Raw genomic sequence first — 72,089 nt, 5'->3', positions numbered from 1 at the left:
GGGAGAAGGTGCAGCAGCACATGAAATGAAACTTCAAGGATGACAGCATGATGCATCAACTCAAGCATTGCTGGGCTGATGTGGTCACATATGCTTGTGAGTTCATAGCTGTGTCTCCTTTGCTAATATATGACCTGTATATCCAATGAATCTGCAGGTCACATATATTTTAGGGTCAAAATGCCATGCTTCCCTGAACCATGTTGATAAGACGTATGCCATAGTGGTATTCTATTACTGGGCTGGCATAAGCCCCCACAGATTAGGTAGTGCATGCCAGCCCCAGAGGTGCTTCTTAATCCACCAACACTGTGCAGGTATTGTTGTCACCGGGCATTCCCGGTCATTACATTTCCTAATTTGTGGCGCAGGGCAGTTCAGCAAGGCATGTTGCTGTGCTGCCCTGTATCAAAAGGCAAGGGCAGGACTGGCCGGTATTAATGACATGTCCTTTCTGCCTGCCCAGGTGCACCAATTGGTGCCTTTTGCCAATGCAGACTCCCTTGCACCATGGTGCAAGGGTGTCTGCATTTTTGGCACAATTGTTTTTATGCAGGAGGCATTTTCCCTTTTCTATGTGTGCTGCAGAGTGAAGCACACATACAAATCAAAAAAACACAATGAGAAATAAATATGTTTCTCCTTGTTACACCTCCCCTAGAGAGGCACACAGTTGTGACACCTTCCCTGATTTATAGATTCTTCTGAAACTGAGAATGCGTCAAGACCCATGGGTGTTGCTTTGGAAAAGCCACTGCAGCACACATGGAATGTCTCCTTGACATAGACTAAGGCTACACAATGCTTTATGCTGCCTTGCCTTACTCCATATCTAGGAAGCCATGCAAAGTCATGCAGGGTGGCTTTGCATTGTCTCAAAGATATGATTGAGACAGCTGACAACTGGAGCGTTTAATAAAAATGATGCTCAATGAGGCTCGATGTGTGTTACAGGGGAAACCATTCACATGTAATTATCTCCAAATGTCTGACAGGCTGTTTGGGGCACAACTGAACATTTCTCATACATGTTGATGGGCAGATGTTACTAATTCCTCATTTTACCTGTACAGGGCATAGATGAACAATGTCTATTTACTTTGCAGCATTGACAGGTACTGAGCTCAGTGAAGTCAAGGGACCAGCATGGCTACTGTCTGATGTGTATAGCACTGTCATGGACTTGTAATGATAGGAAAACGTCACGGGTAATACAATAACTTGCAGCCTGTGGTATGTCAAATCATTAGGTTCACAGACCCATGAAAGGCAGGCACTCTTTCGTCATTTTTAAGTACTGATGTATTTGTACTTGTTCCGTAATTTGGCACCGAATTCATGATTAGGCACATCATATCTTTGTACACTTAAACCTGCCTTAACTATGTGTATCATTAAGTCATGTCAACTGTGCCATATGCTTCATGCTCAACATGCAGACTTACATAGACAATTGCTAATTCAATGTACTGTGCTTCTCATGTCCACAGTGCAATGTTCCATGTTATGTCTTTTAGGTGGATCAAAATCCGAACAGCTGAGGAGGACAACTTCAAGGATCTGGATGCTACCAGTGAGTGTCACATGAATGGTTACTGTGTTGTGCAAGCATTGTATGTGATGTTGGATAATGTTTGAAATGATATGTTTAATTGGCATCCCAAGTCCAATGGAATAATTTGTTCCAGACATGGTACATTATAAATAAAATATGTCAAAGTGGCATGCGCATCAGCTTCTGACTAACGTCAAGGTGAATGTATTGCCAGTCTATGCAGGCCCCCATGATAGATGGGGTGGCAGAGGAGCTGTGACCAAAATACCATAGTCTGTTATGGGTGCAGGTTTTATAGGTGAACATGGCTTGGGATGGTTAACCTTCCTAATGCATGTTAGATGCACATTGCTACTGTAGTCGTGCACATTGCATTCTATGTACATTTTTTATGGCTAGTCTACACAGGATGTGAGGATGTATGCCTCAGTGAAGACAGAATGAATAAGTGTAGCTGACCCAGATGTCAGAATTCCACACATGGTAATGCAGTTTAAGGCCTCACTTGTGCGGTCTAATGCCCCATTTTCAATATTGGATACATAGTCATACCTTTGTGCTGTCTTGTTACAAGAAATGCCAAGGTGTGTTTGACCAGAGGCATGCCTGCACAGCGTTGTCATCCGACAGTCCATTACACAATCCACCTTCTGGTGGAGTTACCCATAAAAGCTTGCCAAAAATGTTCACACAGGCTTAAACTTTGACTAACACTTGCTAGTTACATCAAAAGATGCCTGTGCATATGAGATGTACAGCATGCATGCACATATCCATCACATGGATATGCTCAGTGAAGATGTACAGCAAGGTGACATTAATAGTTGACATGTGGGGACAGACACTAGGCTTTGTAGAGTGATATATGCTATTACTTTGCCTACATGTAATGAGCTATGGCATGCTCCACCAGGTATTTACATTAGTCAATATAGGAGATGTATCCAACATCAGTGATTGATGTGAGTTAGATAGTTAGCCTCCATTCATATTTCCAAGTCTAGGGGCATAGTAAGACACTGTAGTAATGTGTCCGGAGATGTTTCCTTGCCATATCCGGGACACAATGTTGAGACACACTAAGGGGGTCATTCTGACCATGGCGGCCGGTGGCCGCCAGGGCCACCGACCACGGGAGCACCGCCAACAGGCTGGCGGTGCTCCAACGAGCATTCTGACCGCGGCGGTTCAGCCGCGGTCAGAAGCGGAAAGTCAGCGGTCTCCCGCTGACTTTCCGCTGCTCGTTTGAATCCTTCTGACCCCCCCTACCGCCATCCTGTTCATGGCGGGAAAGCCGCCATGAACAGGATGGCGGTAGGGGGGGTCGCGGGGCCCCTGGGCCAATGGCATGGGCACGGCAGGGGCCCCCGTAAGAGGGCCCCGCAAAGTATTTCAGTGTCTGCCTTGCAGACACTGAAATACGCGACGGGTGCCACTGCACCCGTCGCACCTTCCCACTCCGCCGGCTCGATTACGAGCCGGCATCCTCGTGGGAAGGGAGTTTTTCCCTGGGCTGGCGGGCGGTCTTTTGGAGACCGCCCGCCAGCCCAGGGAAAAACTCATAATACCCTCCGCGGTCTTCTGACCGCGGAGCGGTATAATGGGGGCGGAATTCTGGCGGGCGGCCTCCGCCGCCCGCCAGAATCAGAATCACCCCCTAAATGTACTTACTAGATATTGCTCATCTTACCTCAGTTTATGGCCATGGAATCAAGCCAATTGTGGGTTGCAGAAGAGACACAAATGATCAGTTAATGGGAACATGTGTACCATGCCATGTGTACACAACAGTATTGCTCTTATGCATATTCCGTAATGACATGGTAATACCTAGATTTGGCCAGACAATGCAATTGTAATAGCTAATATTTGCAACACCTGTGTACTTTGGCCTTGTTAAATTTGGAAGAAGAAAATGCATTTTTAGATGGATGGTCACTTCATCCTTCCTGATGGTTTTGCGGTTTTAGTGATGCCACATGTGATGTTTGTTACTAAATGGAGCATTATGATGATAGACACTGTTCCTAGTTTTGCTTTGTCTGATAGATTTTCATTCTGCTCCAACAGACAACATAGCCCCAGAGCAGAAAAACCCCTCATAAATGCAGAACATTACAAGCGACACCCGCCGCGTTGCCAAGGTGTTTCACAGCATGGCCAGACAATTTGCAGAACAGAGGGCAACCAACACTTGGTCCATTACACCCCAGGGCCCAGTCACAGATGTCCTGCTATGACCAAACCATGATTTTGTGGTGGACCAGAGAGGTGCCTCAGACCCCATGCTGAGCACATCCACCAGCCAGCCCACATAACCAGCAGTACCCCACTCCCAACTCACTGGACATGGTTCAACAATCAAGCACATCATGATGAAGGGCATGTCAGACCTGAAGCTATGGGTGGCCACCCTGGAACACAAGGTAGAGACAGCAATACAGTTGTTGCAAACTTTGCAGAAGGCTGTGGACAGAAATTGAGGAGCAATTGTAAGCCACAGGGACCCTTTCTGCCCTTTCCCATGTTCTCCAAGCTTTTGGTTTTAGTCTACTGTTTTATGGCATAGTTTAGACATAGTAAGTGTAGCCATAGGTTAGGTATAGTAGTTTTAATATTTTAGGTGGGGTGGGTTAATTATTTGGGTATGCGGGTGTGTAAGGGTGGGTAAGGGTTGATGTTTAGGATATGTATTTTAATCTAAAAATAAAACCCCCAAAAAAGAAATTAAAAAAATACAAAAATATACATCTTGGTTTAGGTTTGCATATTTAGGTAGTTTGTGTATAGGTGCAGTTAATGTTGTTTTTATATGAAGATGTGTATTACGGGTTAAGGGGGGGGTTGGAGTGTTGATGCTTAACATGCCATGTTATATGTGTAGAGTAAGATAAGTTGATTTAGTTTTAGATATTTTTAGGGTAAGGTTGTGTAGTTTATGTGGCATAGTTTAGTTAAGGAGTAGTTTAGGTCAGATATGTAAGTTAGTGTAGTTTAGGTAGTTTTAGGTAGAATACATTTTATTATTGCATTAAAATCATTCTTTCCTACATACAAGTCTAACTCATGATTTACTGTGTAGGAGTTAGCGTATCTCCTTAGGATATGTTAAATACATGCAGTTGGCTCTGCTAGCAGTGTTTGTAGACATGTCTGACAAGGTGAAGGAGGAATCTGTCAGGTTGGGCATGGAATCACATAAGGGATCTACAAACATAGTTGTGCCCTGTAAGTGGCACTCGATGTGAATGGACAGACAGGCTGAAACATGTAGTCACATTCTGTTGCTCTGGATGTGTAAGTCATCCAACATGCAGTGTAGGGATGGTGATGTCAAACCACTGTCACTAATCAAGGAGTTTCGGAGTCACACACTTATACTCAGCCCTCACACACTCACCCTTGCATCATTTGCTTGTCACAGCAGTGTTGTTTGCTAGCAAGTATCCATGGATACATTCCCCACCCGTACTGTAGGTTCATTCACCATTAACATTGACTTCATTCTACTTGTTGCACTTCATGCTTGTGACCTTAAGTAACTACTTGCTAGTCTACATACACATAGGATTCACCAAATATATTTCTCTCAACCAATGTAGCTTTGTCCATGGCTCTATTAAACACATGTCCCTTTGGGGAGTAGTTGATGTGTTTTCCTCACACAATCCACCATGTTCTACTTAGTCCAAACTCCAATAGATATACAGCACCCAGGTTGAACTCAGTGCGTTCATTTACATGTGCAACAATTTGTAGGATCGCAGGTACAGTTATTAAACAACAACCCCAAATGTTTGTTTGAGGCATTGAATGTCCAGACAGAGTCCATGGGTGATACACTGCATGTGACGTGTGCCGGGAAGGAGTGTTCAGTGAGGAAGAGAATTAACAAATTGCTAATAGGGAAGATACACTACACTGACAGTCCACAAATGGGTGAGATCTACAGGTGGGACAGCAAGTTGAGAACAGTACCAGTTGGGAAGTACACTGCCATGGTCATCAGCACTGGGCAAATGGGAAACTGGCAATCTGGCACCGGAAATTGCTACCAGGAAGTTTTATGTTGGAAAGAGGTGAATTACACATTTTCCTCCTATGATGTGTGTAGTGCTTCCCTTGAGGGGTGTTGTAGGTGCTGGAGGTGACAGAGGCACCTACACATCAGGGGGTGAGGATGTGGCTCACCTTTATGCAGCAGCATTTCGCTGTGCCAACAAGGGAAGCAGCACTGCACTGAGAAGAGCCTGCTGGTTTGCCAGCACAGCCCTAAGGTTGCGGTGGTAGGCACTCACTGTGGTGATGTATGTCTCCTGCTTCTGCTCCATGGACTCTAGGATGTTGCTGATTGCTTCCAGCTGTTAGGTAACCTTGCTGGAGCCACTTTGGCAGGGCAGTTGTTTATGCCTCTGTCGCATGACACCAGCAATGTCAGCCAGGGACTGTTGGAGTCCACAGGGTGGAGGGTAGGTACCTCGTATAGTAACCAAGGTGTACTCATTGGGTCTGAGGCACCTACGGATTGCTGCTAGGGGGCCTGCCATGGTCTCCATCCCCACCCGCACCAGATCTAGTATCTCCCACTGAACTCCTACCACATGACTTTGGAATTCTACTTGGGGGTCCTCAGAGTCCAGAGCTGGGTGTGGGCAGGTACTTGATGTCTGTTAGTTGATGGGTGGATCTTCTGGAGACCCCGCAATGCTGTTGCCCTTCCTGAAACTGGAGATGGTGTGTCAAAGGAGGCCAGGATTTACCAGAGGGTGTCTTCGTCAAGGGTTGGCAGGCTGTCATCCTCAGCTCGATCGTCATGACGGACAGGCAGCTACTCAGGAGGTGTAGGCACACCCTCTGCAATGAGAGAGAGATATATTAATGGTGTCCTATGTTACATGTTGACATAAGTAATCTGATTGACTATCAGACTTATTGAAATTTGAATTTCAATACAACATTGATGTGTAGGATATCAGTTACATGGAGGTATGGAGTCCCAGTTGCTTTGAGGTTGCCTTTCATATGGAAGTATCTCTGCATTCTTAATACAACAACTGTGTAAAAAGGCAGACTTTTTCTCTCACGGCACGTATTGCAACACGGTTACACAGGTCACTGGGCCTACCATTTCTCAACATATGATAAGAGGTGAGGTCCAAATCTGCCAAGGTGATTTGCATTGTTTCCCATGATGCTTATAGTGATTGTGTTTTACCATATTGACAGCATTACTGTTCAGATTGCACCTAATCCCCATAGTGCCTGGATTAAGCCCACTGCTCATGTGCTGATGATATGTGTTTTGCCATAAATTTGTAATGATCCTGCCATCTTGGTTTCACACTGTCCGCTATGGCACCCTGCCTTGATGTGCTGTCTTGCATGCATATTGTGCATTCATGCGGTCAAGGGTTGATTTTGTAACACTTATCCTGAGCAGCTCTACACACAAAACAACCTTGCTACACTGCAGGAATGTGAAAGGGCATGCACTTACCATGTATTTCCTATTTATGTCTGCTCATTTTATTTTATTGGATACACTTTTGGTTTAATCATTGTGGACAGTGGGCGCTGTGTACCAAATCTGAGTTTATGGGCACTGTCATACTAGGTAGGTTGCTAGCACTGACACTCACCCCAGTTGATAACAGACAGAGCTGGGCATATGTGCAGTGTAACAATTCTTTTGACTCAGGTCCACTCACTTGTACATATACATGCCTCCTCTGCCACTCCTTATTTTGTGCCAGTGACTCAACTTACTGCTACACAGCAATGGAACCCAGATCATACGTTGACGCTCATGTGCCTATACGACCAATAATATATGTGACCATATCCAATGTACTGACATGTTTGGCTGCTATTGAGGACTATGAGTCAAGCTGTACCCCCACAGTAGTGCTGGGATTGGTGATATGTATCTACCCAGGTTTGCAACATGACTGGAACCATCCACCTCAGTCTCCAACCATCACTGACACCTGCCCTTTGTGATGGGAGACTAGTTCTTTCTGTACCCCGACAGATCCCTATTTCACATCGTCCTACTGAGACATATGTAGCATGGTGAGACAATTTCCTTGCAGAATCACTCCTGCCACATGCTACATCTTCACCCAGGACCACATCGTATGTAGGATGTTGTACCTCAAAGGGGTCTTCTCTGTCATCCCTTCCCAGCTGCAACATAAGTGTGACACTGTCAGACACAGCAGTGCATGTATACTGGTCTGGCTGCCTTGCAGTACACATATCTATTCTGACCTACTTGCTATGCAATGTCTCCCCATTCAGACACAATGGCAGTTCAAGCTACTTAACCAGCACTTACAATGCATTGCACAACCGTGGGTCCACAAGGGCCACACCTCAGCCTTGGTTTCAACACACTGTCCTCTGATTTGCATCACTTGTATCAACCTGAACCAGTCAGATTTAGTACATGGCGTACAACCTGGTAGTCCCCACCATGGCAACTGACACCTGTGGGCTCTAACCACACACATCAGGACAGCTGTGTGCTATGTATTTTCATGCCAGTTAATATACATGTGGCTCTTGATGAGTTCCTGACCCCTCTCTCAGGTTAGCTGTTTTTTCCTCTGACAATCACATGTTCCTGGTCTCCTTTACAGTGCATATTTGTACTTATGGGCTCATGTGAGACACAGTGGCCTCATGGTGCAAGGTGGCCTGCATTGTTACCATCAGATAGTAGAGGGTTCTGTCCATGCATGATGTGTTGTTCCAGTTCATGGGGCATATTTTCATGCAGCTTCCACTGCTGGTACGTCACTTTTTGTGACACACCAGTGGAGCAGGCTGCACACCTGTATCTTCAAGGCCACACACAGCCACTTTGCATGGCTTTTACTGGCCTTGTAGATATGGGGTGAGGCAAGGCAGCACATGTTGCTGTGTTGCCTTACTCTCCATCGGGGGTCATACCATGGCAGTTTTGGTGGGGTTTCAAATGCAAAACCCATAGTTCTGTGGCATTTCCTGATTTACAAAGATCTTTGAAACGGGGAATGCAACAAATCCTTACACCTCACCAGGGGCACAGTAACAAGTATTGTTTTTAACTCCTTGTTTTCTCCTCTTTCCTTATGTGCTGCATTCTGCAGCACACATGGGAAGAGGACACAGCCTGACATGATTGTTTTGGTGCAGGAAAGTATCCATTCCTACACAGGGACAATCCTGTCTGTGATGCAGGCATCCTTGCAACATGGTGCAAGGGTTCTTGCATTGTCACTAGGCAGCACACTGTGTAGCAATGCAGGGGGAGAGGACAGGAATGCACGTTATCTTGCAGGTATGGCCCATTCCTCCCCTTTCCAAGTGGCACTGGGCAGTGCAGAAAGGTGACTTGCAGTACTGCCCTGCACCGCTTACCTTGTGATTGTGCCCCCATGTTTTTTACTTTGCACTGTGGGACTTGACATTCTGGTGACTGAGAACCTGGACTGGTGCTGTACTTCTCACATGGAATAGATAAATGTGCTAGAGCCTGACTAAGCCTTGCAACATGTAACTGGGCAGTTTAACTGAAATTTCTGTGCCATATAATAGGACATGATCAAGATTCCTGCCCTTTGCCCTGCTGACAGCACAGCACAGTGGAGCACTAGGACATAGTTAGCACACTACACAAAATGACCTTTTGAAGCATTTGGCACTCAAAAGTGATGCAGGTTAGACCTGTGCCACTTTACGTAAAGCAAGTCAGCGCTGGGTCAATTTTTCAGCTAAAGCATCAGATTTCCCTATGACATGGTGCACACAGATGCATTTTTTTTTTTAACTCAGCAAGGATTCTTGTGCCATGGTGCACCGTATGGTAAATACGATGCATCCATGTGTACGATTCTGTTGTATCGAAGCACACGCTTTTGTGACACATCACTGATGCAACGCAGCGATGCATCCTTTCTTGTAAATGTGGCCCATAGTTTCCATAGGAAAAGCATTTTTTGTTTTGCCAAAAACTTTGGTACTGTTTGACAAATCTTCACGACATTTTCAAAGTTAATACAACAGTCAGTTCAGCTTCTGTCTAGAGCGTTTCAAGTGGGGGCCAAGAAAAAAGGGGCGTCCCAAAACACCTTTTCTCTATGTATTTTCCTATAGGGATTTTGATCAGGACTACAGCCCAAACCGCTGAATGAAAAGACACAAAGGGGGTCATTCCGACTCCCGCCGGCCGCGGTAACCGCGGTGCCGGCGGGAGCCGCCAGAATACCTCTGCGCGGTCAGAAGACCGCCGCGGTTATTCTGTGTTTCCCGCTGGGCTGGCGGGCGACCGCCAGAAGGCTGCCCGCCAGCCCAGCGGGAAACCACTTCCCACGAGGAAGCCGGCTCCGAATGGAGCCGGCGGAGTGGGAAGTGTGCGATGGGTGCAGTAGCACCCGTCGCGAATTTCAGTGTCTGCTATGCAGACACTGAAATTCTCAGTGGGGCCCTCTTACGGGGGCCCCTGCAGTGCCCATGCCATTGGCATGGGCACTGCAGGGGCCCCCAGGGGCCCCACGACACCCCTCACCGTCATCCTGTGGATGGCGGTGAGGGGGTCGGAATCCCCCATGGCGGGGATTCCTCAGGGCAGCGGAAAACCGGCGGGAGACCGCCGGTTTTCCGTGTCTGATCGCGGCCAAACCGCCGCGGTCAGAATGCCCTTAGGAGCACCGCCAGCCTGTTGGCGGTGCTCCCGCCGACCCCGGCCCTGGCGGTCAAGGACCGCCAGGGTCGGAATGAGGCCCAAAATTTGGTAAAAAGCTAAAGTGAAAGAAAGTGTGCTTTTTGTAATTTTGTGTAAATTTGTTCAGTAGAATTAGAGATATTGAAGGGAATAAAAATACAGATATAAATAGACGTGAAGGCTCTGCAGATCACGGAGATCTCATGCTGAGATCTGATTGTCTGCCAACCCTTCAGCCAAGAAGGGTTGGCACCCATTTAGGAACTCAGCTTAAACCAAATCCCCCCAAAACAACATAAAACAAGAAAAAGGGGCAGGATAATACCCTGACCTCCTAGCCTTGGTACCTGGGTCTCCCTTGAACTCCGCCAGGGCAGAAAAGCATGTTTTTAAAAATGTTCATTGAAATTCATGGATAATCTGCAAATGTTCCAAAAATAAAAACAAGGGTGTTCTTCCACGCTTGATCTAAATTTTTCAATTTAGCCACTGGGTAGTCAAGGTCCCTGGGGCATGTGCTATTAATAGAAAGAAAGGGGGTGCACAGGACTCCCCTCCTAAGGCTTTGACGTGCCATGGGACCATCACCTCCCCGGGACTAAATAAAAAATATAGAGGGGCCAGGGGCAAGTACCAAAAAGAAAAGTGGGAGGGGGGCCACATTGTCCCACACCCAAGCCATAAACATCCCCGGGGATCACCACTTCCCTGGGGTTGGCCCATACAAATTAAAGGAGGGGACCATGCAGCACCCCTCTTGGAGACATTAATGGCCATGTGGACCGCCACCCCCCCCCCCCAGGCCAGTTTCTTCTATCTCCCAAGGTGACCATCAATGGGAGATAGCAGTTTGCTTTTTTTCAGAGCGAGCCATGACAGAAAGGTCAAACACTGACTCTATTTCTAGCAAGGAGGAGCTGTCAAACTGCTCCCATTCCTTGGAAGCAGAGTTTTCCTGCCTGCTGTTATTCGGGCACAGAAACTCTTTAAAAAAAAACAAAGCCTGGGGAGATGGTGGTCCCCGGCACTCAATGAGCTCAATGGAGGGGGGTCCTCGCTGCCCCCTCCCATATTTGATTAAAGCCCCAGGGAAGTGGTGGTCCCCGGGACTAAACAGAGCCCTAGGAGGGGGACTTGGTGAACACCCTCCTTTCTTGTTTCAATGCCTGATACCCCTGGGACCTGGCCCACATGGGGGCTAAAGTGAAAACAGGCATGGGAGACCACACTTTTTGTGCCTCAGATTCCTGAATCTGCTGTGATTTTGTGGCAAAATTTTTTTAAAAATGCTTTTTTGCCTTGGCAGGGACCCTGGTGGTCCCCAGTACCAAGGCTAGGATGTCAGGATATTCCTACCCTTCCCACCTTTCTTTTTCCCCCCAAGGCTGTGCATTACACTGGCTCACCTGGTTACTGAGGTTTTGGCCTAAAAGCCCTGTGTGATGTGGGGTAGGGTTCTTGTAGTGGGTACGCCGCAGGACCTGGGCATAGGCCAGGCACTGTAGCCAACCTGTGGCCAACACCCACTGCGCATGGCCAAAGGCCATACATGGCATAGGGTTGGGTTCTTATTTGGGGTAGGCCACAGGGTCTTCGCCCGTGCAAGGCACTGATTGGTATAATGTAAAGTAATTAAAATTTCCTAACATAAAAAAACATAGATATTCACTTGGAAAACCAAAGGTTACAGGCGAGTTCTAGTTAGGGTCACATTTTACTTGCACAAAACCATAGAAATTCAGCAGTTATAGTTATGGCTAGCACAAGTAACTATAAGTCGTGCCCTATGGTAACTATAAATGGCACCCTCGCCATGCACCGCTAATTACCCAACATATTACATCACTCATGACATCTTTGATAACATTGTTGATAATATCAATGTAGAAATTGCAGAAAATGTATTGATGAGATAACTGTGGATGGCGTGGCGCTAGTTATAGTTACTTTAGGATAGGAGTTAAAGTTACTTGAGCTAACCATAACTAAAACTGCTGAATTTCTGTGGCTTTGTGCGAGTAAAACACTGGCTAATGTATATAAACTTAAATGGAGTCAACCAGGGTGAACGTCGCTGGTAGTAAATCAAGGAGGATGCAGCAGTTTTTTGGCCTTGGCTGCTGAGTGAGCAGTGAGCAGTGAGAGGTGAGAAAGACTAATTCAACCTTTGGTTAAACCATATACTGTGAAATAAGAAAATGATGTCTATATATTGTATATTATGGAAGCCTCCATTTCCTAAGAAGAACAGGAAGATGCCTCTCATACTTTTCCTTATTTTCACTTCCTTGCTAGGCTGCCAGTGAAGATTTAAAAGACTGAACCATATTGTGTATCATGTCTGTGCAAAAGACAGACATATAGGTAAATGAACACCACCTTTAGAACACGTAACTTGCACCAATGAGTAATACCAAATGGTGATGACTTGTGGTAGCTAGGAAAGTCTGGTAATGATAAACTAAACTTAATATGTAATGTTTATGGGATCATTCTGCATCAATGCTTGTTTTTCATGTTTCACTGAAATGGATAGTTTTAGATACTGTCATTGTCCTTTCATTAAATTAAGCCCATTATATCTAGGTTCTTCTAAGACCAGTGAATTTATTTACCGATTCAAAACTAATTCTCAAATTCTTTTAATTTTCTTGTTCATCACTACCGGTATATCTATTTCTCATGAAATGTTAAAGTACCATTGAGAAAAGCCAGACTCAGGACCATTGCCTATCTTCTTCAATGGGAAACAACAAGACTCTAAGAGGTCTTCTCCTATGGACTGAAGCAAGGTACATATCCCCTCTCCACCTCTGTGTGGTGCAGTACGTAAAGGTAGACTGACATTGCTCATAGCTTACAGAGTATCAAAATAGCTAAACTATATAAAAGGAGTGGTGGAGCAATGTCATCTGTTGGAAACTGTGTGTAAGACAGATTCTTCAGCTCTTCAGTAAAGGCACTATCAAGAAAGGTTTGAGAATATAGCTGCCTGTGAGCTCCCAGCGAGTCAACAATCATTAATCGGAGGAGAATGGGTGAGGGATTCAGAGAAAGTGCAGGCCAAATGCCGACTTCATCAACCCAGAGCCCAACATCATTTGCAATCTAACCTCAACTATATGTTGTGCTCAGCGGAGTAGAATGTGCCCTTCATGGCTCACGAGTACCTGTGTCTCCAGATAAATTATCTTCATTCATAATGTCTAGCAAGTGTTTAACTTCCATAGATTTCCCTTTCACTACAGTTTAGGATCTATCCATTTGTTCTTGGAGAACACAGTTAAAATCCTCACCCCACAACAGAGATTGTATATATCATATTAAAATTTCTCCCATAAATTACGTGATGTGGTGTAATGGCATAAGCTCAGTAATTTCTTGTAAATTTTGTTATGCTAAATTACTCCAATTTCCCTGGTGTAATAAAACTTTCACCCAGATTTAGTCATCAGTGCTTGGCCCATAACAGTTCTCAATAGTAAGTCGGATACTGCCCAGTCTGCCCCATAATATTATGTATCTGCCATACTCTCCTTCAGGAGAGCCAAGACCGTAGAACTATGCCTTCTTGGTGGATGGTGGTTTCCGATCATAAGAAGAGTACCCTGAGGCTACACAGCATGAGGCCCATCTACTGGTAAAATTGGTTCCTGCACCTGGGGCACCTGTAGGCTCTGCATCCCTGGAAGGGGGGACACCAAGCGATCTGTGCCCATGCAATGCACACAATTAAAATCCCCACCCCATACTAGGGGCCTGAACCTTCAAACGAGAGGCTGGTGACAACATGTGCAAAACAATGCTCTGATGTGTGTTAGGGGCATATAGTGAAATGATCTATAACAAGCACCCATCCAGAGTACCCTCTAGTAACACATAGCAGCAATCAGGGTGTGCCACAGTCCTGCTCTGTATAAATGGGATGGGACCCCAGGAACAATCCAAATCATAGCCCCTCTGGCAAATGTGGAGTACCTACTGCCAAGCACCTGCCCTCTCCAGGGCCTAACTTCCTTATCTAGCTCATTCGCACTTAGGTGTATCTTCTGTAGACAGGCTATGTGTATATGTCTCTGCAGATGATATGTAAATATTCTATGGTGGGGTATAGGAGTCACTATACTCCTAATGTTCCAAATTAGTATATTACACATCAGATCCACAGTGTAAGTGATGTATCCCCCAGCCAGGGCATGTCTGTATGACCACCTGTCACATGACCAACGCCACCCCTTACTCTACCCCACCACCCTGCACAATCTCAACCAATGACATCAAGCAAAACATAACAATAAGACCCACAGCCTTCGCCTGGACACTAACAGGAATCGTACCACAGTGACCCCAACTGAATAGCTAGTAACAAATCTGTGACCTTAATGCTGAATAATCCTTGCAGAAGACTTTGAAGGTTGGGCCAGGAGGTAAGTAGTGTAGAGTTTGATGTAACATCAAACATCCCAGGCCCAAATGTAGAGCATGATCCTCCCAGGGCCACCCCGCAGTCAATTGTTACCTCCAGGAGCCCTCCAAGGGACCACTTTCCCACACAAGCATAGATTGTTGCACTCACCAGCAATGAAAGAGTCACTGTCCCAGCCTCTCCTGTTGAGGTGACCTCAACAAAGCAACGGTGGAGCAACCACTCAAGGCCACCAATTAGGGGGCGCCCGTACGTATTCTTGGCGCCAGCACCTAGAATCTGTTGGCATCATGGGGGATACCTCTGCCACCACGTACGCCTGTTCTTTTGCAGCTTCCTCAGATGGGCAGGACTGGGACTTAAGCGGCAGAGGCACCGCCTGGGCCTTTCATCAGACCACCCCCTCAGGTCGTCTTCCTTCCTTCCCGGTTGGTCCTGAACTCCCATGTCCAGTATTCCTCTGGAGAAGAGAAGAAGTGAGTCATGTCGGCATCCACCACCCTGAGCCTAGCAGGAAAGAGCAGGACATACTTCAGGCCCAAAGTCCATAGTTGCCCTTTTATTTCTCCAAAAATGTTACCATGACATTGGACCGTCTCTGTATAGTGTGGGTGCTCTGTCTTGGTATTCCCATTGTACATCCAGTGGCCCTTTGCCCAGTACAGTTGCAGGAGAAGCTCCCTGTCTCTGGAACTGAGTAGGCGCACAATCACTGGGAGCGGGGGTGTCCCAAGGACAGGGGTTGGCGAGGGATTCAGTGTGCCCTTTCAATGGACAGGAACTTTGGGATTCGGTTGGGCAGAACTGTAGGTGAAAGCCAGTCTTCAAGGAAGAGCTCTATCTTGGGGCCCTCTACCTTCTTGGGGAAGCCCAAGAAACAGATAGTATTGCATTGCAAGCACCCCTCTGCATCTTCCATCCTTGAATTACGAGCACCCCTCTGCATCTTCATACCTCAGCTTGCAGGAGTTTTAGCCATTCCTGCATGGCCACCAGGTATGGCTGCATTTAAGTAATTGATGACTTTGCATCGTCCACTCTTTCGGTGAGCTTGGTGTGATCCACTCGCAATAGCCCAGTTTCCATCTAGATCGCCCAAGTTGGGTCTCCATCACTGTTTTAGAGTCCTGGATGGCTTACACCACTCTGTGAAACATCTCTGTGTGTTTTTCAAGGGTGCTTTCCAGTTGGCGGATCGGATCCACAAGTGAAGGGGATGTTGCCAGCATGGCCATGATCGCTTTTCGGGGAGGCAAGGGTTTAGTGGCTTTCAGTCTTACTATACCCCAATGGCTGCCGTCCATGTCGACTGGGGACCCAGAGCAGAGGAGATCGAGCATCCAACCCCAGAATTGGGAACTTTAAGGAGGCAGGCAGGAAGGTGAAGGTAACTCCCCCATGTCGTGCAGCACCTCAGCACCGCAGGTGCTTGAATGCCCCTAATCCTGTCCACAGCACCAGCGTGTCAGCATTCTCCAGGTGACCCTGGGCAGGGCCAAAGTAGTCAGCATGGGTACTGTTCAAAGATCCATGTCGTCCCGGTGTGCAAAAGGGTACATCAGCCACTCCTCTGAGCTACATCTCAGAATGCCCCTCTAAGTGAGTGGAGAACACCACTTGAAGAAAAGGGGTGGTGAAAAGGGTCCAACATTAGATGTGCCACAGTGGATCCTACTGGGGCACTGCTGGCTGGTTTGGCAAGGGCGTCCACCACCTGCAGTGTTATTGTGCATGCAGGTACAGTTTCCCCGGCCACTCAAGGAAGTTGTGAGTGTTCCATTCACTGTATAAGCAATACCAACTGGAAGTCCCCCACAGTGACAAGGGGCTAGGGCTCTGTAGCAGCCAATATTGTCACCCTTAGCTCTATGGTGATGTGCCATCCTAGGAGGGGATGAATGCTTGACAGGGCACGTATGGATGGGAAGGACTGTAGGACATTTATTTCACCATCCCTCCACATATAGGATGCTCACTTGTGTTCACCTGGTCCATATGTCACTTGCAGCTTGGGAGCAGCTCCCTGTCAACCCACTATGCTACTGAATCCAGGGGGATGACATGGGGCTCAGCTTCATGTGGCAGGCCAAACCACTTCTGCTGGTAAATTAAGCCTGCAGAGGGTGGCGAGTAGGGCTCCCTTTTGGGCACTCGGCAGCCGACCTCCGCCCAGGCAGATATACTAGTCAGCCTCTGACAAGGCCACCGCTTTCAATAGCTGCAGTTAAGTCCAGCGCAGGCCCAGATACTAGGTTAGCTCTTCCACCCAGGGAAAAACACCAGGGCTGTAGTGCAACCATCACATGCTCTGCAGCGCGCTTCTCTAGGCATTTGCCTTGCGGGGCCCAGGTCCTGCAAACTCATCTGCCCTGCATTTCCCAATTATATTGGGAAAGGCGTCTCACCCCTCTGGCCCTCAGGTGATCTCTCACTGCAGGAAGGGTGCTTGGGTAGATGCAGGCTCCAAAGTCAGCCAGTCTGCTGGTCATGTCGGAACACTGGGTCTTCTGAATCACCAGCACTGCCACCCCCCACAGTAATGGCCACTCAGGTCCTCCTTCGCTGGAGAACATTGATGGCACTGCACTCAATGTGCCAAGTCCACAAGGGTTGGCAATGGGTGCATGCATTGCAGGTTGCTGAGCAGAGATCCGCAGTGGCCGAAAAGCACTGCCGGATCCCAGCGCCACACCCAGTTGTGAGCCTCGTGTGCTGGCAGGGCAGCCCCACTGCTGTGTCACCTCCCAAGCTCTTCTCTGCTGGCAAGTTCAATCTGTGAATGGCCTTGGTGATCAGCACTAGGCAGCAGTTGCAGGGAAGCGTCTCACTTTCACATTACAGGTATCGTGGGGCACAGGGAAGAAGGATGTTAGCCAATTGGCCCGAATCAGAGCCGAGCCTCATAGAAAGGTGGCCGCTCCTGATGCCATCTTGACCAAGCCCCCCATGAGGCTGAATGTCCATGACTATGCTGTGCGATCACCAGAGTCCACTGAGGCCGTTTACCTGTGCTTTGTGGGCAGTCACCCAGGGGCAGCCACCTGTCAGCACTGACTGGGGGCCTCCTCCATTGGATGACCGGATTGCCACCCAAGTGCTTCACCTGGGATGTAATCCAAGGGACAAATTGAACTTGGGAGTACCTCCCCATCTGCCAAGAAAGGGGGCCTGCTCGACTTTGGGGCTGCCATCTAGGATTCTGGGTGTGCACCACCAAGCCCAAGCCTGAGAAGCCTGGGAGCTGCTTACCTGCCATCAACCACCAGATCATCTTATCAAGGAGGATGCTTCAAGATCGGGAGGGTCCAACCTTCCTGCTGGTCCACCGACTTCTACCGAAGGGGTCTTCTACCGCCAGAGAAGGTTCCCGTGTTGCTGAAGGTAGTCTGCCTGATGTCAGGTTGCCATATTTCTGTCCCAGTGCTAAAATCATTGGAACATGAACCGGAGCATATAAGGAGATTGTTAAATTGCTGCTGCCATCTGGGTAACACACAGTGAGCAGGGGCTCATTTAGATTTAATGATTAAAGTGCTATGCACTGCATTGAAAACTGTATAAAAGGTTTGCAGGCACTTGCTATAAACTTTTTAGGCAGCAGCTTAAGGCCGAAGGGGTTGCACCTGTGGAAGAGTCACCTCATACACCTAGATATTTTAGAACAGGGGCGTTGAGCTAGACGAGAGTGACTATGGTGAACTTGTCTGAAGTGCTAAACATGTCCCTGCAAGGGGCTGTGTTGAATATATTACTGTGATAAATGTAAACTGTTATGTGTATAACATACTTGTTTTTCTTAAAACTTAGCATTGGGTTGGACCTGAAGTATTGGGATTGTTGGAGGGCATGTTGGTTTGTGTGTTTAGGCCTACACTGACACTTTACTTCCCCGTCAAAGGCCCAGGACTGCTCAACCTGTGCATCAAGAGCTTAAGGGGTAGTACTTGGCCCAGTTGTGCAGAGATCATAGTAGGGTGGGCCCCATGCTAACAGGAGTAACTCTGAAAGGGGTTCTGGTAGTACATCAATATTCAAAAGGGTAAAGAGTAAAACTAAGTAGTGTTTTATTCAGCAATAGCATACCAGGTGGTCTTAATTTAAGAGGAACTTGGTAAAAAAGTGCTATTTTACTTTATTGTATTTGAAGGAGAACGTGTCAAAAAGAAAGCACATCATTTATGGTATGTTAGATTTATTTGTACAGCACACATACACCCACAGTTTCTTTGAGCTAGTGTAGTAAGGTGGCTGACAATTAAGAACATATAGGGCCTGATTTAAGAGGCCCAGCTTCACCTCAGTGGTGCAATAGCATCATTTTTTTATGCTGACATGGCGCTAAAGTGTCTTTTTACATGCACCATATTTACAATGCGCGCAATGCATGCATTGCACCACTTTATAAACCCTTGCGCCACATTATGCCTGGGCCTGGCATAATGTATGCAATAGGGGGTCCGAAAAAATGGCGCAAAGAAATCAAAGCAGGCATTAAAAAGGGGCATGCCATTGAATACAATGGGCCCCTATGTACTCTGCAGGAGTAGTGCCAACCTTTTGGTGCTACTCCTGCACATCAATAGCGTCAAGAACTCTGACGCTATTGCCTCCTACCCTGCACCATGGTGCGCCTTATTTTACATACAACACACACATGGTGGTGTGGGGGGGGTGCTAAGTGGCGCAAGTAAAGTGGTTCTGCACTGGATGCAGCACCACTTTTCTTAAATTAACCCCTTTCAAATGCCTTCTGGAATAGCCAAGATTTCAGGATTTTCCTAAACCTTATCAGATTGGTTTCATAGCATAGTCCTAAAGTAAAATCTTTCCACAAGGAGGCAGCCAAGACAGAAAACCCCTGCCACACAGTCTCTGCTTTCAAACCTTGAAATATTCAAGTATTTTGCTTCCTGTGATTTTAAAAACCGAGAAGTCACTTAAGGTTTCCGTTTTTTTAGATAAAACGTATGGAGCTTGATTATTGAAGACTGTGTACACAATGCAGCAACCCTTAAACTGAACTATCTGACTAATGGGCTGACTATCCACCACAACCTCTAATATTTTGCAGATGGTTTGGGTGCGGGTGAAGTTCCCAACTCAGATAGCTAATAACACCGTGTTCAGAGAGCCATGCATTTATTGAAAACCACGATCTCAGTTGTTTTCGGCGTTGAGCTTCAATTAGTTGAAGCCCATTCAGTTTCAAATTAATTACACAGTCACCTGGAACTCTTGATGTGAGACTGGTGAGCCGTCTAGGCAGAGAAGTTGTGATCGTCGGCACAGTTCTAAAGGAGAGAATTTTAACCAAGGGACTAATGCAGATTAAAAAAGTTGGAGAGAAAGAGAAGGGCCCTGAAGCACTCCACACGTAACTAGTGTTAAAGGCGAGAGGAAAGGGCCCAAATGGAGTGTCTCGTTGTGGCTCTTCAACAATGAGGTAAGCCAGGCCAAGACTTACCCTGTGAGTCCCGTCACTCTCAACCAGCTAGACAGGATGGAATTTTCCAACGTATCAAAAGTGGTAGACACATCGAGCAAAACCAGCGTGCGAGTTCAGCCTGCATCAGCCTTCATCCTAAAACAGTCGATTTCTGAGAGCATCACACCCACTTGTCGAGGGTTCAAGAAATTGGTAATGAAGATGATTAAGTAAGGCCTGTGGAATATGTGCTTTCCAGACTTTTGTTGGATAAGGCAAAAGATAAATTAGACAAAACATTTTCAAGAGTTTTTGATCGTCACATTGTTTCTTTAATATTTGAACAACCACTGCCCTTTTAAAAGAAACAGGCACTACACCCTGATGCCCATATTTGTTCAGCAGCTCAAGAAGTGGCTCAGTAATTACTTCCAATCGTTGAAAAACAGATAGATGGGGTCAAGGATCTTTGTGGGAGCCAGATTTGACTTTTTGCATAACAACATGGGGTCTCCCAGCCAAATTGAACCTTTGGTTGATTTAATTATTGGAATGACTAGAGATAGGGTAGCCATCAACAATATAAGTCATCTGACTCCTCAGATTGTAATTGTAATTGTAATATTAATTATATAGCGCTTACTACTCCTGACGAGGCGTCAAAGCGCTTTTCGGCGAGTAACACGCTACTCCGGAACCCAAAAGGAATTAGTGGTGGATTAGTATAGAGAAATATGAGTACAATTTTAGTATTATTATGAGTTGATTTGAGCCGCGGATATGTGAGTTTGTTAGTTGGATTGACTGGAGTAATGGAGGGCTGGAGGAGGGAAGAATCCAGAAGTGTTAATTGGGAGCTTATAGTAATAAGATTTAGGCTTGGGATGAGTAAAGGGGGGATGGAGGAGGGAAGAGTCTGTGGAAAGGATTAGGGAGATCATAGTAGCAGGAGGGGTTTTGGATGAGTTAAAGGTGAGATAAATGAGGGAGAATTTAGTAGGGTTGGTTGGGAGATCATGGTAGTAAACTGAGGTTTGGGTGAGTTAGATGAGGAAGAGGAGGGAAGAGCTTAGGCAGAGTTATTTAGGGGATGAAAGTAGTAGAATGGATTTGGGATGGGTCAGAGTGGGAATGGAGGATAGATTAATAGAGACATGACATATGGTGATGGGTAGACAAAGTAAAGCTTTCATCATCCTCAAGCATAGATTATTGTTTTCTCACCCACTCTCTCCTTCAAGTCCTAGAGACTGTAACCATCTTGAACATCTTCATCTCGGACCACGCTCATGTAGAACTAACATGGACCAGAGATGGGTGACTGGGACAGGCCCTACTACGCTGGTGATTCCCTCCGTACTTGCTTAGAGACCTGATCGCCGTGGCCAACATCCAAAAGGATATCACAGACTATTTCAATCTCAATGACGTCCCGTCCCGGACATATTGGTACATACACTCTAGGATGGCTTTAAAGTCATCATTACATGGGTTGTGCCCACTATTGCTAAAGCTCAAACAGGGGAATCTTGATTAGTGGAGACAGGCTTGGCCTCTGAACTTAAGACTCTAGAGCTCCTTGATCAATCCACCTCCTCCTCCAGGAGCAACACACAACAAGAGGCAGCTGGCATTGCTGCAGAGGTAGATAAGAGCTCACAGAACTAACAGGACCGAGAGATCCCTACTTGCCTTGAAGCAATGGGTAGAGATAAGGTTGGTGGTTCAATAACCAGGATCAGGTGGGCTTCATTTTTAATCAGCAGGGGGTGGATAATATTGGTCAAGTTGCACATTTGGTGGAAAAATTCTACTGCCATAGCCCTCCCTCCTGTCTTCTCTTGCTTGACGCAAAGAAGTCCTCTGACAGGATCAACTAAACATTCCACAGGCGGTCCTTAAAAAGACCAGCCTGGGCCCAGGAATGCTTACTAGGATTATGGCCCTCAAGGTCTCTCACACAGCTACAATTTGGATTAAGGGTCAGTCCATGAAATCAATCCACCTGGTGAAAGCCTCTCGGCAGGGGTGCCCACTTTCTCCGCTGCTGTTAGCTTTGGCAGCAGAGCCTCTGGCCATCACTATCTGGCAGATAGTCCTGCTAACTCACCCATCCACCCCACTTCCTTCCCGGCAGTAGTGTGTGCACTTACAGCCTTTGAGCAGATCTCTGGTTTTAAGGTTACATGTCTAAATCACTTGCCATGAACCTCATGATATCTAAGCAAGACATTCCAGCTCTACAGTCTTTAGCACCATTTCAATGGGCCCCACGAGACATTCGTTACCTAGGCCTTAACCTAACAGACACCCCGCCCCACCATCACCTTGACTTCCTAGACACAAGTGGCAATTGGTCAGGATTTTGAAAGTCCATTTTAGAGGACTTCTGCTGGTGGAAATCAGTGCATGTGTCATGGCTGGGTCAGCCTAAAGGCAGTAAAATGACAATTCTCCCGAAGGTCCTTTATTTATGTCAAGCCTCCCCATTTCCATCCCACATGATACAGCTGTCCACTTTCAGTGAGACATATGCACTTTTATATGGGGGTCAAATGCCCTAGGCACTCTAACGCCGTTCTAATGCTCCTGAGGGACTGGGGGGGAACTGGATTGTCCTGACTTAATTGAAAATTATTGGGTGGCGCTTCTCTGCAAGGTTTCCAAATGGGCAGCTGGGTAGATTGAAAAACAGTTGTTCCATATGGACCGGGCCACAGCTTGTCACCCATTGTGGGTTCTTGCTTGGCTCCCCAAGCACGCTAGACCACAAAGCACCTATATTTCCATCCAAAGACTGTCCTTGAGATTTGGACAAGACTGCACTCAAGAAGGGTCACATCACATTCCCTTCCCCCACACACCCCAATAGCTTGTAACCCAGACTTTACTCCAGCCCTTGAGGCACATACATTCCTCAGCTGGGGAGCAGGTGAATGCTGTACCCTGTACGACTTGTTTGAGGGTGCGACCATTAAGACACTTGAACGATGCAAAACTGACTTCAAGGTACCTGAAACAGCCCGGCTACAATGCTGCCAGCTGCATCACTGGGCACTTCATTCCCCCAATGTTTAGGGAGCAACGTAGGATTACACCTCATTTGAGACACTAGTTAGATCCAATAATGGCACTAGCGGGTTGATATCATGCACCTATCTAGTAATCCAACACCACATCATTATTAATTATTGTTGTTAGTCACATGCATTGAAAACAGGACAATCATTGAGCAGATACGATAAATTTAATTTTTCTAATCACAAATGCTATATTTCCTTTGACTCCTGTCTATTAAGAAAATGATTAGAAAAACTCAGCTTGAAGGAAACCTTTTTACTATTAATGACCACTTACATATGATGTACCAGCAAAAGCACGGGTTTATTCAGAATTTGCTACATATAGACAATTCACTTTATGTCCCCGGAATGGCAGTGACCATCTTGCAGTAGCAATGGCATAGCATGAAGTAGGAACAGACAATTGATTTATCAAAGGAGCCTCTCAGAACTGGTCACCCTAAAAGAATGGAAATGAAATATGATGGTGAAAATATTCGAGACTTTGAGATGGCTATTTGCAGTGAAGACCCTATGGAAGTACCACCCATTGGTGCAAGTTATTAAGTGTACGGGGGGAAGAAAAATAACATATCCAGGTAATAGTCCGGTAATCTAGCCCAAAGTAGTGAAAAGGATGATATATAAAAATTTGTGATGGTGGATTTCAGAAATGCATGTTCATAAACTTATAGCGCTGGAAAAAAGTGAAATATGTAAATAGAAGTTTGAATTAAGTTTCTGTTTAAAATTCAAAAATCAAAGTAAGGTTAGTGCTGCCACTGTGAAACTTGAAGTGGCAGACAGATTAGCATCTGTAAATCTTACCTTCATGCACATAAACAATCATTCATGGTGTTTTGCTCTTTCAATGAGTGCTGCAGAATACAGGACAGATAGAAAAAGCAAAAAAACAAGGAGAAATAAAAGTATTTCTCCTCATTGTGCCATGCTAATGCCACCCCTGACGTGGCATTACTTTTTGGCACTGCCACAGATTTACAAATTCTTGTCAATCTGGGGAAGCGTCAAAAGCAATGGGTTTTGCGGTGGAACGCCCACAGCAACACCCATTGCATGTCTCTCTGCTGCAGAAAACTGCATTGTAGGGGTCCATATTTACAAGGCAGCGTTAAGCAACAAAAAGTGGCTTAGCACCGGTTGTAAATATGGCGCAGTGCACAGCGCCACAGGGGCATCGTGGCGCTAGGGGCATGTGAATATTCCCTTATGTCCATTCGTGTCTATGCGCCTATTATGTGGTGTCTTATTTACAGGTTATATTGGTTCATTATTTCTCTCATCTTGCATCTGTAAAGCTTACCACGTTATCCACACTTGATATGCTGTAGTTTACCTGGGAGCTGCCTTCTGTCACAGCCATTTCATCTGATAAAGTATCAAATGGCTTGTTGATTTTTCAGACTTCAAAGGCCGCCGGTGCGGATATCTTCGAGGTGGTCCGCGCGCTGTGAGTGATGAGGCCACCTGTCACTGTGACTGCAAAATTAAAGAAGGTCTAGTGGGAATCGGAGGGTGGACGTCCTGGCTTTCCGATCAGACTGATAAAGTACGAACAACTTCCCCCCAGCTTCAGCTCCAGATCCAGCTCACTAGCGTGGCAAAGCTACAGGTGAACCCTGTCTGCATTCTATTCAAAGGGCACAGCGGTGTATAATGCAATTAGCATTTAACGAATTTAAAACTTACGCATTTTAAAAGGTGAGAAGCATAACTGGATATTTATTTTATAATGTTCCATTAAACTGAAAGGCAGGTCACTGAATTCAATAATATCTTCATAAAAGTAACATGCAAATACTAATGGATTTAAACATTAAAGAAGGCTCTTGGGCATTTGTCAGTCTTCGGTGTAATATCTTCCTTCACATGTACGTGCCTTTAGTACACAGTGCCTTCTAGGCTTTCTGTGTTTTTTTTTGTTTTCATTTTCCAATTCGATATACCATTAGAAATGCCCCTCTCATTTTCCAGTTTGGTATACCAATGCAAACGCATCTCAAGTTATTGGCCACAGTTCAAATATTCTTTCCTATACCTGTGGTACAGCTTTGGGGTCATTTGCCATTATTAGCACATTGAGTTGGCATCACTTGTCATTCTATACAGTTACATAACTACTTTCCATTACTTATCCATTAAAAGTATTGTGCTAGTTTACTGTTTTTGTCTATGATGCTGAAAGCAAAGCTATGTCAAAAAGGTGACTATATCCCACAGTGCAAATCAAAATTATGAGGAGTCAAAATCCAAAAATATGGGTACTCTCTGCCTCCCAAATGTTAAACCTGGCAATGAAAATTGTACCCTAAATCCTAAAAGCAGTGGATTGCGAAACCTAAAATCTCTTAGAATTTTTATAGGATCCTCACCCACAGGTACCACCCATAGCATGCTTCACCATCGGATTCTCACCCACTGCACATAGTGTGAGTGGGTGGGCTCAGGGCACTTTGTAAGCAGAACACTTTCTAAACAGGGATTATTCTAGTTACAATTGCCTTCAGGATCCTCCATTTGTGTTTGTAAACCGAGGTCCCTTGGCAAGAGGGATTTGAAATTGCAAACCCAGAGTCCACTTGTGTTAAGTTGATTGTCCTCCACAGGTTGTTGTAATTTGGAAGAGAGAGCAAAAACAACCTGAGTCAGTTCTCTTTTTCTTTCTTTTTTTACATTTCCTCTCATTAGAAGGAACAGGAGGATGAAGAGACAACAGCGAGGCCTTCAGAAGAAATAACTGAGCACAGACAAGATCCTTGAGGTCAGGCACTCTTCCTGTAAAGGTACGTAAATGCCCCAGATATGGACCTCCTTGTAAATCCAGATCAGATACAGAGGGAGATCTAGAACCTTATCCATTTTTCCTGAATCCCTGTAGGTATCTCACCAAAGAAGGGAAGAGATGACAAGAACTCTTAGTCTGTCTTTCCCCTATAACCACAAGTTGCTGTTGTAGAGAAAAAATACAAACAATGAGCTGATGTAGCTCACATAGCTCTGTAATAGGAGAAGATAATCATTTGACTGACCCCAGAGCAGGACTTTGGCAGATGGTTGCCAGAGTGGGCCACCCACACTCTCTCCTAGGAATCATCCCCCACTTGTTCCCATCAGACATACTTTGAGATCAAAGAGAGAAAATAGAAAGACACAGAAACTGGCACTAAAGGACAATTCAGTAACCAGCAAGAGCGGAATAAAAGGGCAGGTAGTTCCCAGCACGTATCAAAGAGGCATGAGGCAGATGCAAGACAGCACAGCCCTGGCATTAGGAGAAGTGACATTAAATAGCAGCCATCAGAACTGAATAATATTTGGCACCTGTAGTCAAAATTTTACCAATTCAGTACTGCCTGAGCCAAAGAAAAAGACAACAAAAACAGACTCTTATGGTCAAAAGTTTAAAGAAAATTCTTAAGCTTCTGTAAGAAACCAAATGGTAAGAACTACACTGTCCCTTTAGTCAGAGTCAACTAACTTCTCCTCCCCAGTCTCGGTTTTCACAAAGGGGGATGGATTAAATCCCAATGAGCTGCATGTTGTAAACACAGCGCTACACATGCTGCAGGGAGGACATTTTCTAAATAAATCCCTCATCCCACAAAGTAATTGAGAAGTCAGTTAAATGATATTGAAGTGCCAGAGATCAAGAGCTATGCGGATTGCAGAGCCCGCAATTACCAAACTGACTGCTCCTTTCAAAAGAAGACCCATGCAGTGCTTCTAATTATTGCGGGTCTCTCCCCTCAAAAGCAACCCACAAAGCCAACATTGCAGGTTGACTTGATTCTTCATTGTATTTCAGTTTCAGTTATCCTCATCATTTTATTAGACGAACAATTCTTGTATGAAGCAATTCTGATTAAGTTCCAGGTACAACCATATCACTTTTGTAACAGAAACTCAGAACAATCTAATCATATGGATATAGACCTAGAAAATCTTGTTTCCCATGTAAAACTTGGTTGAGATCGTTTGACACTTTGTCACCTACTTTACTTCTACTACTCAACAGTTTTATCTGCATCAATTCCCATCTTTGTTTGAGCTTGTTTCGTCTTTTCTCTTTCCCTTCACTCACCTTCATGAACTGCTTGGCTTTCAACAGCTCCCTCATTCCTCTATCAAGGACATATCTTAGAGTTTACCATTGCAAGCATGCCTGGTCCTTAGTTAGTAAACTTACAAGGGGACGCATATAGGCCGATGAACCTTTTGGATCACATGAAGTATCCTAACTATGTAGTAATCGATGAACATCAATTATCAATGTAATCAGTCAACAACCACTAAGAGAATCATTAAGCATGAGACAATAAATCAACATTTTCATGAATAACCACAACTCAATCATACATGTTTTCAATTTTATTTCCCTATTAGTTACAATATTAAGGTTAGATCAAACTTTATTCAATCAACTCATAATTAGTTCATTAATGAACACTAATATCATAATCTAATCAGAATTTAAGAAAACATGCTCGAATGCTTCAGCATAAGCCAACAAAGATTAATATAATGGCATTAATAGCAGATTTCAGCAATCAGACCGTCAATCATTTGTCACTGTCAACGTCACCCAAAGGATCCTTACCTAACCCAGATTAGCATTTGGGGCTTCATGCAAAAACAATTTAGAAAACGTGAATTTGGAAAACATCTAGCTGAGAGCAAACTATAAAACAGCGCAGTTGGTACTTAGAAAGAAAGGTACAAAAGTTAATCAGTTGCATTGTCATAGCCACCTATCCACGAAATGGATCAGCTCCAAAGCCAGTCTTCGTCTTCAGGTCATCAATCGATCAGCAATGCCTCAGGCTCTCAAGAGCATGAGCCCAATAACTGAATCTCGAACCGCGTCTCTAGATGTCATCAATTCTCCCCTCGCATCTGCCCTTGCATCTTAAGTTTTAGCCCCTTTTCATGACTTTTTAATAGAGTTTCTCAGTCCATCCCCCTAATTCCTAATTGGTCAGTCAATCAGCAGATATGACTCTAACCTATAATATTAATTTGACAAATGTATGAGTTCTAATATTTCTCCATCCCCAATTAGATTGGTTCTCTGCACGATGCCCTCTTCATCCGGCTCATCAGGTATCAAAAATGTTGCATCTTCTTCTCCAGTCAGTGCTTCTATTGTTCGAGTCCTGGGAAAGAACATCTCACCTTCTCTTCATATAATTGTTTCAATTTGATTCCTTCATCTCCTGTCCATCGGTACATTGCAGAAAATTCTAGCTAAGCAAACTTTAACACAGGGTGGTTCAAGGTCAGTCTAGCCTCTCAACTTCTCTCCAGTATGCTCTAATAAGTCAGCTTCTGCTTGAGGCCTGGTAAAACTAAGCCATGACTTAGGCTAAGTTAATTCTACAATATAATGCAAAACATCTTAATATGACATATTACAACATTATTCTTATACATTTTCATTATTTCACACATTTTTAGTTCTTCTAGTACAAGTTCGTGTAAGTGGCTGACATACCCCGTTGGCACATTTTCAAAACATACACAATAATTTTTCTCTACGATTAATTTCTCTATGAAGTTTTATAGACCATAACATATAAGCATTTTTTAATAATTTCAAATTAGCATATCTGCATTAACAGTCCCTCCTCTGATGACTAAATATGTCATCACACCTTTCTTTCCCCATCATTTCACAATTCTGTTTCATCTGTATTTTGTCTCCTTCTTAAATTTTCCCTATAACTTATTTTCCTGTTTTGTTCTTCCCTCCTCTGATAATTTTTAGATCTTTTCAGTTTTATCTTTTGACATAATTTACATGAACCCCATAATCCTAATATGCAACCAATCATAATTTGTAATAATACCCCATTCCAAATTTGACTAAGCCAATTTCCCACTGAAGCAAATTCTTTTCCAACCTTTTCCCAAACACCTGGTTCTTTCAATTCTTTTAAATCCTTACTTGAGTTAGTCAGATTAGTGAGCAAATCTCTTATCTCCCTATCATTATCTGGAATGAATGAGCAACAATGCCTAGCATTAATCATCTTACAGACTCCGCCGTCTTTCGGTAAAAGAATGTCTAAAGCAAGCCTATTTTGAAGCGTCATAGCTCTATCCGTGGCTAATTCAGCATCTACCAGGAGTATTGCGCCTGTAAAATTTGTCAGCATGTTATCCACAATAGTAGACAACTTTTGTATCTTGATCGAATTCAGAATGACTCCCACTGAAGGAATCACTGCACCAAAGATATCTCCCACAATTGCAGAAGAGGTTTCCATCCTCTGTCGCTTATGATGTAATTCAGTCAATTTCGGAAACGTCTTTAAGTCATCTATCTGGTCAATTTTAGGGAAAACTATCCCCAAATAACATGTCCCATGCCATCCTCTTGGAAGACAGTAATAAACACTAAGGCGGTCATTCCTACATTGGCGAGCGGTGGTCGTCGCCCGCCAAGTGGGAACCGCCGAATGACCGCACTGCTGTCAAAAGACCGCGGCGGCCATTCTGGCTTTCCCGCTGGGCCGGCGGGCAACCGCCAGAAGGCCGCCCGCCGGCCCAGCGGGAAACCCCCTTCTACGAGGATGCTGGCTCCGAATGGAGCCGGCGGAGTCGAAGGGGTGCGACGGGTGCAGTGGCACCCGTCGCGATTTTCAGTGTCTGCTTTGCAGACACTGAAAATCTTAGTGGGGCCCTGTTAGGGGGCCCCTCGACACCCGTTACCACCATCCTGTTCAGGGTGGCGGTAAGGGGGTCGGAATCCCCATGGCGGCGCTGCAAGCAGCGCCGCCATGGAGGATTCCCTGGGCCAGGGGTAAACCGGCGGGAAACCGCCGGTTGCCCTTTTCTGACCGCGGCTTTACCACCGCGGTCAGAATGGCCAAGGAAGCACCGACAGCCTGTTGGCAGTGCTTCCGTCATTTTAGCCCTGGCGGTCGCCGACCGCCAGGGTTAGAATGACCCCCTAAGTCCACAAATATAATAGATCCCAGGAATAGCAGGGTCCTGACAATTCAACATAAACGTCCACTTACTCTGAAACAAAAACACATGCCTATATTCACTCATTCCCACAAATAAAGTGTCAGTGCGTGATTTTGACCAATATATACAAAGCTTCCCTACATGTAGTGCATCTAAGGCTAATTTCCTTTGCGTTTTAATTGCAGTGTAAGCATAATCATTCTTGTAAGTCCTTTTCTCTAAACCTTTTTCTAATTTCTCTTTTAATGCTTTTCTCCTATCATCAGTATGCCCTACGAAGCTCTTCTCTAAAGGTGTAAGCAAACATGTGAGGTTATTTTTGTGTGCGTACGCGGTTCCAAATGTTAATGTAGGGTCAAAGAATCCTCTAATTAATACTATATCATGCTCTTTAGCTACTCTACTCAGATATCTAAAGATAGGAACAAACGAAAACACCAGGTCATAGTTGGAATAAAAATACTGTATATACTCTTGGTTATAAAATCTTGTTAGTTGCAAGCTACTGTTTATTCCATAAGTTAGCGGAAGACTATGGTACATAACCCCTTCTTCTACTGACGAAGGAATTTTTGTACACACAAGACAGTTCCTTGCATCCATTGTCTCAAACTACTCACTCAACAAGCGATAGAAAACGTTAGAAGAACGCTCTCCTTGTGCATTAGTATGATCATGCAAATGTTTCTGACCTTTTACTTAATTCACGATGTCAAGGCACTCGTGAATTAAGTAAAAGGTCAGTAGTCCATGTGTTTATGCCTTAATGTTCTTTAAGGACATTAAGGCATAAACACATGGACTACTGACCTTTTACTTAATTCACAAGTGCCTTGACATTTGTTGCCAAAGACGTTTTTCTTCCTTGTCAACATTACTTTGTATTATTTCAAATCTTCCAGAGAATCGATCACTTTCAATGCAAAACTGGTACATGTACTGTCTTCTTCTGACATCAGTTCCCACTTGTCTTTGAACGATATACAGTAAAACGTGCAAAACCTTGCGACTTGATCTGCATATATATTTAACAATTAAATGTAATCTTGTGCCTTTTGATGTGCACTGCATTTCACCACGGCAATTTCTTCAGGTAACTGTATTGCATACAACAACTCCTTTATCTTGTCGCCATGTCTTACTGGTGTACCAGTAGAGGTCAGGAAACCTCTTTGTGACCACAATAGACCAAAATCATGAACAATTCCAAAACCATATTGGCTGTCAGTGTAGATTGTGACTCTCATTCTTGCAGAAACATGGCATGCTCTACTAAGAGCCACCAATTCTGCTACTTGCGCAGAATATACACCTCGAAGCCAGGAAGCTTCTAATGTACTTGTTATTGTGCATACAGCATATCCTGCTCTCAATGTCCCTGTACCATCTCTGAGACATGAGCCATCAACAAAGCCAATTTGATCATTTTCTTCCAATCGAGTATCTCTGATATCAGGCTTTGGTTTTGTACACAGTTCAGTTACCGCAAGACAATCATTCTCGATATCTTCCTCTTTTTCAATTTCAATAGTATCACTTGGAAGTAATGTCGCCGGGTTCAACACTGTGCATCTTTTTAATATTACATTTGGAACACCTAGTATGCTCGTCTCATACCTTGTCAATCTTGCACCAGTCAAATACTGGCCTTCATTATGACATTGGTGGTAAGCGCCACTTACCGCCATGCTGACTGCCGCCAACATACCGCGACTGCAGTGGTATACTGCTACGCCTATTAATACCCACAACTAGAAATCTGCCACTATACAGACACACACACAAGTCCGCCAGCTCAAAGGTCAGTGATAATATGGTGGTACCAAAACCCACACCTTCACGCCAACAGAAATACACCCACAGCATTATGACCCACGAATCACTGCGGTGGTCATTCAACCGCAGTAAACCATTGGCGGTACAGACCGCCATGCTCAAAATACACACACATACAAAACAACACCACGTTGGACAATTCAAACTACACACACCTGACACACATACACTACCCACACCCACACACCCACACCACTATAAAACACACACACACTACCCACAACTCTTTATGAAAAAAATAAAATTGACAACTGAGAGAGAGACATGCCAGGAGCACCCACTGAATCAGAGCCACAGAACATCATCACCCATACACCATCCACACACCTCACAGTACACACCCCAACACATCACCCCACACACCATCACACACACCACACACACTACACCCATGCCACCACAAAGACACCCCAGGTTCTCAGAGGAGAAGCTAAGGGTCATGGTGGAGGAAATCATCCGGGTACAGCCACAGCTATTCGGATCACAGGTGCAGCAGACGTCCATTGCTACAAAGATGGAGCTATGGCAGAGAGTCGTGGACAGGGTCAACGCCGTGGAACAACACCCCAGAACAAGGGATGACATCAGGAAGAGGTGGAACGACCTATGGGGGAAGGTGCATTCCGTGGTAGCAAGACACCAGATAGCTGTACAGAGGACTGGCAAAGGACCCCACACCTCCTCCCCCACAACTAACAATATGGGAGGAACAAGTCTTGGCGATCATGCATCCTGAGGGACTGGCAGGAGTAGCAGGAGGACTGGACTCTGGTAAGTCACATTTTTACTACTTTCAGCCCCCCACCTGCATGCCATCACAAACTCCTACCCCTACCCTCATCCCCGTCACTCCACCACCTCACACATACCCCACCCATTCCAATACTAATCCCTGCATGCAACACCAATGCATGGACCCCTATCACCACAGCACGCACACTAGTGACAATCACTTAGTCAACCAAATCACAACTCACACAAGCCAAAGCTGCCTTAGCGGGGAACATACCCCTGGACAAGATGTCACACGCAGTAACAATAACACTGCATTTGCATCCCACAGGACCCCCACACAACGTCACCGGAGAGAAGGTGTCAGCAACATCCAGTCCCCCCCCAGAAGGGGCCCACAGTGATGACAGCAGCTCTGCACGCCTGGATCAGGATGACCAACCTGGCCCATCAGGGACCTCTGGACAGTCGGTGACCCAGCCACAGTCCCAAACCACCACAGAGCCTCCCCCCTCAGGAAGCACCACCACAGCATCCACCCAGCGGGCCCATCCATCTGTCCCCAGGACACGTCAATCAGCAGTGTGTCCACCACTACAGAGACCCCAGGCAACCCCACAAACATAGGACTATCAGGGACCTGGGGTCAGTGGAAGTGGGCACACGGTTCAGATGACAGAGGCACAGGACAACAGGAAACCTGGGAGGACTGCTGTGCGACGGGGGAGGACTTGCCATGAGGCCCTCACCAACATACTGGGAGCATACCACCATTCCTAGGAGACCATGGGCCAGATACTGGCCAAGCTGCAGGAGACCCAGCGGCTGCAGGAGGAACAGTACCTGGGGATCAGAGAGGACCTGAGAGACATCCACACCACCCTGGTCACCATTGCAGGGGTGATGGCAGAATTGGCCAACACCATGAGGGAGGCAGTGGCACACCAACGGGCCCCTGACACTAGCCAAACCGATGAACAGCCATCCACCTCTGCTGACGCTAGTAGACAGGAGGCCACTGACACTGGATCAACAGGCCACCAGCACCCCTCCCCATGCAGAAGGAGAACTACCACACAAAAGGTCCCTGCAATCCAGGCAGAAGCCAGAGAACATTGCCAAGACCCTGCCAGGAAATAAGACTCCCCTGAATGTCACTCTTGTGTCCCACTCTGTCACCCTGTCCACCTTGAACTGCCATTGCCCAACTCCCTATGCCCCCTTGGACAATGCATCTGTGATACCAATAGACTGGACTCTATCCTGGACATTCCTCCACCATCAACCCAGCCCATTGCAATACCCCCTACCCTTATTATCACAGAAATAAACACCCTTGGAACAAATACCAATATGGAGTCTGTCAATTGATTGGAATATGTATTAGTTTAACAAGCTGTAAACATTGCAATTCAAATGTACAGTTATATATACATAGGTATGACCTGTAGTGGGCAGCATTAAACACACCAGGAGCCAGAGAGGGGCACAGATATCTGAAAATAGAGATGCCAAAGGGTACAGTAAGTGGCCATAGAAATAGGAAAATCAGGCTGCCATGTACAATGTCCAACACAAAACTGCAAAGGAAGGTGAAGTTACATTGTCTTACCTGTGTGTCACTGGAATTACTGTCGAATTATAGTGGTTCTGTTGTCCACATCCTCTTCCTCTGCCTCCTCTTCATCACTGTCCACAGGCTCCACCACTGCCACACGACCATCTCCAGCCTCATCCTGCTGCAGAAAAGGCACCTGGCATCTCAAGGCTAGGTTGTGCAACACGCAACAATGATCTGGCACACCATCTTGGGTGAGTAGTACAGGGATCCACCTGCCAGATTGAGGCACCGGAATCTGCCCTTCAGGAGGCCAATGGTGTGCTCCATGATCCTCCTTGTACATCCATGTGCCTCATTGTAACGTTCCTCTGCCCTTGTCCTGGCATTCCTCACTGGGGTCCATAGCCATGAGAGGTTGGGGAAACTATAGTCTCCTGAAAATATTGAGGGATACCTGTTAGCCAGACACTCACCCTTAAGGACAACCCCAAACCCATATACCTACATCAACTGGGTGGGGACCATGGGCTCACCTATTAGCCACACCCTGTGCCTCTGGAGTTGAGACATCACATATGGGATGCTGATATTCCTCAAGATAAAGGCATCATGCACAGAGCCAGGATACTTTGCAATGACATGGGAGATGTACTGGTCGGCAAAACACACAATCTGCACATTCAGAGAGTGAAAGCTCTTTCAATTTCTGAACACCTGTTCATTTCTCCGGGGTGGGACAAAGGCAATATGTGTATCATCAATAGCACCAATGATGTTGGGAATATGTCCCATTGCATAGAAGTCAGCCTTCACTGTGGCCAAATCCTCCACCTGGGGGAATATGATGTAGCTGTGCATGTGTTTCATCAGGGCAGGCATCACTCTGGTCAGCACGTTTGAGAACATAGGTTGTGACATTCCTGATGCCATGGCCACTGTCGCTTGGAAGGAACCACTTGCCAAGAAATGGAGCACTGACAGGACCTGCACTAGAGGGGGGATACCTGTGGGGTGGAGGATAGCTGAAATCAGGTCTGGCTCCAATTGGGCACGCAGCTCTTGGATTGTGGCCCTATCAAGTCTGTAGGTTAGGATAATGTGCCTGTTCTTCATTGTCGACAGGTCCACCAGGGGTCTGTACACTGGGGTATGTCTCCATCTCGTATTCATTCTCAGAGGTTGAACCCTAGGGTGAAAAGTGGTGAGCAGATGGTCATATTCAAACATATACTCTGATTAATATGCCTTTCATTTTTTACAGAAACAGTATGTGAATGTGTAGGTCCGTTGATGTGCCTATGTCTGCTGTGACACAGTTAGGTGCCATGGCCTGTGTCCCTCTGAAATGGCGGCAACCTGACCTGTGAGGAGGGACAAGTGGAAATGAGGTAATTCCACTGGCGTTGTGCGCCGTTGCGGGAGGCGGTTGATCACCGCCGTGCAACACATCATTGGTTATCATTGTGGCCTACGGGTTCCAGGAGCCAATGGTGATGTACACTGGTGGTGACGGTACGCACCGCCGCGGACGTGACTGCCATTTTCTATCTGTTCACTCACTTGCTACCTGACCTCGACAGGAGAGGACCTACACTGCAAGTGCTGCTTTGACCTGTGTCTGGAAGCGACCAAGGCTCATTTGTCTGGGGAAAGGGCCCCTGCCTTCACTTCCGAGGAGTTGGAGAGACTAGTGGATGGGGTCCTAACCCAGTACCCATTAATTTATGGTCCTCCAAAACAAACAGGTGAGTACACTGTGAGCATGATGCGTGGGGCATGAATTTATGGAGTGCTGTGTGTGTAAGCCTCATGTGGGGGGGCTGGGTGATCCTGGGCAGAGTGCTGCATGTTTGGTGGGCAATGTCTGTGCATAAGGGAATGGGAGAGATATGGTAGGCCATGAGTAAAACAGTCCTGACGGTATGAATAATGCCTTTTCTGCTGTATCTTTTTCTGCAGGTCAGCACCCATCAGAAAAGGGAATGTGGCCTGGCATCGCCAAGGAGGTGCGGACCCTGGGGGTATTTGACAGGTGGAGCACCCACTGTTGAAAACGGTAGAAGGACCTGCGCCACTGGGCAAGGAAGGCGGCAGAGGCCCAGTTGGAGCTGGCCTCACAACGAGGAAGGGGTGCCCGACGTACCCTGATCCCCTGATGTTCCGCATCCTGGCGGTGGCCTATCTGGAGTTGGATGGGTGCTTGAAGGCATCACAGCAGTCACAAGGTGGTGAGTACAGATTCAGAATCATGACTTTGCGCATGTTAAGGTGTTACCTGGGTGGGGGATGTGGGTCTGTGGGTGCCCCTAGGCCAGGGTGAACATGGCCTGGTAATTTCCATGATGGGCAAGCACAGATGCACTCCAACCCCAATAATACTAGCTGGCATCTACTACTGGGCAGGGTCCTGTGGGTTCCAGGTGTGCAGCTAATGGTGTTAGGCATTGTACCTCATGGGTTGGTGACTAGCATTGTAACTGGTAGTGCATGGCCTAGTTCATTGGGCTGTTCCCTTTGAATTGTGTACACCAAAGGTAGTGTTGTTGCTGGCATTGACCAAGTGTATCCTCTGTTTCTTCCCACCCTTTTTGTTTTTCACCCTGTCCTTGTGTGCATTAGCATCATCTGGTGGAGGAGCAGAGGCACCAGCATGGCATCCCACATGGGCCTGGAGGCAGAATCCACCAACGGTGAGGGCACCAGTGGGACGGAGGGTGAGGGGAGCACCATGATGGAGACAGGAGGGGACAGTTCTGACAGCAACACCTCCTCCGATGGAAGCTCCCTGGCGGTGGCAGACACCTCTGTGCCCACCCCAACTACAGGTACAACCGCCACCCCCGTATCAGCACCGCCCTCCCAGCAGCCCCTAAGCGAGTTTCCCCTGCCCGCTCACCCAGGAGGGTGGGCATCTCCTTCGCCCCAGGCACCTCAGGCCCTGCCCCAGTCAGCCCTGCTGCCCTCAGTGAGAAGGTTATTGACCTCCTGGGATCCCTCTCTGTTGGGCAGTCAACCATACTGAATGCCATTCGGGGTCTAGCAGGGCATTTGCAACAATCAAATGCATACCTGGAGGGCATTCACTCTCGCGTGGCGGGCCAATAGAGAACATTCCAGGCTCTGGCCTCCTCCCTGATGGCAGCCATTGTCCCTGTCTCTAGCCTCCCCCTCCAACTTCCTCTACCCAGTCCCATTCCCCTCAACCCCAGGCTATCCCAAGCACACCTTCTGACCTCCATGCACCCAGATCAACACACAGAAGTGGCTTAGGCAAACACAAGCACCACACTTCATCCCACAGGCACTCACACAAGCATCATCCAGATGCAGACGCACCAACATCCACTGCCTCCACTGTGTCCCCCTCCTCCTTGTTGTCCAGCTCCCTCCCAGTAGCGTCTTTATTCACACCGGCATGCACTACATCCTCATCCACTACCTCCATCACCAGCACACCTATCACAACATGCCCCTCACTGGCAGTCACCACCCCCACATCCATGCACATGCCTCCTGTGTCCTCTCCCACTGTGTCTGTGTCCCCTCCTTCCAAAGTACACAAACGCAAGCACTCAGACACCCAACAGCGATCCACCTCACAACAGCATCCAGCCCATGCTCCTGCACCCAAACACACCAGACTGACACCTCCTGCCACCACTCCCTCTTCCTCCACTCCCAAACCTTCACCCTCTTCCAGCCCCAGTGTCCATAAAAGGCTTTTCCTTGCCACCCTTGACTTCTTCCCTGCCCCTCCCCCCCACGTCCTTCACTCGCGCCAAGGTGGGCAGAACCCAGGCCAGCTCCTCAGCCACCCAGTCCACGGCCACTGTGGTTCATGCAGCTACTGCAGGTGTGAGAGGCTCCAAGGAGGCACCCGTCACCACAGCCAGTGTGCCTGCACCACCTGCCAAGGGCAGGAAGGGGACACCAGCCGGCAAGACGAAGGAGCCACCACCAGCCAGCAAGGGGAAGGAGGCACCAGCAACCAGCAAGGGGAAGGAGGCACCACCAGCCAGTAAGGGGAAGGAGGGAACACCAGCCATCAAGGGCAGGAAGGGAACACCAGCTGGCAGAAGCAAGGAGGCACCACCATCTGCCAAGGACAGGAAGGGGACAACAGCTGCCAAGGCCAATGTAAAAGGAACTGATGCCACAGGCAGGATGGATCTGGTGCCTGGGGCTGGAGCAGCATCTGGGCAAACAACACCAGCCATGGCACTTCAGCAGTCTGAGGCTGCAGGGGAAGGTCTGATATTTCCCCCCACCCCCGGCAGCACTGCCACCTGCACTGCCAGCAGCACCGCCGGAAGCACCGCCACCTGCACCGCCAGCAGCACCAACACCTGCACCGCCAGCAGCACCGCCACCTGCACCGCCAGCAGCACCACTGTCAGCAGCAGCAGCCCCAGAGGGCAGCTGTCTGAGTCTGAAGGGGAAGGACTGGAGCCTCCCCCCACCACTGACAGCACCGCCACCTGCATCGCAGCTGCCATCCACTGAGCAGCCGTCACCGCCGGCCAGCAGTGTATAGTCATGCCTACATGGGCTGTAGTGTGTCCAGGCCTCTGCAACACCTGTATGTGACACCCAGGTGAGAGACTGTGACCTTGCACCATCCACGATCAGCAACAAAGGGCACAAAGCCCCCTCCAGAACCAGTGGAAGAAGGCATCCACCCACCCCCTCCTTGGCAGGATGAAGCACACTGGGCACAAAGCCCCCTCCAGAAGCAGTGGAAGAAGACATCCACTCACCCACTCCTTGGACGGATGAAGCACACTGGGCACAAAGCCCCCTCCAGAACCAGTGGAAGAAGGCATCCACTCACCCCCTCCTTGGCAGGATGAAGCACACTGGGCACAAAGCCCCCTCCAGAACTGGTGGGGAAACCACCCGCTTGAGAGACTGTGGCTTTGCACTCCCCAGGACCAAGCAGTGGGCAAATCACCCACTGGAGAGACTGCGGCTTTGCACTCCCTGGGACCAAGCAGTGGGCAAACCACCCACTAGAGAGACTGTGACTTTGCATTCCCCGGGGCCAAGCAGATTGGCAAACCTCCCACTTGAGAGACTGTGGCTTTGCACTCCCCAGGACCAAGCAGTGGGCAAACCACCCACTATAGAGACTGTGGCTTTGCACTCCCCATGAACAAGCAGTGGACAAACCACCCACTTGAGAGACTGTGGCTTTGCACTCCCCAGGACATCACAGAAGGCATGAAGCCCCCTCCAGGAGCAGTGACATTGTACCATCTTCTGTCTGAGATGCCTGTGTGTTTTCGACCTGATGCCCCAGAAGTGTTCTCTCCATATTGAGGCAGGTGTCAAGTGTGGCTTTGGCCTATGTGTTATGGTTCTGTGGGCCACGGACATTTTGGAGTGGGCATTGTCCCTCCATCTGTATATATTGTACATACTGTTTATTGCTTTCAGGACGTATATATCTAAGTTTGAAATATTACACTTACTTTACTCTCCTTTTGTCCTTGCATTAGTCCTGAGGGTTGTGGGGTGTATATGTGATGTTGTTGCATCTGTTTGTGTGTATGGTGTTGGGGGTGAGGGTGTTGCATGTTGCGTGTTTGTGTCACTCTCTTCCCCCCCTCCCTTGTGTGCTAGGTGTGGTACTCACCGTGGTCGTCTTCGCCGCCGTTCATGTTCCTGGTGTAGGAGGAGGTAGACCAACACTGGAAATATTTGCAGTTCGGACTCCATGGCGTCGTGATTCTTCCTTGTGTGTCGAGAGGTGAGTCTTTTCCCTTCTGTGTACTGTTTCCACAGTGCTTTTGATGGCGTTGGTACCACCCCAGAAAAGGTAGCGGATTGGTGTGTCATAATAGTGTGGGTGGTACATTGTCTTCCGCATGGCTGTTGGTGGTTACCGCTGCGGTGCTTGTTGCTACCACCGTGGCGGTCAGAGTGTTTTTTTCTCACCGCTGGCCTGTTGGCGGTATTATCGTCGCTTTATCACCGACCACCAAGGTTTTAATGAGGGCCACTTAGTTTTCGTGCTTGTCAGTAAAATATCAACAGAATGAGGAACCATTACCGTCAAAGGGTATCCTATCACTACTCCCTCACATTGAGAAAGGCTTTGAGCAACTGTGGCAACTGCCTAGAAAACAGCCTGGTAAAGCTGCTGCGACTGGGTCCAAGGTAGCTGAAAAATAGGCTGCTGGGCGATAAGCACCTCCGCGGACCTGTGTCAAAACAGACAAAGAACAAGCATCACGTTCATGACAAAACAATTTGAATGGCTTTGTGTAATCAGGCATTCCCAACACTGGAGCTCTGCACAAACTCCCTCTCAACTCAGTAAATGCTCTCATCTGATCCTCATCTAAAGTTATGGGATCAGTAACATCCTTGTGTGTCAGCTGCTGCAATGGTTTGGCAATCTCAGCAAAATTTGGAATCCACTGACGACAATAACCTACCATTCCCAGAAACATTCTGACATCTCTCTGTTAAGTCGGAGGACTTCTCTGCAGTATCATTGTAATCCTCTAGAGATTCTCCTTGACCCTTTCTCAATCTGCTGTGTCAAGTATTTCACTGACTTCTAACAGTACTGTAATTTCAAAGGTGACACTTTGGGGGTCATTACAACATTGGCAGTAAAAGCTGCTTACCGCCGTGCAGAAGACCGCCAACACACCGCCGCTGCCGCGGAAATCCGCCACAGCTATTACAACCCAAATCTCGAAATCCGCCAAAATTCAGACACCCACACAAGTCCGCCACACCAAAGGTCAGTGATAAACTGGCGAAAACAAAACCTCTACCGTCACGCCAACAGAAATATGCCCATGCTATCATGACCCACGAATCCACGCGGCGGTCTTTCAACCGCGGTATTCCATTGGCGGTACACACCGCCGCGCTCAAAATACACACACACATACAAAACACAGCCACATTGGACTATTCGAAATACACACACCTGATACACATACACACACCACACCCACACACCCAATACAATATAAAACACCCACCCACATCACCCACAAACCCCTACAACAATAAGTTTTCCGAAAGAAGGCCAGAGACAGACACCAACATCCACAAACTAGCAGCCACAGCCACTCAACACCATCACCCACACAACTTCCACGCACAAAACACCACACACCACTACATATCACCACACTTATCACCACACACACCACCCCACACATCACCTACACCACCCCATGGCACGACAAAGACACTCCAGGTTCTCGTCGGAGGAGCTCAGGGTCATGGTGGAGGAAATCGTCCGGGTAGAGTCACAGCTATTTGGATCACAGGTGCAGCACCCCTCAATTGCAAGGAAGATGGAGCTATGGCGAAGACTAGTCGACAGGGTCAACGCAGAGGGATAGCACCCAAGAAATAGGGACAACATCAGGAAGAGGTGGAACGACCTATGGCGGAAGGTGCGTTCCGTGGTCTCAAGACACCACATCGCGGTTCAGCGGACTGGCAGTGGACCCCCACCTCCTCACCCACAACTAACAACATGGGAGGAGCAGGTCTTGGCGATTCTGCATCCGGAGGGCCTCGCAGGAGTCGGTGGAGGAATGGACTCTGGTAAGTCAAACCTTTAACTATTATATCCCCCACCCTACCTGCATGCTATCACAGACCCCCACCCTCGCCCCCTCCCCTATCACTCCAACTCCTCACAAATGTACTAATAACACAAACCACACATCCCAACACCAAGCCCTGCATGCAACAACAAAGCATAGACACCCATCACTAAAGCATGCCCACTGCACATACCCATAACACCCCCTCAACCATCATCACACAAGCCCCCACACAGGAATGCTAGCACTGGGGTACACGGTCACCCACCCATTGCACACCATGACACACACAGATGCAATAATCATGTTTTTACACCCCTACAGGACCCCTACCCAACGTCACCAGACAGGAGGGTCCAGACATCTCCACCCCACCCACAGAAGAGGCCCACAGTGATGACAGCAGCTCTGTCCAACTGGATCCAGATGACTAGCCCGGACCATCGTGGGCCTTGGGACAGTCAGTTCCCCTCACACAGGCACAGCCCACCACAGACCTTCCACCCTGTGGTAACACCATCACAGCACCCACCCAGCGGGCCCATACCTCCGTCCCCAGGACACGTCAATCAGCTGTGTGTCCACCACTACAGGGAACCCAGGATAACCCACCACCCCAACAACAACAGGGACCTGGGGGCAGTGGCAGTGGGCACACGGTCCAGGGGACGGAGGCCCAGGAACACAGGGGAACTGGGAGGGCTGCCGTGCGACAGGGGGCGGACAGGCCAAGGGAACCCACTCTCCACGAGGCCCTCTCCTCCATCATGGGAGCATACAACCACTCCCAGGAGACGATGGCAACGGTCCTGGCCAAGTTTCAGGAGACCCAGCGCATGCAGGAGGAACAGTATTTGGGGATCAGGGAGGAACTCAGAACCATCAGCTCCGCCTTGGGCACCATCATAGGGGTGCTGAAGGAAATACTTAACACCAGGAGGGACACTGTGGCACTCCAAGGGGCCCCTGACACTAGCATGGATGATGAACTGCCCACCACCTCCGCCGGCACTGGTGGACAGGAGGCACCGCCACAGGACCACCACACCAGCACCCCACCCCCTGCAGACGGAGAACCGCCCCGCAAGCGGTCCCTGAGATCCAGGAACAAGACAGAGCACAATGCCAAGACCCCCGCCAAGAAATGAGACCACCCTGATTGTCAAACCACTGTCCCACTTTGTAACCTTGTCCATATTGGAACTGCCCCAGCTCCACTTCCTATGCCCATATGGGCAATACACCTATGAGACTAATAGACTGGACTCTGCCATTGACATTCCTCCACCATTACCCCTCACCATTTTACAACCCCCCTCCAATATTGAGCACTTCAATACACACCCTTGAAGCACAAAACAATCTGGAGTCAGTCTGTGATTTTGAAAATGTGTATTAGCAATGACAGTGACAAAATGCTGTTTCAAATGTAATGTCAACATACCTATGTCATACATCTCAAGTCCATGAGGAATCTAAGCAGATGACACATGTTGGAAACCACACCTGTGAAACCATAAGGGAAATGTACAACTCAGTGACCATATACTGGTTGAAATCGACAGACAGGATAGAGGTAGAAGTGTGAAAGTACTTGTAGTAGGCAGGAATGTTTTCTCACCTGTGTGTCACTGGAAATATTTCTGGATAACTGAGTCCCTGTTGTCAATATCTTCTTCCTCTGCTTCCTCCTCATCACTGTCCACAGGCTCCACAGCTGCCACAACACCGCCATCTGGACCATCCTCCTGCAGAAAAGGCACCTGTCGTCGCAAAGCCAAGTTGTGAAGCATACAGCAGGCCACGATGATCTAGCACACCTTCTTTGGTGAGTAGAATAGGGAACCACCTGTCATATGGAGGCACCTGAACCTGGCCTTCAGGAGGCCGAAGGTGCGTTCGATCACCCTCCTAGTCCGCCCATGGGCCTCATTGTAGCATTCCTCTGCCCTGGTCCTGGATTCCTCACTGGGGTCAGTAGCCATGACAGGTTGGGATAACCAGAGTCCCCTAATAGCCACACCCGGTGCCTCTGGAGTTGACCCATCACATAAGGGATGCTGCTATTCCGCAGGATGTAGGCGTCATGCACAGACCAGGGAACATAGCATTTATCTAGGAGATTTACTGGTCTGCCAAACACACCATCTACACATTCATGGAATGATAACTCTTCCGGTTCCTGTACACCTGTTCACTCCTGTGGCGGGGGGACCAGAGCTACATGGGTCCCATCAATGGCACCTATGATGTTGGGGATATGTCCAAGGGCATAGAAGTCACCTTTAACTGTAGGCAAGTCCTCCACCTGAGGGAAAATGATGTAGCTCCGCATGTGTTTCAGAAGGGCAGACAACACTCTGGACAACACGTTGCAAAACATAGGCTGGGACATCCCTGATGCCATGGCCATTGTTGTTTGAAACTACCCACTTGCCAGGAAATGGAGCACTGATAGCACCTGCACTTGAGGGGGGATTCCTGTGGGATGGCGGATTGCTGACATCAGGTCAGGCTCCAACTGGGCACACAGTTCCTGGATTGTGGCACGGTCAAACCTGTAGGTGATGATCAAACTTCTTTCCTCCATTGTCGACAGGTCCACCAGCGGTTGGTACACCGGAGGATTCTGCCATCTCCTCACATGTCCCAGCGGACGGTGCCTAGGAAGGACAACAGCGACCACAGAGTCAAACAACTCAGAGGTATGTTCCCACAGTCTACACAGAACACCATTCATACACAAAATGTGGCCTGTATTTGTGTTGTGAAACTAGGCCTAGGTATGTGTGGCGCAGTTGGTAATTAGGCCATGTGGGCCCCTGAAATGGCGGCTGCCTGACCTCTAAACTGGGACAATGGGATGTGAGGTAACTGCGCTGGCGTTGTACACCGTCGCGGTAGGCGGTCGAAGACCGCGGCGCAATGCTGTATTGGATAAACATTGAACCCTATGGGTCCCAGGAGCCAATGACGATGTACGCCGGAGGTGATGGTATGCACCGCCGCGAACGTGACCGCCATGGACGTGACCGCCATTTTCTAGCTGTTTAATCACTCAATACCTGATCTTCGACAGGAGAGGACCTACACTGCAAGTGCTGCTGTGACCTCGGTCTGGAAGAGACAATGACTCGTGCGTCTGGGGAAACGGCCCCTGCCTTCACTGCAGAGGAGTTGGAGAAGCTCATGGACGGGGTCCTCTCCCAGTACCCGCTACTCTACGGTCCTCCAGACCAACAGGTAAGTACACAGGGAGCACGTTGTATGGGCTATGCCTGTGTGGAGAGGGCTGGTTGCAAGAATGAAGGGGGCACAGTTCTGCGTGCATGAAGGACTGTGAATGCATGTGCCACATGGCAAGGGTAGGGATGAGGGCCACTCACTTAGACGGTGCAGTTGTTAATGACTACTCTTCTTCCCCTGTACATGTCATGTAGGTCAGCACCCACCAGAAGAAGGATATTTGGCGTGCCATCGCCAAGGACATCCAGACCCTGGGGGTCGACCACAGATGGAGCACCCACTGCCGGAAAAGATGGGAGGACATTCGCCGCTGGCGCAAGAAGACAGCGGAGGCTCAGCTGGGGATGGCCTCCCAACGTGGGAGGGGTGCCCGTCAAAACATGACCCCCCTGATGTTCCAGATCCTGGCGGTGGCCTACCCTGAGTTGGATGGGCGCTTGAGGGCATCACAGCAGACACAAGGGGGTGAGTACAACATCAGTCAGGTGACTTTTCGCGCAGTCAAGGTGTCTGGGTGGGGGAGGAGGGCTGTGGGTTTCACTAGGCCAGGGCGAGTTCCGTAGGCTAGGCCCCTCTGTAATGCAGGCAATGTGGCACCCCACCTCTTTAGAGTGCCAAGTACAGGTATTCATGCCGCTGTGTCATCTATGTGTGCAGATGTCGTCCATAGCCTTGTAGGCCATTTCCCAGGAATTGCATCTGTAGAGCCCAACAGCGCGACGTAGTGCAGGGGGCTGCTGTGTCTGTATTGTCCGCCAACGGTAACGGTAGGCCATGTACTCAACCTGTCTTTCTTCTTTCGTCCCCCCCCCTTTTTGTTGTCTCCCTGTTGTTGTGTGCATCAGCATCATCAGGCGGAGGTACAGTGGCACCGGAGCACGAGGGAGCTGCATTCCACATGGCCATGGAGGGCCACACCACGGACTCAGAATACACCAGTGGGACGGAGGGCGAGGGGAGCACCACGGCGGTCACAGGATCTGCAACCAGCGACACGGACTCATCCTCCGATGGGAGCTCCCTTGTGGTGGCGGCAAAATCGGTGCCCCCCACTTCTACAGATACAGCCGCCACCCCCCCCTACCAGCACCGCCCTCCCAGCAGCCCCTCAGCCTTCGCCCTGTGCCCGCTCACCCAAGAGGGTGGGCATCACCTTCGCCCCAGGCACCTCAGCCCCTGCCCCTGTCACCTCTGCTGCCCTCAGTGAGGAGGCCATTGACCTCCTCAGGTGTTGGGCAGTCTACCATTTTGAATGCCATCCAGGGTGTAGAAAGTGAATTGCAACACACAAATGCATTCCTGGAGAGCATTCATTCTGGTCAGGCTGCCCTTCATCGAACCCTGCAAACTCTGGCCTCAGCACCGATGGCAGCTATTGTCCCTGTGTCTAGGCTCCCCCCTCCAACTTCCTCCACCCAGACCCAATCCCCTGTACCCCAGCCTATCCCAAGCACACCATCAGACCAGCCTGCTTACTCCTCACCACACAAAGGAAGCTCAGGCAAACATAAGCACCACACATCCCACAGGCACTCAAGCAAGCATCACACACATACAAACACACCAACATCCACTGCCTCCACTGTGTCCCCCTCCTCCTCGTCTCCCTCCTTCCTCCCAGTCTCGTCTACACTCACACCTGCATGCACTACCACTACAGCCACCACGTCCCGCACCAGCACACCCACCACCACACCCCGCTCAGGTGCACTCACCACCCCCACTACCATTTCCACGTCCCCTGTGTCCTCTTTCAGTGTGTCTGTGTTGCCCCCTCCCAAGATACACAAACGCAGGCACACACCCACCCAACAGCCATCCACCTCACGACAGCCTCCAGCCCATGCACCTGCACCCAAATCCACAAAAGTTACACCTCCTACAACCACCACCTCTTCCTCCACTCCCAAACCCCCTCCAGCTACCCGTCCCAGTGTGTCCAAACAACATTTCCTGTCCCCCCTTAACCTATTTCCCACCACCCCCCCTCCAACTCATATGTCCCGTACTAGCACCTCAGCCAAAAAATCTCCGGGACCAGTGGTGCCTGTTGTTACAGGTATGTGGAGTGCACCGGCCACCAGGCCAGCCAGTGTGGCACAGAGCCAGAGCACAGCCAGTCCCCCCCCTGTGAAGCACCAGAAGTTGGACAGTGCCCGGCGGGAGAGGGGGAAGACTCCAACCAGCAAAGCCGCTCACAAGGGTCCAGGGGCAGTGTCGACTCAGCTGTGACTATTCCCAAGGTGGGGAAGGGCCAGAAGAAATCTCCAAAGTCTGGGAGGAGGGGCACAGCACAGCGGAGAAGACCGCCATCATCCCCGCTGCCCAGGAGGCCACCGCCAGCCCCATTGTCACTGGCCAGGAGGCCACCACCAGAGTCAGTGCCCAGGAGGCCATCCCCATCGTCACTGGCCAGGAGGCCACCGCCAGAGTCACTGCCCAGGAGGCCAGCCCCATCGTCACTGGCCAGGAGGCCACCGCCAGCCACAGCCCAGCTGGCCAGGAGGGCCCCGCAAGCCACAGCCCAGCTGACCCATGAAGGACCGCCAGCCACAGCCCTGCTGGGCAATGAAGGACCGCCCTGGCAAGGACCGCTGAACAGGGCAAAGACCGCCATGGAATGCACCGCTGAACAGGTCTGACACTGGCAACTCAAGCACCGCTGAACAGGCCAGGGACCGCTGAACAGGGCAAAGACCACCATGGAATGCACCCCAGAACAGGTCTGACACTGGCAACTCAAGTACTGCTGAACAGGCCAGGGACCGCTGAACAGGGCAAAGACCGCCATGGAATGCACCGCTAAACAGGTCTGACACTCGCAACTCAAGCACCGCTGAACAGGCCAGGGACCGCTGAACAGGACAAAGACTGCCATGGAATGCACCGCTCGCCCATTTGCGGCAGGTGCAGTGACACAACTGGGACCGTCACGGGGTGTGTGCTGCACTCTCGGCACCAGTCCCCCTCCAGAACCAGTGGAGACTTGCATCCACTCCGTCTGTCCTGCACAGGATGAAGCACTCTGGGCACAAAGCCCCCTCCAGAACCAGTGGAGTATCACATGCACTACCTCAGTCCTTGGCAGGATGAAGCACTCTGGGCACCATGCCCCTTGCAGAACCAGTGGAGACTTGCATCCACTCCGTCTGTCCTGCACAGGATGAAGCACTCTGGGCACCATGCCCCCTCCAGAACCAGTGGAGAAAGGCATCCACTACCTCAGTCCTTGGCAGGATGAAGCACTCTGGGCACAAAGCCCCCTCCAGAACCAGTGGAGTATCACATCCACCACCTCAGTCCTTGGCAGGATGCAGCACTCTGGGCACCATGCCCCCTCCAGAACCAGTGGAGACTGTTGTCCACTTGAGAGACTGTGGCTTTGCACTCCCCATGATGGTACAGTGGGCAACCCATCCACTGTATAGACTAGAGAGACTGTGGCTTTGCACTCCCCAGGATGGTACAGTGGGCAAGCCACCCACTGTAGAGACTTGAGAGACTGTGGTTTTGCACTCCCCAGGATGGTACAGTGGGCAACCCACCCACTGGAGAGACTTTAGATACTGTGGCTTTGCACTCCCCAGGATGGTACAGTGGACAACCCACCCACTGTAGAGACTTGAGAGACTGTGGCTTTGAACTCCCCAGGATGGTACAGTGGGCAACCCACCCACTGCAGAGACTTGAGAGACTGTGGCTTTGCACTCCCCAGGATGGTACAGTGGGCAAACCCACCCACTGTAGAGACTTGAGAGACTGTGGTTTTGCACTCCCCAGGATGGTACAGTGGGCAACCCACCCACTGGAGAGACTTTAGAGACTGTGGCTTTGCACTCCCCAGGATGGTACAGTGGGCAACCCACCCACTGTAGAGACTTGAGAGACTGTGGCTTTGCACTCCCCAGGATACATCAATGGGCATGGAGCCCCCTCGTGGATCTGGCGTGGTGCACTCATCCGGCTGAGGTGCCCCCCCTTCCTTTCCCCCTGAGGTGCCTGTTGTATTTCTATCTGATGCCCCTGCAGTGTTCTCTCCGTTTTGATCGGGTATCTTGTGTGGGCCTCGCCCATGCATTTTGGGCCCAGTGGTCCACGGACTAAGAATGGTGCAATACCTGCACTACTAATCGTGGTGTATATTTTGTTTATTGTGTATATATATATGTATATATTTGCTTACTGTATTTTGATATATTACAATGGTTCAACTCATTTGCTTTTGTCTTTGCATTCTTCCGGGGGGGTTGAGGGGTGTTACTGTAATGTATAGATATGCATTGGTGTGTGTGTTGAGGGGGTGAGGGTCGGGTGGGGGTTGGGATGTTGGTTGTGTGTGTCCCTGTGTTTTTGCCTCCCCCCTCCCCTATGTCTTAGGTGCAGTACTCACCGTGGTCTTCGCCACCGGCGTTGATGATCCTCGTATAGGAGCAGGAAGACTATCGAAGGGAGAAAATGGAGTTCCGGGTCCATGGTGCCCTCCTTCCTCGTTGAGTGTGTATAGGTGAGTGTTTTCCCTTCAAAATTCCTGTTTCCGCCGTGTTTTTATCCGCGGTGAATCCGCCCCGGAAAAGGTGGCGGATTGGTAGGTTGTGATACTGTGGGCGGTACATTGTCCTCCGCCTGTCTGTTGGCAGTGACCGCCGCGCTGTTTGTCTGTACCGCCGTGGCGGTCTGAGTGGAGAAGTGTGGCTCAATGGTTAGTGTGGCAGACCCTGATGCAGAAATCTGGTCCGAGACCAGGGTTCAATTCCCGCTCGGCGGGTCTTGGGCTCAATTTCCTCGGACCTTATAATTCTCGCATCAGTGCCTAATCTAATTCATGGGTCCCACTCTGTAACTCTGGGCAATAGCTTGCTTAATCTCCACAACGGCCCCAACAGTGCTGGGATGCCTGGCTTCGCCTTGGAGGTTGCCCAGGAGTGGGCATCTCACAGGGAAAAGCCAGGAGAGGTTCCACTGCAGTATGCGTACAGCGCCTTGAGACCCTAATGGGTGAGTAGTGCGCTATACAAGTGTGAAGTTGAAGTGGTTGTCTTTGTTGGCGGTTTCCGCCACGGTCATGATTCCAATTTTTTTACCGCCGGCCTGTTGGCGGTCTTACTGCTGCTTTAACACCGTCCGCCAGGGTTATAATGACCACCTTTATGTCCAAACTTTCCCAAATGATTTAACAGGGCAATTGAGTCATACTTACACTCGTCCCTTGTCCTGGAAGCAATTAGCAAATCATCAATGTAAAGCACTATAGTCGATTGGTACGGTAGTTCCAATGACTCCAAGTTCTTTTTCAAAATCCGATTGAACAGAGGCGGTGACTCTGTATATCCTTGTGAAAGTATGCACCAGCTGTAGACTCTGTCTAGGAGTTTGAAACTAAAAAGAAACAGACTATCCTCATGAAGAGGCACAGAAAAGAAAGCTTGTGACAAATCAACCACTGTGAACCACTCAGCATCGCAAGGAATCTGAAACAGTGTCACTGCTGGGTTCGGCACTACATGACAGCACTTGACCACCATGTCGTTCACTTTTCGCAAGTCCTGCACAATGCGCACTTTCCCACATGGCTTCTTTAAGCCCATTGTCGGTGAATTAAATGGACTGCTCAACACCTCCTTTAAAACCCCCTGTTTCAGAAAATCTCTAATTATCTGCGCCACCTTCATCAGAGCATCTTGTGCCATGTTATACTGTGGAAGCTGCAGAAACACTGTATTTGGCTTCAGTGTAATCTTAATCGGCTCCACTCCCTTGATCAAACCCACTTCTTTACCTGTCAGGTCCAACACATTTTCCTGTACTGTTCCTTGCAAATCTGTATGCAATTCTTTAACAGTAAACATTGGGAAAAACTAAATCAACGGGTTCTCTGAGTTAAGGCTTTCAGTCTCAGTTTCAGGTGCCTGTTCTTCCTCATCATCACTATTTGTCTGAACCTCTATTCCTGCAGTTGAACAACTGATTGAACATCTGGTCTTGCCCAACACATCCCTTGCCAGTAGAGATACTGGACTTGAATCACAAACTACAAACTCATGCAGTCCCTGGAAGTTTCCAATCTCAACCTGTACTGGATCTGTGATTGGATTTGTCAATTGTCTGTTTGCTACTCCCACAACCTGAACTGTTCTGCCTTAAAGAGGTAAGTTTGGAACTTCTCACTGTAGAGCGTGGAGCTCCTGTGCCCACTAAGAATGAGACTATGTGACCCATCACCTTTCCCTTCACAAAAGGTCCTCTCTGATCTACTTCTAAGGACGCTGCAAGCATACATGGCTCTTCATTCGAACCAATACTCATCCATTCATCGTTTATTTCATTCTCACTACGTAATGGGAATTGGTGCACTGTGTCATTACTTCTATCTTGTCTATGACCTGTGACCTGCAGAGTAAGCATCATCTGTTGCTGTTCCATTGGGGCTTGAGGTATCTGCATTTGCTGTTTAGGTACCATAGGAACCTGCTGCTGCATTGGTTGTAACTGTGTCAGTTGTGCACGCAGCATTTGCACCTGCTGCATATGTTGAAAATTCTGCACTTGGTTCTGAATGTTCGGATTAAGTCTAGGGACTTTCACGGTTTGAAATGTATTGACATCACCACCTTGCTGAACAACACCATCCTGCACCATCAATGGACACTTCCGCTTCGAGTGTTCCACGTTTCTGCACAGTCGACACAGTCACATCTTTTTCATCCCTTGCACATCATTTTGAACCACTACAGTACTCAAACCTGGACCGCGATTCATATTGACTCCATGACCCCTACCTCTCATCTGGGGTAGGAACATGACAGTTCTTTGCTGCTGTGGTATCTGTTGCACTAAAGCTTCCTGCACTCCTGTCTGAGCTGCCTTGATTTGCATAACCATCGCTTTCTCCTTCAGCTTTTTCTGCTTCAACTCAATCTCATCACTACAGTATTTCGCATACTGCAACACCTCATCAATCAGCTTTGCTTGCCAGCAAATCAAATGACTTTTAATCATCTGCCCTATTTCCCGTCTCAATCCTTCGACAAACCTGAACACAAAGTGCAACACGTCTTTCGGCTCATTTGCTTCTTTACCACTGTACTCTTTCAATGCTTTCAACAATCTCTCATAATAGGTATGTATTGACTCTTTCGTCTCCTGCACTGTCCTGTCAATCCTCTGCCAGTCAATATTTTTAAGTGAGATTCTCTTCTTCAGGAACTCAATCACCTTATAATAATGTTTCATTACTTCAGGTGATGGTGCACCTGTAACTCTATCCCTTTCCGGTTCACTCATCGACCAATCCACTGCTCTCTTACATTCAACCCACAAATCCGAAGAAACCACTATTTCCAACAAGGTATTCAGGTCTTCCCATAAACATTTAGAAAGCTTCACAAATCTATCTGTCTGCTGGTACCACTCAACCGGTTTCTCTCTCAGTTTTGGATAATCATTTGTGAATGACAGAATATCACTCCTGTGCCATGGAACATGAACAAACTGCCCTCCGGGAATTTCCCTCATCAGTAAACTTTTTACTGGATCCTTTTATTTCTGAGCACCTTCAAACCCTTCTTGTGAATCTTGTTTCCGTTTATCCTTCTTCTTTGCCCATCTGCCTTTCCACTTCTCTAATGCTCCCCAAGTCTGAGCACTCTGCAATAATTTTTTAAGGTGTGCCTTCATTCCTGCTGACCTGCTCAAAATCCTTTGCCTCGAAGTCTAACCTGTAGCTTCGTTTTAAATGCTTCGTTTTCTCAATTTCTTTGTCATGCTTATCTGCTAGGTCTGCCAATTTCTAGTGTATCTTGCCCACTTCTCTCGTAATCGTCGGACACAAATACCTCAGCTCTACTTCTGTATAGGATTCTAACCTATTCACTCCCATTGTCCCTTCAACTATCTCGGATACTTCTATAGCCAGCCTTACACGGTTTACCTGTTCTTCACTCTTGGAAGTGTTTTGAGGAGTATTCAAACTATCCAACCACTTGTTTAATTGCTGTGCTGTCAATACCTGTATTGAGATATTACTCGCATTTGGCAATGGTATTTGTTGTACCACTGCTCCTGGAGTCTGCTGTGTCAAAAGCTTGAGGCTCTGACTTGCACTCGGGCCATTTACCGCATCTTGAAGCGCAACAAGTGGACTAAGATCCATTAATGGTCTAGATCCATCAAAGGTCTGACCCATAGACGATACCACCTGCACATGATCATTCACTCCCCTCCTCACGAGGCTCTGTGACATTTCACCCTGATCTCCTGCAATTGTTTTATTTTGCTCAAACAATGGAACAGCTGGACCAAAAGTAATCTGTAGCGATATTGCATCTGGTGCTGCTCTGACACCCGTATTTTGTGGAAGGATTACTCCCATGTTCTGATTCATCACTGGTGTCACCTCTGACTGTGTCCCTGTCATTGGTGTGAACTTCGGCAAACCCTGTGTCTGTGCCTGAGGCAAAAACATTGGAGTCAGCTCAATCTGAACTAGCATTGGCCTCGGAACTACTTGCTTCGACGGCACCACTAAGTTTGAAGTTGTCTAAAGAACTGGTACATCTGGATAAACTCTCAGTATCAATGGTGGATGCATTTGCGCCTGGACCACTGAAGTAGTCACTGCATTAGGAGTACTCTACACTACCCCTTGTACCTGTCCATTATCTGTCTGCACTGGTCCCACTGTTCCTGTCACTTTTGCTGGAGCAGTCGGAAAAGAACTAGTACTTGGACCCCATCATGCGCTGCATATGGCGGAGGTCGATCCCCAATATCTGTGTAATAAGATACTCAACATCTGAATCTTCTTCATCTACATGAGTCTTTTTCTTCTTCTTATCCCTTGAACCCTTTTCACTCTTGTCATCATCCTCTTTTTCATCTGACTCATCTTCCTCTGCAATAGCAGGAAACAACATAACACCCTGTAACATTGCCATTCTCAACTTCTTCTGTTTCCAATCCCACCGTGCTTCTGCCAGGGACTTCTCTACCTTCCTTATTCTCTTTTGGAACTTCCTCTCCTGCTGCTGTCTAGCCACCAGTTCCAAAACTGCTAAAGCCTCAAACTGTGCTGGTCTCGGAAGTGGCTTTGTCTCATATAATGTCATTCGCAACTGATCCAAAATTCTCAAATTAAATGTTCCACGCTCTGGAAACGCTGAAGCTCCCTGTTTCTCTGTCAACTTGCACCACTGCTTTCACCAAAAACATGGTGCGAAGCCTCGCTCCTCCATCACAATAAATGCCGGAGACTTTTCTGGTGGGGTCGGCTCCCCAACTGTCACCTTAATGTAAGAATCTCCCTTCATGGCACTTCGGAACGCTTTGAAAAACTTCATTTTGCTATCTTTTGTGTATTCGATCCAATAAGGAAAAGATTCCTTTCCCCTGCTTACTCAACCAATTGTCTCTTACGGACGGCTGCCAATCCGCTCGCGACTCTTCTCACTAACCAACCTATCCCAGCGCGGCTCACTCTGACATCACACTCACACACTGCGGCTGACAAAGTTTTGCGGCTTGTCCTCCTAATCTTCAACTCACATGGAACTAATGCAAAATTATTGCAAGCACTAACCAAAAAACAATAACCAAAAACAAATCAGCTATTTTACTACAGGAAGGTACACAATCGCTTCAGAGACCTTATAGATTTGCACTGATGGCCTTTTCGCTCATGCAGCTATTCCTCTTTCTCAGTCTCCCACATTCGCAAGCAAAATTCGACCTGGGAATTTCACTCTAAACTGATCAATGGGTCTGTCCTGGTGCACATAGGACTCGCCAAATCTCAGTTGAAAATTTTCTTTTACTCACCTCACCCACACACCGAGTTGTTGACCACGCCCGATCAACCTACTAAACCAGACAGATTACAACATATAACCAACTCCAGAGCGTTAGACCACGCAGGGTCCGTACATCACCAACAACCGCATTGACAATTTTTGAGCACAAAGTGCCACACACATATGAAGTTTGATGACTTCCCTACTCACATACTTCGGAGTACGCACACTCCTACAATACCTCAACTGGAGTACGCAAACTCCCTGCTTTCCTTACATACATCACAATTCACCTGCGATTTGCATAAGCCTTTGCAACGCAACCTACCATTTTCACACGATCACAAAGACGCAGAGAACACACCCATCTTTACTAGCAGGAACCAGGATCTGGGAATGTCATTTCTGGACTTAAGGGGACATCATCTCTGCTACAATTGAAATTCAAACCTCATAAAAACGAACAACTAACCCTAACTTAAACTACCACTATAACCATCGGTCCCCACATGACTAGCTCTCCAAGGAAACTAACCATCAAGTTGCTACCAAAAACTGCAAGCTCGCCTGGTCCTTAGGAAGTAAACTTACAAAGCGACGTGTATAGACCGATGAACCTTTTGGATCGCATGAAGTATCCTAGCTATTAGTAATCAATGAACATCAATTATTAATGTAATCAGACAACAACCACTACGAGAATCATTAAGCATGAGACAATAAATCAACATTTTCATTAATAATCACAACTCAATCATACTTTTTATCAATTTTATTTCCCTATTAGTTACAATACTAAGTCATCAGGTTAGATCAAACTTTATTCAATCAACTCATAATTAGTTCATTAATTAACACTAATACCATAATCTAATCAGAACTTAAGAAAACATATGCTCGAATGCTTCAGCATAAGCCAACAAAGATGAATATAACGGCATTAATAGCAGAGTTCAACAATCAGTCCGTCAATCATTTCTCACTGTCAACGTCACCCAAAGGATCCTTACAGAACCCAGATTAGCATTTAGCATGTGGGCCTTCATGCAAAAACAATTTAGAAAACGTGAATTTGGAAAACATCTAGCTAAGAGAAAACTATAAAACAGCGCAGTTGGCACCTAGAAAGAAAGGCACAAAAGTTAATCAGTCACATTGTCATAGCTACCTATCCACGAAATAGATCAGCAACAAAGTCAGTCTTCGTCTTCAGGTCATCAATCGATCAGCAACGCCTCAGACTCTCAAGAGCATGAGCCCAATAACACAATCTCGAACCGCGACTCTTGACGTCATCTATTCTCCCCTCGCATCTGCCCTCGCATCGCAAGATTTAGCCCCTTGTCATGACTTTTTATTAGAGTTTTTCAGTCCATCCCCCTAATTCCTAATTGGTCAGTCAATCAGCAGATATGACTCTAACCTATGATATTAATTTTACAAATCTATGAGTTCTAATATTTCTCCATCCCCAATTAGTTGATTGGTTCGCTGTACGATGCCCTCATCATCCGGCTCATCAGGTATCGAAAATGTTGCATCTTCTTCCTCAGTCAGTGCTTCTATTGTTCGAGTCCTGGGAAAGTATATCTCGTCTACTCTTCATATAATTGTTTCAATTTGATTCCTTCATCTCCTGTCCATTGGTACATTGCAGAAAATTCTAGCTAAGCAAACTTTAAAACTGGGTGGTTCAAGGTCAGTCTATACTCTCGACTTCTCTCCAGTATGCTCTAATAATTCAGTTTCTGCATGAGGCCTAGTAAAACTAGGCCATGACTTAGGCTAAGTTAATTCTACAATATAATGCAAAACATAGGTTATACATCTTATTATGACATATTACTACATTATTCTTATACATTTTCATTATTTCACACATTTTTAGTTCTTTTAGTACAAGTTCGTATAAGTGGCTGACATACCCCGTGGGCACATTTTCAAAACATACACATTAATTTTTCTCTACGATTAATTTCTCCATCAACTTTTATAAACCATAACACATAAGCATTTTTTAATAATTTCTAAATAGCATACCTGCATCAACACCATCCTGCCTATGAAGAGTTCTAAAGTCATGTTCTATGTAGCAGAATTTGGATTGCAACTCATCTCTCTAAATCCTTCCAGCACTTTTGGCTAATTGATTATCATCCATCGCGGTCTCAAGGACACCATTTGTTTCAGGAAGATACAAAGCTCACTTCAAATGCACAAAACATTAGGAAAAGCTTGTTGTGTATATGCACCCTATGGTCCAAAAAGTCCTTCTTTCTCATCACTGAACAGGAATCTTATGGCATGTGACAAAACCAAACTCTTAATCGGGGGGCTTGAAACTTGAGAGTCAACCCTGTAGTAGATAAATCAGCAAACCCTGATGCCAGAAGTGATAATGATAGAGTGGTCTTTATTGACTTAGGGCCTCCTTATGAGTTTGGTGGTCCCACCATGGGACTTCCAAACTCATAGGGAGGACGCCACCACTATGGTGGTGAAGTTCACCCTGAGTCTATTACAATGTTCCTGCCGGGCTGACTGGTGGGAACATTGTAATATGCATTGCTTAGGATATTGGCCTTGGCTCCTTTAGGGGAGCCGGGACCAATATCCTAACACTCTAGCACCCTCGGAAAGTGCACTGTCTACAAAGCAGACAGTGCGCACTCTGACGGTGATGGGCAGGGGGAGGGCCCTGCATTGCCAATGCCATGGGCAGCGGCCCTCCTGTGACCCCTGGGACTGGCTTTCTGCCAGTCTTTTCATGGCAGGCTCCCCGCCATGAAAATGCTGGTGGAAAGAGGGTTTGTAATCAGCCAAGCAGCGCCGCCATGGCTGGTTACATGCCCGACCGCTGTCACCTTGTCGGGATCATTGATCCTGGCTTGGACGGCGGCCAGTAAGCAGGTCCACCTGCCAATCTTGTAATGTGGTGGTTGAACCATCACAATCACAGCGGTCCTACTGTCACCACTGAGCTGGTGGTCCTAGGACCGCCAGCCTCTTAATGAGGCCACTAGTGACTGGTCATGCATTAACAGATCCATGGTAACTCATGCACGCTGTTGATAGGGTGTACACATTTCTTTCTGGAGCATATGGAACAGAGCCTCAAACATACTGTTTTTTTACCAATGGACTTCTATTCCCGAAAACGAGTGACTATGCAATAGCTGCTAATGGAATCACTGACCTTGCACTAGTGTATAGCATGGAAGATATGCTGATGAAAATGTCCATAGCATGAGCATTGTTGTTTAAAGTCCTTCAGCACAAATCAATAGAGGAAAAAAAGGCACTAATAAACATGCTCAAAGAATATGCAGACCTTAGTGAACCCTCAGTTACATTGCCAGAATTATTGTGGTCAACAGGAAAAGCTTACTTGAGAGGCATATTAATGAAAAGACTGGCAGATAATCATAAAAATGTCTCACAAAACAGAAAAAAACAGTACTGGACATAAAAACTAGAGACAACTGCCAACTGTTGATAATCTACAGTGATTGCTGAACAAATCATACAAATTGGATATATCATTCTCGACTCTGAGGTAGCTCTCATGCATGTCAAACACAAAGGGCACGAGCAGGGGAGAAAAATCTGTCTGCCTACTGCCTGTGCAACTGAGACAGAGAAAGGCGCAAGCTAATATCCCAGCTCTTAGAACCAAAAACGGTTAACTAGTAACACACCCAACAGAAATTGTAAAATGGTTTGTAACCTTTTTTTATGTACTCGTCTGAAGACTCCACTAAATCCAATCCTGAACAATCCTTTATGGCTAAAAAAAACTTGTAAGATGGCAACCTAACGAATAGGAAGGAAACAATTAAATAACCTGCCAGATTTTTTCTCAGTTCAGCCACGCGGTCCCCACCCTTTGGGTTTGCATTTTTTAAACTTATTCCTACAAATCTTATGATGGGGACTGCAGATAAGACATGTGCGTCATTGACATGTCCCACCAGAAGATATGTAATATCATTATTTTTCACTGCCCTCATGTGCTCTTGTATATGTTCTGTCAGGGGGCGAATTGAGCTTTCAACATTAATCACTGTGCACATGCACCCAAATACATACAAAACATACTTAGTGGAACAGTTTATAAATGTCTCAATCTTATATTCCTTAATGTTATTGAAAAAGACGTTTTGTGTTCTATGCATGGACAGATTGCATATGTTGCATGAGCTGGATTTGTAAAAACCCTTACGCTTACTTGATAGCAAGGTGTGAGTCTCAACATTTAATGGTGGCAAGTAGCTATTGCATACTGTGGGCTATATTTGTGGCCTGGTTTGTGTCACTCTTACACCACGTAACCTAATGCAAGAGCGACGCAAACTTTAAGTGAGATTTAGGAAGCCACGCAAGGCCACCTTGCATGGCCTGAGTAACCTCCTAAATCTCACGTAAAGTAACGCAGCAACAATCTTTGTGTTACACTGCTCTCTGCCAAGGAGGTGTTTCCATCGGTTTTGTGTGGGTGTTCCCAGGCAACATGCTTGGATTTTGATGAATTCCCAGATTTACAAGAACTTGAAAACCTGGAAATGCGACAAAAAATACACATCCCAAGGAGATGAGTAACAAGGCTAAATATGTTAATTTCTCCTCGTTTTTATCTCTTTCTATGTGTGCTGCTTTCTGCAGCACACTTACAAAATGGAAAAAGACCCTCTGGATTGTTTTTGTACAGGAAGGTGTCCGTTCTTGCACAAAAACAATCCTGCATGCAAAGCAGGCACCTTTGCACTATGATGCAAGGGTGCCTGCAATGGCACTATATAGCCCACTGCGTGCCAGTGCAGGAGGAAAGGACAGGGATGGGCCATATTGGATAATTACAGCACATTCCTGCCCTTTCCCTGTGGCTCGGGGCAGCGGAGCAAAGTGACTTTCTGTGCTGTCCTGCACCACAAAGCTTAGTTGGAGGGGTTTACATGCACGCATCACATATGATTTTGAGTATGATTTTTTAAGCTTATCATAACCTTCGACCCATCACAGTGATGGCTCAAGCAGTGGGTCAGAATGTTTATTAATTTTATAAATCAACAATTGTAGTTTTGACAATTTTATTTTATGATTTTGTCACATGCAAGTAAATAAGATGTTATAATACAAACATTCAGAAATGCTATCTAATGAATTATTTTGTTTTCTAGCTCTTTTATGTTACCATAGCATCCTTGAAGAAGTTCATGGTTGGACAAAACACATGTCTGAATAATCTATACTTTGTCATTACTGGACCAACTGTATTTAAAGCTTGATTGTGTCAAGGCAAAGTGAAAATTGGTTTAACACTTTATATGAATTTGGTGCTCTGATTTCAAGAGGAATGTACAAGAATTATAAATACTACTTAGTTGTTGTTTTCATATTTGTTAGGGTACCATCTAATAAATCTTTTTGCTTACAAGCGTTACTGATTGCTCCACTATGCATATTTTGGTATTTAGGATTGATCACCTGGTTTCTTGGATCAGGCCTAGGCACATTGTAACAACCGATGTGCAATAGTGAATCAGCACCTACTTTAATTAAACTGTGCTTCAAGGGTGCGGTTGTGTGAGTTTTACACCACAGTTGCCTTTTTCTATGTATAATCCTTCATGGGTGTTTGGCGTAATCCCAAGTAGGGATGGGTAGAACTCGTAGAGTTTAATTTTACTTAATTCATAGAGTCACTTGGGCTGATAATTATCATTAGGAGCTCGATCCATACAGAAAAATCAGCGCAAACCACACCACGCAGTGCTGGAGTGCCCTGCTGCTCGAGTTGATTTTGCTGCCACTTGAGTAGATTTTTTACTTGAGCGGCAGCTTCCTCACTGAGAATGGTCAAGACTGCCCGCGACTGTTCTCGGTGAGAAATTCTTGCTAGTTGTCTCCCTAGCCTAGCTTGAAAAATCACACTGCGGAATGCCAATTTGTGCTCACTAACTTACCGTTGGCTAGCTGTGCATGAGAAAAAACTCCACTACACAGCGTTTGGTGAAATTTGGTCGTGAACTCTGCATTACAAGAGTAATGTGTAGTGGCCAAACTCCACCATATCTGCCGGAGGAGTTTAATTTATTGCCCACTACTATTCCTAAACTGTCCTTTGACCACCAAGACTTTCTGGGGCAGGACATTATAGATTAAGAATTGGCAGAGGCAATCAAAATGCTGGCCAAATGCTATGCAACCGGAGAGGATGGTTTTCACCAGGGTTTGATAAGATTATTTTCACTTTGGTCACTTCTCTCCTAGGGAAAATATTTAGTGAAGCTGACAAAAGAGGAACACTTTGGCCCTCAATTTAACAATTATTCTATATCTCTTCTACCAAAACCAGACAAAGATGCTTTAGATTGTTCTAATTACAGACTGATTTCAATATTCAACTGTGATACGAAGGTCTTGGCAAAAATTCTAGCAACAAAACTTAACAAAGTCAGTCCACTTATCATGCATAAAAATGAGGTCAGATTTGTTCTGAATCGCTCTTGACAGGCACCCAACAAGTTGCTGCTTCGACTTCTGTGGTATACTAAACAAGATAAAGATAAAAAACTGGCCCCCTCACTTGATGCCAAACAGGCATTTGATCGAGTGGAGTGGTGCTATCCACTTTGATCATTGAAAAAAATTGGTCTAGGTGATAAATTATGTCAGTGACAAAGATTCTTTACCAAAGATTGACTGTGAATTTTAGCTACAGTGGACTGATTTCAGAGGCAACAGTGATCATGAGAAGCACCAGGGAGTGATATCCGTCGAGCGTAGCAGTGTGCAAGCGTTGCTTTCCGACTTGTTTTACTCTCTTCTGTGGGCTTTAACCATGCCCACCACATGCCCATCACTTTCATTGATTCCTGGGCTTGCCTTTCAAAAATCCTTTGCTGTCATTGATAAATGCTTTGCATTTGTCACGCCTTGGGGATGTGTTTTTACCGCATTGCAGACTGACCATGTTACATGGATAATTGCACGATTGCCAATAAACTTTAGCATGGGCAAACTACTTTTTTTCATTTGTTTCCTCCCCTGGGCACTCCATGGCGGCCATCGCGCTTAGAACTTTCTTACAGCACAAACTCGATCGCCGCTATTGTAGAGCTTTACCAGTTACATCACATTGTTTCAGTGCCGCTTTGAAGTATAGAGTGCAAACTTATATATTGCCTCAGCAGTACAAAAATTCAGATGTTTTGATTAATAGCGGAGCGATCCGCGTCCCATCTGTTTGGATTATGTCACATTCCATGTTAGATGGATGTACTTCGGATTTGAAAGTCACCACTCTAGTCTCGGTGTCTGAAATATTTTGTTACCCTTGGGTCTTTCATTGCAGTGCCTCCACATGGTTCTCTCTCTCTCCATCTCGCACTTAGTTATTGATTCTTTTTTGTATCTATCTACTATACTGCCTGACTCACTTATTTATTTCTCTTGTGTTCTGCCTATATCATACTGCCAACACTAACTGCATCCTTTTCTCTAGCGCCATCTCTTTCCTCTGTTTTTTTGAATCTCACTAGCACCTTAATTCTCCTGCTCATTCCCCTTTGCGCCCCTCTCCTCTGTCTCTCTCTCTCTTTGTGCCCCTTTAATTTGTCTCCACTTTTCTCCATAACACTGTCACTTAATTTTCTCTCTCCCGGTGTCCCTCTCTTTATCTTTTTGCCTCTCTTCCTTCTTCATTCTCTCCTTCCATGTCCCTCCCCACATCTTTATTCTCTTTGTCCATGTTCTGTCCCTCATTGTCCTTCTTTCTTGTAGCTCCTTAAATTGTCTCCCCCCATTTCGCGCCCTCTGGTTCTCTCTCATGCAGTCACACACTGATTTTGTTTCTCTGCCTCGCTTAGCCTCACTCTCTCGTGCATGCAATTTTTACCCTTTTCCTGACTAAGGCAGACAAATACTGTCTGTTATGGGGGCAGAGATCGGAAGTCTTTTAGTACTCTTTTCACGTTTTTAAATACTATAAAAGTGTGTATTCTGCAGAATATATTGGTCAATAGGCACATAGGGGGTGATTCCGACCCCGGCGGTCCTTGACCGCCAGGGCCGGGGTTGGGGGGAGCACCGCCAACAGGCTGGCGGTGCTCCTAAGGGCATTCTGACTGCGGCGGTATGGCCGCGGTCAGAAACGGAAAACCGGCGGTGTGCCGCCGGTTTTCCGCTGCCCTGAGGAATCCACCATGGCGGCGCAGCTTGCTCCGCCGCCATGGGGGATTCCGACCCCCTCACCGCCATCCTGTTCCTGGCAGTTTCGACCGCCAGGAACAGGATGGCGGTGAGGGGTGTCGTGGTGCCAATGGCATGGGCACTGCAGGGGCCCCGTAAGAGGGCCCCACTTTGAATTTCAGTGTCTGCTTAGCAGACACTGAAATTCGCGCCGGGTGCTACTGCACCCGTCGCACACCTTCCACTCCGCCGGCTCCATTCGGAGCCGGCTTCCTCGTAGAAGGGTGTTTCCCACTGGGCTGGCGGGCGGCCTTTTGGCGGTCACCCGCCAGCCCAGTGGGAAACCCAAAATGACCGCCGCAGTCTTTTGACCGCGGTACGGTCTTCTGGCGGTTCCCGCTTGGCGGGCCCATAGCCCGTTGCTCTGCACAAGCTTGAAGTGGAGGTGCAGAAGTGGCGATGTAGTTAGAGTTAGACATGAGCCAGCAAATTAAGGGGCATATTTGTACTCCGTTTGCGCCGGAATTGCGTCGTTTTTTTTTACGCAATTCCGACGCAAAACTAACTCCATATTTATACTTTGGCGTTAGACACGTCTAGCGCCAAAGTCCATGGAGTTAGCGTCATTTTTTAGCGTGGACACCTACTTTGCGTTAATTATATGCAAGGTAGGCGTTCCCGTCTAAAAAATTGACTCCGCGGCATGTGCGCCGTATTTACATTCCCGGGCAAAATTCACGCCCAGGAGTGGGCGGGTCAAAAAAAATTACGTATGCCCGCTTTTGCGCCTTTTTTTAGCGCCTGTCAAAGGCAGGCGTTAAGGGACCTGTGGGCTCGGAAGGAGCCCAGAGGTGCCCTCCCATGCCCCCAGGGACACCCCCTGTCACCCTTGCCCACCCCAGGAGGACACCCAAGGCTGGAGGGACCCATCCCAGGGACATTAAGGTAAGTTCAGGTAAGTGTTTTTTTTTATTTTTTTTGTGGCATGTAGGGGGGCCTGATTTGTGCCCCCCTACATGCCACTATGCCCAATGACCATGCCCAGGGGACAGAAGTCCCCTGGGCATGGCCATTGGGCAGGGGCATGACTCCTGTCTTTGCTAAGACAGGAGTCATTTCTATGGGGGTTGGGAGTCGAAAACAATGGCACAAATCGGGTTGAGGCGAAAAATTTGTCTCAGCCTGACTTGCCCCATTTTTTCACGCCCAAGCTCCATATCCCCCTACGCCGGCGCTGCCTGGTGTACGTCGTTTTTTTCAACGCACACCAGGCAGCGCCGGCGGCTAACGCCGGCTAACGTCATTGATTAAATACGGCGCCCGCATGGTGCTTCAGAATGGCGTTAGCCGGCGCTAATTTTTTTGACGCAAAACTGCGTTAGCGCAGTTTTGCGTCAAAAAGTATAAATATGGGCCTAAGAGAGCAAGTCCAGTCGAGGGTCTGACTGGGCTCAATGACCCATGCAGGAGCCGAGCTCTGAAAATGTTTGGCGCGTAAACTGTGCAATAAACACCTTATAAAAAACTATAGACTCCTCAAAAATAAAAAGTGCTTCTTTGACACGAAGAAGCGTTTAAACTTGGAAATCAGGTTATATTACTGCATTGGGAGCATTTGGTATAAGTGACAGTTTTTGAACATGGATGTGAAAGATTATTACATGCGGTACAAAGCATGAAAAGGGCCCGCTCTGCGCATATTCATTTAGAGAATTCCAGTTTGTACAACAAGCGGCGTGTGCCTGATGGTGTGTAAAGCTCATTGCATCGTGCCTCTCTGCACACACCTTTTTCATTGTGGTGTCCTCTAGGGGCTGTTTTGAGCATTACAGTCTAATGCCAAAACTTTATTTCAGGTAAAAATTTCTATTGGCTTTATTAATTGTATATGTTTTAATAATCTCTCCTTATTGCAATTATGACCGTGATTCAGGGCAACTTGACATCCATATTACCCTAAGACTGTTTGAACACTCTTGATGTGTTTGGTTAGCCTTCTAGCTTATTTCTCTCGTTACTCCTCCGTCATTTCTTGTGTTTGTTTTTTGGCAAATTGTGTTAGCCAGCCAGCAACTCTGATAGTGGGGTGAGGAAAATAGCATTCCATTGGAATTAGCTTGGCAGATTTGAACTAGGATGCTAAATGTCAACATTTTCATTTCTGGCCGCAGATAGAGGAAACAGGTAAACGGAAATGCTTTAGTGATATGCAGGGCCACTGGAATTGTGGGGCAGGAAAAGACCCAAATATGAGGCAAGGGTTGACCAATATATGTGGCAAGAAAACTCCAGTTATAAATTTACAACCTCAACAGCTCTAACTCAAGCAAATGCGAGACACATTGCATTGCAAATGCTTGTTTTGACAGCTAATGCCCGAGTGACTTCCATTAGAGCATCAAAAACTATTCAAAGTGTAAAAACAGCAGGTGGTGACTTTAAGCTAATGTTCTGTGCTGGTGATATCTTGTTAACCATAGCGAACCAGCTACTTTCCTTTGAGCCACAATTCAACTGATATCCACATTTGTGATAAACTCAGGATACAGAATATTTTTGGCCAACTTGCAAAGCTTTGCTTATATGCTCCAATGCCACCGCCTCAACGCTCAGTAGTCTGATGGTAACAAGGAAGTGAAGGGATTATGCATATTAAAATATCTTTTTAAAATCGACAGCTTTCACAGAACTTCACAGAACTTAAAATGGACACTTTTAGAAATACCTTCATCTAAAATATGTTCTTACTGCCCACACCGTACAACTAGGAGCACTTCCTGCTACATTCTTGTCTTTTGAGATGGGGACACTGTAAGAAACTGGTTGTAGGTTTATACGAAACATTAACTATTGAGTCACTTTCCAAGGTCACATAATGCACTTTGAAATTGAAAGTTTAAAGAATACAGCAATTAAAACTCAGCAAAACCTTTACATACACATGCTAAAGGACTGAGAGACACAAGGCTCAAATCTAGTTTTTTTTAAAGGCATCAGACCTCTCACAAATTGTGTAGAACAGACGTAGTATCAACCACTCTGTGCCGAACATGCCAACAACTGGGAACAGATATTTCTCATTGACTATGGCAATGTGACAAAATACAGACGTTCACCAGATATTGCATAGCATCTTGACCAACAGTGATCCGGCACTTATCCCTTTACTACCAGAACTGGCATTGTTATATTACACTTTGAATGTACCAAAAACGGGGAAAGATCAGAAGAGATGGATATACATGATGCTGGCAGTAGCAAAACTATGTATCCTTGGGCAATGGACCTCTATAGACATTTCCACCCACAAAGAACTCAGTGCCAAATATGTATTAACACTGTGTCACTCTGAAGTAAGATACATATGTAATATAAAGATGTGCTTCCAGAATGACATGCTTTATAGAAAAGTTGTCCTGATTGACTTTTTATGTTGCTGTGGACCACAGATAACCAAAGGAGACATTTAAGATATGTATACAGTGACTTGTCTTTATGGAATTCTTTATGTTACGTTATATAGTTTACATACTCTGCAGTTATTATTGAGTATAACATTTTTGTAATTATGAAAAACCTAATACAAATGTATATAAAAAATATCTCCAGAAGCCACAGTTGTGAGGCAATTTTTAAACTATTCTTTTGAGAAGTAAGATTAATTTTAAAGATGAAATGTCAGGTGAGTGCTGTGTGTGTATAGGACATGAAGATGAAGCCAAAAGATCTAATTAGGCCAACCTGGGTAAAACACATGTGAATAATGTGGGGCTTATGAACGATCCCTGCAATATGCCATGCTATACTGCCCTAAGTGCAAGCATTCTCACTGCTTGGAACTTGCCTTCCATAGACAATTAAATCCAGTCCAACACCAATACCTCTGATGCCAGCCTCATGCAATCTAACCAGAAAAATACAATGTGAACTTGTATTGAATGCTGTAGAGAGGGTAAATAAAATGAATGCTGCTCTGTTCAATCAATCATAAGCGTGTAAAGCTCACTACTCACCCATAGTGTCTCAAGGCACTGAGGGGTGACCTCAGAGATCAGTCGAAGAGCCAGGTCTTGAGGTCCTTCCTGAACAGAGGCAGCGATGGCGACTGTCTGAGGTGTGGTGGTAAGGTGTTCCATCCTTTTGCTGCCAGGAATGAAAAAGATTTTTCGCCCGCTGAGGACTTCTTTATGCGGACATGTTGGTGAGTGACTGTTTGGAAAAGCGGAGAGGTCTGGAAGGGGCGTACCAGTTGATACGGTCATTGAGGTAGTTGGGTCCGTTGTCACAGAGGGCTCTGTCGGTGTGCCCGAGGAGTTTGAAGTTGATCCTCTTCTCGATGGTGAGCCAGTGGAGGTTTCTCAGGTGTTCTGTGATGTGTTCTCGGCGGGGATGTCTAGGACAAGTCTGGCAACGGCGTTCTGTTGCCTTCGTTAAAGATCTGATGAAAATCATAAATGACAGACAAAATAACTGTTTCTCTGCTATGTAATTTTCTTAAACTTGAGTTTGGCCAATAAATCTTTTTTTGTTTATAAAATCAGAGAGATATTCATTTACATAATTATCCAGAATTTTGATGGAGATGGGGAGCAAGGAGGTGGGCTATAAGTTACTCAGCAGTGTGGGTTTCTCTTTTGTTTTTTCAGAAGAGGAGTTTCTTCCATTTACCTTGCTTCCAAGCCAAAGGGACCGATGCAATAGCTAGAGAAGCATTGCATGGAAAAATCAGAATGGGAGAAAATTGATCCAATGGTGAGTGTGAAAACCATACCAGACCAATATCAAAGGAGGATCCTGATTTTACTGGAGGAAGCATTTGTCTAATTTCCTCAGGAGTCAAAGAACCAATCTCAGCCAAACAGGGTTTTGATTTAGAAGTATCCTGGGATTCAGATTTGGTCATAGAAAGGAGCTTACATTGGGAGCTGAAGAAAACCTTAAAAGTAAAACATTGGGAGATTTGTGAGATTTTATTCTTAAAGAAATCCTCAACAGCATCACACTGCTCCTGTGAGAGGGGCTATCTGGCATGTGGGTTTTGAAAGCGATTCAACAATTCTAAACAGTTCCTTTGATTAATTAAATGCAATTGCTATCTTTAATTCATAGTACTCGGTATTAGCATTCATTAAAAGTGCCTTGTAGTTACAAAGAGCAAAGAAATAAGTTCATGTTTTTCTTCTATTCTCTGATATCTTATATGCTAAGTTTGCCATTAGTAGTTTGAGAGGATAAAAACTCTCTGCATTTAGGGATTATGTCACTCGATAATATTTGTAGGTTTACACCATAGGAAAAACTATTATTCAGTACTCATAAACACAATTACTGCCCTAATCAGTGCTTCCATGGGCCATATTGAACAAAGAATCGAAGCAGCAGAAAAGACTCTTTATTGCAGAGAGCAAACACCACCAAGCAGTCAATGTGCAGCCAGCACTTACAGAAACAAACTTTAAAGAATATCAACAGCACTGGAGTAAACAATTGCATAGTAAAGATTCCAAGACCATTAATGAAAGAAAGGCTCTGAAAACTTAAAGGCAACAGGTACCACAGACCGTGTCACTTACAGAAAAAAATAAAAATAAAGCTAAAAAGCAAAAATCTAACCAAAATGTGAGTGCAGGAAAAAAACATCAACAGCGTATGTGAATCAAAAGTCAGAGATATTTATGAAGTATGAATGCTTTGCTTTGAGGATTCTCACAGCAAAGAGCTAAATTTATATTTTGGCAGATGACCTGCCCTGCGCCAGGGTGGCAGAGTAAATTACCCCATCACCCTGATGGAAGTGCTGCTTGCCAAATTTTTTAATGTCTGCCAGCCCAACGCCAATTTCAATCATTAACAGGAACAACTGTCAAGGTGGCTTCTTACAATGCATTGTAACTTTGCAGAACAGCTCTGTCAAACATGACCGAGCCCTACGTCAGAGTTACAATTTTTTTCTTTTGATTTCAAAACGAAAAACCCAGAGTAGTGCTCCCCTCACCATGGGCATTTCCTCCCATGGCGACAGGGGCATTAAGGACTTTTCAATGCACTTTACTGCCTCACCTTACTGCCAGGTTTTTCCTGGTGGTGAAGGGCATTGAAAAATGCCTATATGTCCACCCATCTAAATTAGGTGGGGGGAATATGGTCAAACCTCTGACAGCTCTTAGTCAATCAAATTGTTGGAGTAGAAGTTTGACCACAGTGAAGATGGCGTAGTCTCCACTGTCATCAAACTATGGTCTACCTGCATTTAAATCGGGTGGGCGAATCAGAGTTTTTGCAGTGAGGGCATACAGCTGTGTTGCGATTGAGTTCCCTGTCTGCTAAGATATAAATCCGGCCAAAAGTGTTTACATTTCACTAGTAAGCAAGTTTTGTGAACCAGCCAATGGGTATGAAGATTTCTATTAGCTTACGCAACAGGTTAATACCCTAATTCATCCTACCACCTACAAATCCATTTTTTGCCAACATCAAACTATGGCGACGTTACATCGACGACATTTTGATAGTATGGCATGGTCCCTTGGAGACCGCTTCAACTTTTACAGAATGGGTCAATACACTCAACCCCTTTTTGAGATTTACATCAACAATGGCAACCAACGAGATTAGTTTTTTGGATCTACTGATTACTATCCAGAATGGTAAATTAATCACGAGCACATATCACAAACCTACAGACCGCAATAGCCTTCTAACATACGACAGCCATCATCCCAAATCATTACGCGATAACTTACCGTTTGGCCAATTCTTGAGACTAACACGCAATTGTAGTTCAACACACACTTACAATACTCAGGCTAATGACCTTCAAACTAAATTGCTAGCACGCAACTATCCTCGGGAAATTGTCAATCGAGCCCGAAAAAGAGCGAGGAATAATAATCGCGAAGCATTACTCGCACCGAACACTAGGGACAACAACAAGTCATTGACATGTGTTACCACCTTTACCCCCTTGTCTAATAAAATCAAGAGATTTATTTTGAAAAGATGGTCAATACTTGGCAGCAGTGGCTGCACTATTCCCAGACCTCTATTTGCTTTCAAACGATCGCAGAATATCAAGGACTTGATTATTCATACCCGTCCTAGTAACATCATCCCGACCCAGTCGACACTTTGGAATCTCCCTCCAGTGTCAGGACATTATCCGTGTAGACAATGTAATGTTTGCTCCTTGACACACCAGACTAAGACACTCGATTTGAAACCCATCGGCCGATGGAACTTGACCAAACATACTAATTGTAACCCAAAGAATTGTGTCTACATGATAACATGTCCATGCGGTTTACGATACATCGGAATGACCTCCAGACCTGTCAAGATACGGATTTATGAGCACAGGAGTAATATCAGATGTGGTCGAACAACCACCAAACTATGTGCGCTCTTCCTTGAGAAACCTCATAATCCAGACGACTTGCGCTGGGTTGTTTTGGAATCTTCCAAGTTTATTAATGACTCATCTCAATCACTGTTCAGGCTTGAACAACGCTGGGTATTCAAATTACACACTAATACCATAGGGTTGAACGACGATATCCCTTGGGTGTCCCTATCTCGGTAATAGCCTTATGAGATCACTGACTTATTCATATTAAGTTAAGACAACCCGTCTCTAAATCGTTCAATGCCCTTAATGATGGACTTATCCATGAACTTTCTGGTTCTTGGACCTAACAGCGATAATTTCTCCCTCCTTCATCACGATTTTTAGTCTCATTTAACCACGACATACTATCTGTCATCACAAACCTCGATCCTGACGTTGTATCACTTCGTAATATTTTAATCATGACCCATGACGTAGGAAATATATCTATTGTTTACGTGTTCCCTCTCTACCTCCTTACGTTACCAGAGACAACTCGATGCTGGCCTACCACTTGGAGCCCCTCGAGTACGTTTTTAGTTTCATTCAACTATGACATACTATCTGTTGTTATAATCCTCGATGCCGACGTCATATCATTTTGTAATATTTCAATCAAGATCCATGACGTAGGAAATATATCTATCGTTCATGCGTTCCTTTTTTCCTTACTTCACTAGAGACGAGCCTTTTCAACCTCCCCCAAGATGGCCGCCATACTAGCAGAGTAAAACTCGATGCTGGCCTACCATCTGGAGTCCCTGGAGTCCGTTTTTCCTTTCGTTGAAGCCAACGTCTAGGCAACGCGGAAGCAATTAGCTCCCGCGTTGGGGTTTAAATACTCTGATCTAACCTCAGCACATTGTCTCCGGGGTGAGAACGCCGCGGGTAGGTGACTCAAATCGAGGACGCCTATTTAAAAGTTAGTGTTTTGGAGCGCTGTCATGAGGATTTGTACTGTAGAGACTATCCCTTCATTCTCACTGCGATGAGCATGTTCGTATCAAGTGGGGTTTTTTCTCCATCTAAATTACGGCCGAATGTATGCACTGAACCATGAATTCAAACTATTTTGGTGGTACAGCTAATTCAACGGATATTTACTGTAGATAAGGAGGGACTTATACACAGAGTAACCTTTTTATATTTACAGACATGGCACCAACTTAATAATTTTGCCAGTATAATGTTATTTAACACTGCACTGTATGTTGATGTTTGTCAGCACTAATACCTTCTACTATTCCACTGCATACCAAAGATACATATATATATTTTCTATTGTGCCAATAACGTCTAACCCCTGCTAGAAGCAATAGGCTGGATCGTGCTACTCCCCAAGTGGCCCCCCACATGAAGAGGGCGGGTAAGCAGATGTTTTTTCCTTTGTTTGATATCACTTTATGCACAGATTCACATTGGGTGTGAATGGTCATTTAACCGTGCTTTTAGACTTGTCTGTATTTCTATTTTCTATTTTTCTAGGGCGACCTTTTTTTGTTTGAGACTCTTGACGGGACAGTTTACTCAAAATGTAAGTGACTGGTACCTATTTCTCACACACATAATTGGTTAGTGTTATCTTTTATATATAGCCAGGAGAAGTC

The sequence above is a fragment of the Pleurodeles waltl genome, chromosome 2_2 (genome assembly GCF_031143425.1).
Source record: "Pleurodeles waltl isolate 20211129_DDA chromosome 2_2, aPleWal1.hap1.20221129, whole genome shotgun sequence".
Classification (NCBI taxonomy): Eukaryota; Metazoa; Chordata; class Amphibia; order Caudata; family Salamandridae; genus Pleurodeles; species Pleurodeles waltl.
This window is presented reverse-complemented; position numbering follows the sequence as displayed.